At 36.6% G+C, this 60,948-nt stretch overlaps 5 protein-coding genes across 8 annotated transcripts; 1 reads left to right on the top strand and 4 right to left on the bottom strand.

Moving 5' to 3' along the window:
- Positions 1-247: 247 nt before the first annotated feature.
- LOC128238825 (arginine kinase-like) lies at positions 248-5,461 on the bottom strand. The gene is made up of 6 exons (XM_052955089.1): positions 5,057-5,461; positions 3,121-3,380; positions 2,756-2,904; positions 2,133-2,298; positions 1,560-1,740; positions 248-619 (listed from the first exon to the last, which is right to left on the bottom strand). The coding sequence occupies exons 1-6, from the start codon at positions 5,220-5,222 to the stop codon at positions 462-464; spliced, it is 1,080 nt and encodes a 359-aa protein (XP_052811049.1). The 5' UTR covers positions 5,223-5,461; the 3' UTR covers positions 248-461.
- A 699-nt stretch (positions 5,462-6,160) lies between these two features.
- Positions 6,161-17,467, bottom strand: LOC128238826 (N-acylethanolamine-hydrolyzing acid amidase-like). 3 transcript variants are annotated; one of them, XM_052955091.1, is made up of 11 exons: positions 15,087-17,467; positions 13,084-13,365; positions 12,187-12,281; positions 11,639-11,708; positions 10,886-11,012; positions 10,655-10,745; positions 9,314-9,393; positions 8,858-9,030; positions 8,035-8,097; positions 7,738-7,833; positions 6,161-6,406 (listed from the first exon to the last, which is right to left on the bottom strand). In XM_052955091.1, exons 2-11 carry the CDS (start codon positions 13,266-13,268, stop codon positions 6,337-6,339), a joined length of 1,050 nt encoding a protein of 349 aa, XP_052811051.1. In that variant the 5' UTR covers positions 13,269-13,365; positions 15,087-17,467; the 3' UTR covers positions 6,161-6,336. The 3 variants fall into 3 exon arrangements, with proteins under 3 accessions (XP_052811051.1, XP_052811053.1, XP_052811050.1); XM_052955093.1 differs by having other exon boundaries at positions 15,215-17,467; XM_052955090.1 differs by lacking the exon at positions 15,087-17,467 and having other exon boundaries at positions 13,084-14,360.
- LOC128238822 (ectonucleotide pyrophosphatase/phosphodiesterase family member 5-like) lies at positions 14,417-22,471 on the bottom strand. Of its 2 annotated transcripts, none has more exons than XM_052955086.1 (4): positions 21,489-22,471; positions 20,108-20,275; positions 18,316-18,549; positions 14,417-17,691 (listed from the first exon to the last, which is right to left on the bottom strand). In XM_052955086.1, exons 1-4 carry the CDS (start codon positions 22,384-22,386, stop codon positions 17,483-17,485), a joined length of 1,509 nt encoding a protein of 502 aa, XP_052811046.1. In that variant the 5' UTR covers positions 22,387-22,471; the 3' UTR covers positions 14,417-17,482. The 2 variants fall into 2 exon arrangements, with proteins under 2 accessions (XP_052811046.1, XP_052811047.1); XM_052955087.1 differs by having other exon boundaries at positions 21,495-22,471.
- A 161-nt stretch (positions 22,472-22,632) lies between these two features.
- Positions 22,633-34,726, top strand: LOC128238823 (CAAX prenyl protease 1 homolog). The gene is made up of 11 exons (XM_052955088.1): positions 22,633-22,733; positions 28,292-28,381; positions 28,948-29,094; positions 29,962-30,048; positions 30,430-30,546; positions 30,890-31,042; positions 31,461-31,602; positions 32,567-32,688; positions 32,924-33,109; positions 33,449-33,589; positions 33,898-34,726. Exons 2-11 carry the CDS (start codon positions 28,298-28,300, stop codon positions 34,114-34,116), a joined length of 1,398 nt encoding a protein of 465 aa, XP_052811048.1. The 5' UTR covers positions 22,633-22,733; positions 28,292-28,297; the 3' UTR covers positions 34,117-34,726.
- A 1,458-nt stretch (positions 34,727-36,184) lies between these two features.
- LOC128238827 (proteasome assembly chaperone 1-like) lies at positions 36,185-42,637 on the bottom strand. Its single transcript, XM_052955094.1, has 6 exons — positions 42,519-42,637; positions 39,424-39,530; positions 38,909-39,120; positions 37,991-38,195; positions 37,505-37,641; positions 36,185-36,508 (listed from the first exon to the last, which is right to left on the bottom strand). Exons 1-6 carry the CDS (start codon positions 42,605-42,607, stop codon positions 36,434-36,436), a joined length of 825 nt encoding a protein of 274 aa, XP_052811054.1. The 5' UTR covers positions 42,608-42,637; the 3' UTR covers positions 36,185-36,433.
- Positions 42,638-60,948: the final 18,311 nt, after the last annotated feature.

The raw sequence follows: 60,948 nt of genomic DNA, 5'->3' as shown, positions 1-60,948 counted from the left end.
ATAATATGAAGGGAAAGGTGATCCTCGAGCCGCCCCTGTAAATCATATACATTTCACCAAGTGAGCACTGAAAGTTGGAGTTCACGAGAGAGGAAATATATCGCGTTCTTACAATGAAACAAACAATTATCCTCTTTTAATATAATACTATCTGTCTTGATTATTCAAAACAACGCGCGGACCCTCATGTGAGTTCGGACTGCCTCGATTTCTATATAATGCAACAGGGACGCATATATAAATGCCAACCGTTTTATATTTTTTATTGAAACACTCGTAAAAGTAACAAACGTTAGTCAATGTAACAAACCTGTATTATCAATCATAAATTCTGTAGATATATTGTTACAAAAATATCACAATATTCGGTGTAAAATCCAAAACACTACGAAAATATTTAGCTGTAAAATAAAAACGTCCATGTATAAATATTGGTATGCGAGGGTGTGTAGAGAAGCTGCCTATTTCTTAGTTTTGCGGAGATTGCTTTCCAGCTCGATGATTTTCTCCACACCTCTCCTCATTTCCTGGATAGCGTCGATCTCAGTGAGGCCCATCCGGCGCTTGTTGGAAATGTCGTACACGCCACCCTCGCTCTCTGAGTGTTCGCCGTGGATACCTGCAGCAGGGAGTGACATACTGTCGGTCTCACATAGTTGTCATTGCATGGTAGCAAAAGAAGGGTTATGGTAGGAATAGTAGGGTTATGGTAGGAATAGTAGGATTATGGTAGGAATAGTAGGGTTATGTATATAGTAGGAATAGTAGGGTTGTGGTAGGGATAGTAGGGTTATGGTAGGAATAGTAGAGTTATGGTAGCAATAGTAGTTATGGTAGCAAAGTAGGGTTATGGTAGGAATAGTAGAGTTATGGTAGGAATAGTAGGGTTATGGTAGGAATAGTAGAGTTATGGTAGCAATAGTAGTTATGGTAGCAAAGTAGGGTTATGGTAGGGATAGTAGGGTTATGGTAGGGATAGTAGGGTTATGGTAGGAATAGTAGGGTTATGGTAGGAATAGTAGGGTTATGGTAGGAATAGTAGGGTTATGGTAGGAATAGTAGGGTTATGGTAGGAATAGTAGAGTTATGGCAGGAATAGTAGGGTTATGGTAGGGATAGTAGGGTTATGGTAGGAATAGTAGGGTTATGGTAGGAATAGTAGGGTTATGGTAGGAGGGTTATGGTAGAATAGTAGGGTTATGGTAGGAATAGTAGGGTTATGGCAGGAATAGTTTAGACCAGGTTGACCTCGGACCGGATTCGTTTTTAACTAAACCAACCAAATACTAAATAACATATCAACTATGAACCACTCAATAACTTGTACTAATACAAATAAAATAAAAACACCGAACAGATTAAATTATCCCAAAATAGCATCGAGTGACACTGCCAGTGCTTTCTGCCCAATATTGATCAAGTTATTACTTGATGGCATTACTAGACACCCTCTTGACGACATTACTAGACACCCTCTTGATGGCATTACTAGACACCCTCTTGATGGCATTACTAGACACCCTCTTGATTGCATTACTAGACACCCTTTCACCGCGTACCTCTGGGCTGAAGATTGAGCTTGTCGCAAATCTGTTTGAAATCGGGCTTCTTGGAGAGGTTCGGGATGCGGATATGTACGCTGGCGCGCAGGGTGGTTCCCAGGTTGGTCGGACAAAATGTGAGGTAGCCAAACTTCGGGTGGTGTGCGAACGTCAGCTTCTTCTCCAGCGCCGTGAGGCCCTGGAAGTAAATTATGGATAGTAATATGAACACTGTAAAACTCTGTGACTTATATTTTAAACTCTGACATAATAACAGTATATTTGTTCATCTACATGATACACACATAAAATAGGCTAAGCCATTTGTTTGGGGATACAATCTGCAAAATAGTTTAAAGGGGGTCGAAATCAGGACCTCTTGATGAGATGCAGACACCTATATCGCTACACCAGCATAGTGTATGGTGTACATGTAAAACACATGCATTTCCAAACGCATTGCATTGTAAACAATCAAACTGCAGATATTGTCAAGAACAATCTGTTTTAATAAATTGTTAATAAACTGACGTTACAGTCGAAACGACCTTACGATGTTTCTACAAGCCACGTTCACGCGGGGTATATTACCTTGACAAGCCTCTGCCAGACCTCGGCGAGGTTGCCTCCCTCCTGCATGGAGATGATGCGGAGGTGATCCTCCTCGTTCAGCCAGACAAGGAAGCGCTTGTTGTTGCTGAAGAAGATCCCGCGGCCCGCCGGCCAGTCGTCGTACCCGTTCGCGTCGCCCAACACACTGAAACGAGAGCAAAAGTGAATGTCCAGAACGTTGTTACTTCAGCTACATCGTTCGTGAGTAACATTGCTATGTAAATAATGAAAATGATATTGAAGTGATGTATACCGGTAACCGACATTACATTGGCGTCTTGCTATTTTTACGGCCATACCTTTAAAGATTGTTTCAATGGAATCCGACGCGCTTATTGACACAGTTATCTAGTAGAATCTGTCTCATTATTTTTTTCTTTACTAAGGAGAGCTATAATAACTTATACCAATCTTTGGGGGGTCTTTGAAATGTTGTAAACCTGAGAGGTAGTTAAAATGCGCCCGGAATGGGGTTCGGACCATCGACCACCGGAACACTAGCACGGCGATCTAACCAACTGAGTTAACCGGGCGGCTGGTTCTAACCCACACACACACACTACAGAAACGAACTGTTTATAGAAAAGAGATCGTTAACTCACGGGTCGTCGTTTCGGAAAAGGAAGTGGTCCTGGATCATCTGTTTCTCGACAGCGGGCGTCATGGTGCTAAGTGGGAAGTACTTGCCGGCCAGCTCGCCACGAAGGGTCCGCAGCGCCGCCACCGTCATGCGCTCCATCTCCAGTCGGTCCTGCAAGCAAAACAGCCAGCGTTTATATAATCTGCCACGTACCGTATACAGAATGATCATCTTTATAACATGGTTGCAAAGTTCTTAAACTAGTAATGAAATGGAAAACATAAAAGTCATGGAAATCGAAGGGAACGTAAAGGAGTTGTGACGCAGAATTATTAATTAAAAAAATATGTTTTCGGTACATATTGAAAACCATGATTATGAGCGTACTTCTTTTGTTGATGTCGCCGGAAAGCCGAAGTTGGCGTGAGATCGTCCTACACGGATCCTGGTCGAATTAATGAAATCATTTTTTGGATCGAGATCACCGAAGCCAAGGTTGTCAAGGTCCCCGAAGTCTGGCTTTGGGTGGGCTAGTGTCTGCACACCGTGGTAATCCTTGATCACGGGGTAAAATACGTCCGAAAACACATCGTACGCATCCGGATCGGAGGCATAAATTCCGCAATGGCTTTTCAAATGAAGACACCCTGCAATGTGAAACAAAAATAAAATCATTTCATATAAAAGTATGTTAGCTTTTCATATATATGTATTATACATTGTAAAGATTAAATGATATTTTATGCTACAATATTATACACACCAGATCTGATGCAGTCAACGATCGTACCACCATAGCTCGTTGTAACCTTTTTATATTTCTCATATACTGCAGGCGTCAAGTATTTCTTAAGCAAAGAATTACAACTGCTTCCAGAATTTTTCAATCTTTGGAAAAGTGAATCTCCATCAGACGACGGCATTTTGGACGTTTTAAAGTTATTGAATTCCCGGAAGTTACGTCAGCGTCAAAACGTGACGTCGACTTTTTATTAAAGTTATAACATTTAACGTACACTTTCGCGGGTGTTTTGAGACGGTGTTGTACAATGCAAGGCAATATATTAACATGATTGAAAACATATTTTCTTTAATTAAAGTTTTCCAATCAGAGGTGCCATAAATGATATTAACACTCTGAAGCAATTTTCATTAGCATAAAATAAAATTCTCTCGTAATTATTAGTAACAAGTGTTGTTATTTATTAATAACTGAAAAGTAAGTTAAGCAACAACTAGATGTTGGGGTGACTAAGAAAGCGCTTCCAATATCAGAGAAAAATCACCTATGTAACCACGATCTTGATACTAAAGTTCCACAAAAAATACATGTCATCCTAGTAACGTTTTTAATAAAGGAAAAACAGACTGGCTAATTCAACTGTGCGTTAACATACGTTGGTTTTCATTTCATGTTAATACATTCATTGCATGGTAAATTCGCCCGCCAGTTTGCTATAGTTTGGCAAATGAAAATACATGTACAATAATAGAGAAATACATGTATCTTTATTCTTTAATCACCGCACCAAACCAATTATCGACTCAAAAAGGCGTACAACGTTTAGATATATTGATTCATGATTTGGTATTATGTTTACAAATGAAATACTGTATTCAGATAAGTAGACATTTGATATTGAACAAAGAATATTGATCTTGGATTATGAATGAAATACAAGTTATCCTGACTTTCAAATCATACCTTGAAGGTCAGAATAAGGAAATAAGTAAAAATGCAAACTATCTAAATTTTCCTACAACGTTTTCCGTATTACTGCTCTTTAAAGCGCCCTAAATAAGGTAGAAGAAAACAAGGATGCGGAACATTGCAGGACGGTTGACACACCAAGATATCAACTCTTGGATGCGAAAATTGTATATTTGACATTTTCTCCAATATATTTAACAGTAATAACCTGGTAGAGTTTAAATGTTTTATGTACAGTATGACAATATATGTTTGAAACAAACGCAGATTTCATTATCATATTCCCAAAACATAACACAGCTTAGTGAACAGAATGGTATTAAATACTGATATCGATATCATTTGTCAGTAATATTAGTTCATCATTATATTATTTTATGAACTCTTCAACACAAATTAGTGGCATTTTATATTTAAAAAATGTTCATTCAACTCAATTGTCACATATATTTGAACCCCCCACCCACCACCACCACAGGTGGGTGGGGGTGGGGGGAGGGGGCAATTCTCCAATGAGCAAATGCTCTGCATATAAACGCAACATAAGATAGTACATTGTATATTGAGAACTTTGACAAACGTGTTTAATTAAAGCTCTACTTTCCGACATACCTGAGCGTATACAATCGGCGAGCGATCCCCCGTAGTCGGTGACCTTGTCCTTGAGTTTCTCGTACACGGTCGGTGTGAGGTGTTTCTTCAAGAGCGAGCCGCTATTCGAGGTCGATAACCGCTTCCATAGCTCATCCAGCCCTATTTTCAAGCTGTCTTCCGGCATCCTTGCAGCTCCGAATTTACGCGAAAATCTCACACAACAAACTCCTGAATAGAACCGACTGATCGATCTCCGGACCAACAGACTTGCTGACTGTGCAATCTACGGACTTGTACTCGGCTTATATCGATAAATCCGCTTTAACAGATCATACCACACAACAAGGTCGTTTGAAGAATACTGAGGGTATGGACTACGCTATCTCGCTTGGGCCTAAACCACAGGTGCTTTTCTATACAAGTCTGCTAGGTATCAGCCGGCAACTCGAAGTTAGTGTAGATTTTCTAAGAAAACATGAGTGGTGGTATTAGATTACCGTATTAAACCAGAAAAGAAAATGGTTCAATATCTCAATACAGACTTTATACCAGGAGCTAATCATGCAGAAACAAGAGTATGGCAGCGGAGGTATTGTATTTAGCTACATGGCAGAAGTGTAGGTTTTGGCACTATTCTGACAGGTTTAGAACACAGAACAGGCTGGTCTTATATATAGATTTAAACACTGCACTATTCTTGAACCTGTGGTTTAAACTTCCGTTCGGTTATCTGTCTGTCATTGGAAAGGTCAGTGAGATAACGGAGAAGCAAACAAACTGCTTTTAAAGGCTCTTGTTAGCGTTCTATAAACATAGATACACGTACATAAAATTATTTGAATTTCTTTAACAAACAGTCAGTCAGTTGAAGCAGACATAATATATGTATCATATATTCGTGATTATGCTCGTATTGCAGGAGTGCAGCTGAGACATGTTACACCAAACCAGCTTTTGACGACTGGCATGCAGTTTGTGCATAAGTTAAGAATATTAATGCATAATATGTATTGAACACTATATTCCTTTCAATATACATTCAATATACTGATTCAGAATTCACATCACAAGTTGGACCAAGCATGAATTGGAGAAGAAAATAACAACCTGATATGCAACCAAATATCAGTTTATCGCGATATGGATTTTGTTTTTTATTTCGCACAAAATAACATTACATCCAACACTGTGTACAAATTAAAAGTTTGTTCACATAATTCCTATATATGTATAAGTATATAACAGTGCGTTTTATATGGAACTGACATCCCGGGGGTGAGACGGTAAAAGGGTTGGGGTCAATCTCGGATCCAGGCCTGCATGAGACTGGGCTTGGCCGCCGACATCACAACAGTATACGTTGTTCCCCTGAAAAATAAAAAAAAATCAGACACTATAGGGGTTATACAAAGGACGCAACTCTGACACTGTAGGGGTTATATAAGGGACACAACTCTGACACAGTAGGGTTATATAAGGGACTCAACTCTGACAATGTATGGGTTATACAAGGGACGCAACTCTGACACTCTAAGGGTTATACACGGACGCAACTCGGACACTGTAGGTGTTATACAAGGGACGCAACTCGGACAATGTAGGGTTATACAAGGGACGCAACTCAGACACTATAAGTGTAATACAAGGAACGCAACTCGGACAGTGTAGGGTTATACAAGGGACGCAACTCTTACACTGTAGGGTGATACAAGGGACGCAACTCGGACATCATAGGGGCTATACAAGGGAAGCAACTCGGACAGTGTAGGGTTATACAAGGGACGCAACTCGGACAGTGTAGGGTTATACAAGGGACGCAACTCAGACACTAAAGGTGTTATACAAGGGACGCAACTCGGACAGTGTAGGGTTATACAAGGGGCGCAACTCTGACACTAGAGTTATACAAGGGACGCAACTCGGACACTATAGGGGTTATACAAGAGACACAACTATGACACAGTATGGTTATACAAGGGACGTAACTCTGACACTTCTGGGGTTATACAAGGGACGCAATTCTGACACTGTAGGGGTTATACAAGGGGCTCAACTCGGACATTGCAGGTGTTATTCAAGGGTCTCAACTCGGGCACTGTACGTGTTATACTAGGGATGTAACTCTGACACATTTCTCATTTCCCCAAAAGACATAGCAGAGGCGGTCCCGGAAGAAGGCGTAAGAGACGAGCTCTTTAGGGACGAAACTTGGCACGAGAGACACCTTCCCCTACTTCTTCATCCCAAACAAAAAAACAACAACAACAACACCAACAAAACGAACAAACACACACCCATAAATGTAAATTATACAAGGGACATAACTCTAACACTGCATGGAGTTATACAAGGGACTCAACTCTGACACTCTAGAGGTTATACAAGAGTCGGAACTCTGACACTGTAGGGTTTTTTACAAGGGACGCAACTTTGACACCGTTGGGTTATACAAGGGACGCAACTCGGACACTGTAGGGGATGTACTAAGGACGCAACTCGGACACTGTAGAGACCTCCGACAAAAAACAATATTTTTTTTTAGTTTATTATTAGTAACTAGTGCATTTATATGTAAATTATGCATACTTTTTCCACCATACTGACATGAAAAATGTGCTTGGATAAAAAGGGTTCTGACGTTGATTGCATGTTCATTGTAACATTTTTATATATAATCGTATAATATGATAACATCTCACTTGTTAAGTACTGGTGGGGTGGACATGACGTTAAAGAGGTTCTGAACAGAGATGTTTGGGCGACCCATCGCGTTCATCGCCTTGATGGCCGGGTCCCTAAAATGGCAATACCATATGGTTATAAAAACAGCATTTCAGAAATGTTCGTGAATTTATTAATCTGTAGTGTTTGTCCATTATCTGTTTGCAGGATAAATTCATATGACGGTTTACTAAACAACGATATCATACTGGTGTCGAAAAAGTCATTGTTTCAAACACAACAACGATTATTCAGCCCTTTACGTCTGTACGTACCTCCGGTCATCTGCCTGTGGTGGCGGCTTCCAGTGGTCGTAGTTGGTCTCCACTAGGTACCACCTGAAACACGACACAACTTCCGAATGGTGTAAGTTGGTGTTTTTCGCATGTTTAAAATGTAATGTAAATGTTAAATGCTACGTGCTTCGTTAAATTTGATTAACAGCCTTACGGGCATCAGCCCAGAACTTTACTTTAAATTTATGCACACGTTGGGCCGAATATACAATGCTTTGCTTTACATAACAACGTTGATAACAGATTCGTTGTTAATTTTTTTAAGGGTAAACTATTTCACGATGTGCCCATATATTTAAATAAAACAATCACAGCTTAGACTTTTTGTCTTAAATCTTATCAGAAGTACTGCAAAGCACAAGTGTATCGAAAAGTCTATCCGAGCAGAAAACAAACGAAGTTAGCAACGATGGCATTAACAACATTACTAACTTTAACAAAGTACATAATGAGTTTTTATTATATATAGACAGTGACGGTGGAGTAATGGAATATCGCGGATCATAACAACAGGATATTCCTTTCTCCCACCTCAGATTATGATGATAAGTATCTTCCATGGCCGAGAGTTCTGCAAAAAAAATACATTTTTACTTAATTTTGTTTACCTGAGGTGGGAGAAAAAGCATCTACCATAGCCGCTCGTGTAAGATAGGTTCATCCCGACCTTCGCGTAGGGCGTTTTGCGGAAACTCGGTAAACCTCGTTTCCGCAAAACACCCTAGGCTCGGGTCGGAATGAACCTTATTTACACTGTCGGCCATGGAAGATATTTATAATCCTATATGAACGGTAACGCCACCTGTTATTCGTTGAATTTAGCCTCCAGATGTCGTCGGCAGCGAGGCGGCCCTTAGTGACGACGGCACCCTCGTCCTTGTTCACGCCGGCCAGAATAAAGTAGGCGTCGGCGGCGGTCGGTGTATAGGCAAAGCGGCTAACTGCATTCTCAAACGTTTTGTCGGCGTCTAACGCCTGGATCGGAAATAAAAAATAAACTCTACAGTCGAATACTTGAGAGGCCTTGAAGAACGTTCCCATTAGAAAGAACACAAACATATATATGAAGGGCTAATAACTGACATAGATGAAATGTGATAAGCGAAGTTACAGGCAAAATAAAACTTTTTTCTGCGTATACATGAAACGAAATATTATTCTCATAAACAATGTCACCAGATTTGCATATCAAGCTAGAGATCGCACAAAGTGAATATGTAAATCAAGCCATTTTTATGCAACTCGGACGTTGACTTACATCTCTGACGAGGAAGGAGACGGGGACAACGTCACTATCAAACAGCGCCACTATTAGGTTCCATAGAGGGATACCCTGGTCTGAAATTTGGACATGGGTATTATATTGCCTTCTCCAAGGGGCTAGGTATGTTCAACACAGGGTCCCGTTTCAATAAAAATCTAAATCGATTTTGTAGTATATTATCGTAAGTGACATATGTTCGTGAATTTGGCGCATTTCTGAGCGAATTGAACTTTAACCATTATTTAAAACAACACAACGTTTAGCAAATAAAATGATCGTCAGTGTGTTGGTATTTAAGACGCTTATACAGATTGTGGATCATTTAAGTAACGACTAAACTCACTTATTAAAACGGTACCCAGAGAGCGGATATCTTTCAAACGCAGTATTATAGTTCTAATACACTGTGACCGGACCGTCTTACCAATGCACGAATAGTACGATTTCTTTTTGGAATCTAATACCTTTAGTTGCTTATTAAGGCGAAGTTTGTTTGGTTTGACAGGTAAAATCGTCAATTTATGTTGTGACGTTTACTCAATTTTAAACTGAAATGCTTGATCATAGGATAGTTTTGTCGTGCGCTAGATGGCGCTAGTATCTAGTCATCTAGCATGTAGTCGAATAAGGTACTTAACTAACATCCAAAATAATGACAGAAATACCAATTACCATACCCCTATCCCATATACCGGTGTAGCGTACCTCGTCCGTCCACAATGTCAGTGACAGTGGTAGGACGCTGGCCCGAGAGGATGCCCACGCACCATTGCAGTTCAAAAACTGTACCGGGAATAATTGTACACATATGACGTCATACATACCTCGTTCACCAACGCTGTTCCGTCAGGAGGAGAACGTATTCCACCTATATAAGCCTGCTTTTCACAGTCTGTACAGCTAATGTACATATATTTATATACATATATGGCGTCATGTAAGTATTTCGTTAGTCGACAGCGACGGTGAATACGTTTGGACGCTGGCCCGTCAGGACGCTCACGAACCCGCGTACGTGATACTGGTACATCGTCTCACAGGGCAGAATCATACACTAATGGCGTCATACATACCTCGTTCGTCGACAGTGGCGGTAAATACGTTGGGATGCTGGTCCGTTAGTATGCCCATGTAACCCGCGAACGTGATGCTGCTGTACACCGTCCCACAAGGCAGAATCATACACATGTGACGTCATACGTACCTCGTTCGTCGACCGTGACGGTGAATACGTTGGGAAGCTGGCCCGTCAGCATGCCCATGTAACCCGCGAACGTGATGCTGCTGTACACCGTCCCACAGGGCAGAATCGAACACATGTGACGTCATACGTACCTCGTTCGTCGACAGTGACGGTGAATACGTTGGGACGCTGGCCCGTCAGGATTCCCACGTAACCCGCGTACGTGATGCTGCTGTACGCCGTCTGAAAGGCAGACAAATTCAATACAATGCAATACAATACGAAAAAAGAATACTCATATGACGGTAATATGTTTAATGAGAAAAAGTGTTTTATGTAGATTTAATGATTTTCTCCTTTTGGCTGTTAGTTTCGATGCATACCTGTCCTCCCCTCTGGTAGTCGACCTGTATGGTGATATTCTTTAGCATGTCAGTGAAGCTGTAGTCAAGGTTACGGGAGTGCCAGATCATTCCTGCTTGGTCCTGGGACACGATACTCGTGCAATACCTGTCGTGCGCGGGATATGGACAAGCATCAACTAGTCAGCTTATAAGGATATTTTTAAAAACTTGAAAGCATATTACATAGAGAATGTGTTTGTTTTAGTGTAAGATCATAATATATTTCACCGAGAGAGCACCAAAATTTATGTTTTTGTGAAATATTCACTCTTGGGGTCCACGAGGTGAAATATATATCCTCAAATTGGAATAAAGTCATTTAATTGCACTTTTTAGACGAAAAAAGCACCAATTTGTATGCGCATGTAACGTCATTTTGGAAATTACATCATTGAAATTGTGTCCCTGCCTTGTAAGTGCTGACGTTTGATTTTGAACTGAGAGGGGGCTTAGATTTCAAAACGGGGAAACATATCAAATTATCTAAAAGCCAGCGGAAAGAGTATAATAAAAAAATTGTAATGCACTTGCGGTGAAACATTTTTAGGACCCACGGTACGGAATCCGTTATAAAACACAACTTGTACCGTGCATTCCGACGAGAGCAGTGAACATTCTCAAACGGGCAGGTATGAAATAAGTGCACTTAGGCATATGTAATGGTAGAGAATGAGCCCAATTTAAGAATTAATTTGATATTTCTTTTTTAATGATAAATTGCCGTTTTCTTACGCGGTGAGGTCGTAGATTACGTTGATGAGAAGGATTTCTCCAAGACTGACGTTCAGCACGTTAGCGATACCTGCAAACAAGACTGACGTTCAGCACGTTAGCGATACCTGCAAATATCCTCTTATTGTGCTAGAGTGTTTACACATCATATTTCTATATTGAACAGTCACACATATATAGGACAAGTATCATCGAAGGCATTTTTCTAATATGAATGAATTAACATGTTTAATATATATACTATAAAAAAGTCACTCCAAGCATTTTATAAAATCCTAAAAAAGAACACGTCAAGCGGGTGTCTCGCTCGTCGATGAAAGGGCATATAACTCGACAAATACTTTAGATAGGATCATTGGACTTGCTACTTAGTTTAATTAACGCCATTGTGCACACGTACCAAGTTTCATGTTAGTTAGAATTTAGCACATTTCAGTTAGGACAGCGGTTAAAGTATTTGCATGATGCCGACGATGGCACCATTTCTTTGACAATACTTGGGCATGTGTTTGCTTCGAAGTCAAAGAATACCAAAACAGCTGTAATACCCCTCATTTCGTCGGCGTAAGGCTGGTCGATGTATGCGTCCAGATCCGTGGCTATGAGGTCGATGTAGGGGACCAGCTCTTCAGGCACGTATTCACTGAATAGTGACGGTGAAAGTATTAACATGAGGTGTGCTATATCTTAGAATTGATCACAAGGACAAACAATGTCAGAGACCCTAGTAGGCAAATTATCAACTGCTGTTACATGGACGGGTACCCGCAGGCCAAGGTCCGGTTTGATGGACACCCTGTCACCAACCAATACTATCCAATCGCTCGTGCCTTTAAGGTTTTTTTACGACAGCCTTCTCGCCTGCTACTGATTGAGCTGACATGAGTTGAGATAGGATAAAAAAAAACTTGGCGTGGAATGTATATAAGGGAAATTGACGATCGGGTACCCGGGTCCACATTTTTTATCCGTCCATGCCCCACTAACCACACAAACGAGGCAATTACACTAGCAGATTTCAAGCACTGAACATTTGACACTGTTTCAACATATTACAGGACATTAACATCGTAATAACAAACATATTATAGGACATCAACATCGTTATAACAAACCTGTTATAGGACATCAACATCGTAATAACAAACCTGTTATAGGACATCAACATCGTAATAACAAACCTGTTATAGGACATCGTAATAACAAACCTGTTATAGGGCATCAACATCGTAATAACAAACCTGTTATAGGACATCAACATCGTAATAACAAACCTGTTATAGGACATCAACATCGTAATAACAAACATATTATAGGACATCAACATCGTAATAATAATTACATCTGAATGAGAACAAGACAAGCATTAACACTCAACGTAAATATAGGCTATTGATTATCCTTTGCATGAAACATTCAGAAAAGAAAAACGGTTTAATATTTACAGGAGAACTTTGTGCACGTCCGGGACAATTTGCTTGTGGTCCAGTGCCACTTCCTGCCAGCGTTTGGTGGGCGGCAGGTCCAAGTTGACAACATACTTCCGGGGCGGCGTGACCGCCTCCCCCGCCGCCATCCACACCGCTAGCACCACCGCCGCAAACAATCCGTGCATCACGCAAGAGCCCATGGAATAACCTGCTGTCCTTTTGTATTTTATGAACACAATCCGAAATAAAATACTTTACACTTTACTTTCAGTTATAACCGAACAGTCATGTGATTATCTGCGTTATGTGATAAATGTGTCAATCATTATAAGATGATAACACATTTATTAACCATTTCACAATCAAAACATACATAATTGTTATTCTAATCATTGAAATTGTGGCGACACCACTTCAAGGAAGCACATACATGAGTCAATCACTAGATTGCAATTTATAAACCCCATTGAAACGATATTATTATCTTGATAGGAAAACCCATAACTTATGCGGAACTATTTCACTCAGTATTCAAGCAGAACAAGGATATATCGTTTGAGCCGATGGATGCGTTCCGGCTGGGTACATTCGGAAGGAAAGCTCAAATCGGAAAAATATTACTTTCAAGTATTCTGTATTAGATGGTTAGGAAAATATATTTTTAAAAAAATAACACGTTTGTTCTAAGTAGAGTGTAGTTGTGTCAAGTGCATGGAGTTTGACAGCTTTAAACAAATAAATGGGAAGACACTATTAAAAGTCTTGTGCGAATTGAAACAATGACTGGTTTAAGGATTTGTTCAGGTACCACCAAAGGAAAAGTGGTTGGTTGAGTACAAATATGTGTTTCTCATTGTTGTTATACGAATGTGTGCCAACTCATTGGAAAATTATTATATGAATGTACAGAAAAAAAGGTGTGACCTTTACCCTGAATGTGGTCTCAATGTAGTTGACATATTCACGGACTTATTTTGAAACCCTTCCATAATTGAATGTCTTATCCATGGAGCGGTCAAGAAAATAAATGGCCAGCTTGATCCAGATGACCTTGAAACTAACGATAGGTGCTTGCGACATGCTCTTTCCACGTCAGCTTGATACCGTGAACATCAGCGCTAAGTTATTCTGAAATCCATTTATCCAGATTATGGATAGGCAACAACACATGTATATGTGACCAGTGAATCCAAGCGATTTTGAACTGGACATGGTGTCTTGAATATATGTTCCATGTATGTCAATGTCAGCTTGATGTTGTAAACAGTTGTGCAATAGGGGACAAACAAACATATGGAAGCCAAAGACGGGCGGACAGACAAGCTGGCAAGAGCATAAAAACCATGCATACTGTATATATAATAGAATTTATTTTGTGCAAAAAATATATTTACAAGTTAGATGCATACATGTTTCACAATCACATGAATTTATATACTAAACATATAGCACAGAAAAACATGGTAAAATGAGTGTTTTTGTTTTTTTCCCCGGCCATGTGGCCAGTGCTGGAAAAACCCGTCTTACATCCCCCACCCCCATGTAAGATGAGCCACGCCCCAATGTGTACACACCGGTCTCAAAAATAGACCTGTGTCTTACGACGCATTACTCACCCCCATTCGGGGTAAAAAAGACTCCGACATAAAGTAGTCCGCGTAGGGATGGCGATTTTTTAATAAAACACATTATATCTTTTTCAAGTGATTAAAAATGGTTTACTTATTCTTCAGTGGTCTTAAAATTCAAGATACAATTAAAAGTTCGACCGTGTTACTATTATTTTATTCGGATATTTAAAACTATGTACTTTCACTTTCGGTTTTTAACTAACAATGGACGAAATAATAACACGCGTGTCTAAAGAAATTGGGTTTGTAAAACCACTGAAAGACTGTCAGAGGGAATGTTTGATGCATGTTTTAAGTAAACATGATGTGATGGCTATTTTGCCAACCGGATATGGGAAAAGTTTGATTTTTCAAGCGGCCCCATTTGTGTTAAAAGCAAAGTATGACCTTGTTTCTTCTGTTTGCTTAATATTGACACCAAATACAATAAAAGAACAGTTAAATAAATTAAATAATATCAATATCTGCAGTAGATCACACAAACGGCGTTTAAATTGAATTGTTTTTCACTTTACAATTTTATAAATTTGACACTTCCGTGTTTAAGCCGCCATCTTGAAAAAGTAGTGCGTTCCCATCATGCTTAGAGTGCTTTCACACAGGTCAGTAAGACCGGTGTGTACACAATGAGTCACGCCCAACAACGCGCCACTTCTTATTTCTTTTATTGAATGGTTTATGAAAAGTATATTATGTCATTTCAATAAAGCACAATTAAATATATAAGTATGAAAGACTTTTAATTTAGATAGAAAATAAATAATCGTAAAAACGCGATATTTAGAGGAACTATTTGACGTCAAAAGTTATTTAAAATTACTGCGCTTTATGACGTCAGTAAACAACATCGCACGCGCTTTTTGGTAAAATGTACAAAAGTGCGATTTCTAAGTCAATTTTCCCCACAAATTGATAATTTTAGATATATGCAAGAAATAATATCAATCATGTTTTTCCGGTCCGGATCGAAAAACCCGACCCTCGGGCACGCTGCGTGGCCGGTAACTCGGCAAGCCTCGTTACTGGCGTACGCGCGTGCACTCGGGTCGGATTTTTCTATCCGTACGGAAACACATGATAGATACTTGTCATGAATATGGCGACTGATTCTATGTGCAAAAAATCGCATTCACAATTGCTAAGACATTTCTTTCAAAACTCCCATACCAATTATCTGCCTAGAAAAAAAGACAGTAATATATACCTTAATACATTTTCAGATCCAACCTATCACTTAATACTAAATAATACAAATCTTCATCATACCGCAATACATGTAATGTACATTATATTCTATGATTTAACTTATTTTGGTTTTACGTAACCACATAAACGATGAAAACTGACTTGTGTTAATTTGTACGTCCAAATCCTGCAATTCATCAACCGTTAGAAAGGGCTCTTATACATGGAAGTTGTTCATCTTCATCCAGACCAATCCTCATATTCAGTATGTTGTATAATATAGCATATAAATGTTCTCTGAAAATAAAATATACTTAAACCTATACATGCATAATTTTGTTATGATAAAATCTAGTGTAACTGCACATACGTAATTTAACATATACATGTACTACGTAACCCTTGGGGATGTATTCAATAACCGCATGTATAAGATTTCACTTACATTCAAGATAAGAATCCAAGGATAAGAATGAGATTGAATACCGTCCTGGAGCTGTGGCGGATCTGTGGTCTACTGGTAACACACTTGACTATCAATCCAGGGGTTGCAGGTTCGATTCCCCGTATTCACATGCTAGGATGCTGATAAACATTATTGTAAGCTTTCATGGTTGTAGCTTAAATACTTTTGGAGATACGCATGACACACAATTGCATGCTCTATAGGTTGTTTAAACTAAGTCGAGGGCCATTACTAATTACTCGGTGCAACTACACAAAATCCCCAGGTGTACATCTGACAAATGCTGCCTAGCATTCCTTTACAGTTACATCACTATGGCTAATTTAATATTAGAGATATGAGAGACACAAGATTTTGTCACAAAAAAGACTGACTGGCCATGCCCAAAACAATATGAATCGTTTCAGGCGAAGGGCAGCCCTAATTACCACAAGCAAACTAAAAGCACATGTATGAATTGTACACATTGTAATTTTACAAACAAAACCAGATATGGTAAAGAAATGGTAAACTGATCCCTCCATTAGTATTCTGACTATACTCTTAAAGGAATGTCAAAGTAAAACATATAACATAAAAGTATTCTTTTATGTTGAGGAAGAAATGTAAAAATGCATACAATTTACATGTCCTCGATATGTAAAAGTCTGAGAGCTTGTGTGTATATATTCTAACTATATAAAAATTGCTAAATATACAGCATGGAAAGGAACAATATATAGTTTTTAAACATAACAAAGTAGCACTTATTAGAACAATAATTCACAGTCAAATACATGCATGTAGAAACAAGAACATTGTACATAGAAATTCTTGAAACAAAGACAAAACTACTTGAAATATATATGTAAGTGAACACAACAAATGAAAATTTAGTTACCCTAAAGCAGGATACTTTTAATTTGATTTGAATCAGTAAAATGTGTGAATGTTTACTTACAGAACTTCATCATTTGTTTGTGTATTAATTGGGTGATTTCTATACAAGAACAAGTCAACTATGGTCATTGGAATTGCACCGTATCACAGAAAAATGAAGTTTTAACATACATGTGGATAAATAATCATCATATAGCACAAACTGAGCTTGAGCGAAGAGAAATTCATTCTGAGTGTGTGAGTAAGTCTACCATCAAATTTCATCGTCTGAGGTGGCCCCAAGTAGCCCCAAAGAGGCTTCCTCATTGTTCTGATGATCATATCCTCCCATGCTAGACAGGGGCAGGGGCAGGAAGGGGGACAAATTGCGTCGATGGAGCCTGCGGTATCTGCGTTGTACCTGGCAGGCCGCCACACAAAATATACCACTCACCATACAGCTCACTATCACCACAAACAGATCTGCAAGGGAGAATATTATCTTTGAATAATCTAATTATTACAGGTTTAATTTTAAGAAACAGAGTACTATTAAAGGGACAAGACACCAGACGGTCCCAAAATCAGCTAATACCTATCTCCTCTTAACAAGCCTTGAGTTGTTAATAACGAGCTAGTATGAAACCAATAATAAATCACTTAACATGATAAAAAGAATTTGTTTCTGTCTTTGCTGAGTTTACCCTTTTAAAAGTAGGGCATAATGGTTTCCCAGTCTATAGTGTGTATATTTATTAAAGCATGTGAAAGTCACATGATTAATACAGTAACATATACTGGTATCTACAGGGAACACAAACCCTGTTAATTTTGAAATGGAAAAATACGCAACCACTGCAAAAGAAACATGTGTAATAAGCAATGTTATACATCAGTAAGTAAAATTCAATGCATTGTACACAACGATAAAGATTTTATGTAAATTTTTGAAATTTTTCTATTTTTCCTTGCAATTGTGGCATGTGGTGCATAGTCCCTTTAACACAATTTAGTATTTTGCTCCTAACTAGACTGTAGATGTGTTCAGGGATTTAGAAAATCTACACTTTTTCAATTTAAACAAGAATAAGTACATCACATGCTTACATGTTCCAAGCGTGCTGGGGGACTCTGTGACAAGCCTGTCTACCAAGAGCTGGGACACAACCTTCAGGGAACCGTTGTTGGGCGCAGGAACAAGGTCAAGCAGTCGGCACAGGAGCGGGTACACGTCAACGTTGTTGAAAGAGTCTACCATGGATCCTGGCTTAAATGATGGGCCCATAGCCAGAAATACTGGGTGCATGTCTGGTATACTGTTGTTGTACCCATGCTCACCAGCTGGGAGAAAACAAGTGAAAATCTGTGTTTAGTTTATATATATATATATATATATATATATATATATATATATATATATGCCTATATTTATACATATATGTGTTACTGTTATATTGACTTAAATTACTTATAATAAGATAATATGTGCTTATATTCATATAAAAACACTTAGGAGACATTAGTCACATTGCACCGAGCTGACAAGTATACACAGTATTTAAAAGATAAACAAGATATGCCACAATGCAATGAAACCAGGTTTTCAAAGACTGACAGAAGAACTACAGCCTTCATCATTAGATTCAGTTTAAACCTCTCATCTATTTTTTTGTATTGGTGATCTTGACCTTGACCCCGGGGGCCCTAAAACCCAATCCAATGAAAGGTCACGATAACTCTTCCTTAATATCAATCTAGTCAAAGTATGTCAAACCTAACTTAAGTAATTCAGATTCAACCATTTTTTCTATTTTTAGTAACAGTGACCTTGACCTTCATACCAGGGGCCCTACATGCAACCTCATGAATGGTCTCTATAAACCCTTCCTAAATACATTTGTACTGAGGTTAGTCAAGATATATATGTAAACCCTAACATAGTACTAATTCTAGTAACAGACCTTGACATTGATCCTAGGGGCCCCAACCCATCCCATGAAAGATATCCATAAACTCATCCTATAAATAAAGTTTGATCGAGATCAATGTCAACCCTTACTCAAGTAATTCAGTTTCAACCGTTTTTTTAGTAAAAGTTTTACCTTAACCCTAGGGGCCCAAAACCCAATCACATGTTAGGTCTCCATATTTTCTTCCTAAATACAAAGTTTAATCAAGATACGTCGACCCTACCTAAAGTTATTCAGTTTTAACCATTTTTCTATTTTTTAATAAAAGTGACCTTGACCTTGACTTAAGTGGCCCAAAACCCTTTCCCATGAAAGATCTCCTTTTTTTAACTTTTCCTATATACCAATTTTAGTCAAGTTATGGTAACTAAACTAAAGTTATTCAATTTGAACCGTTTTTCTATTTTTGGTTACGGTGACCTTGACCTTGACCCAAGGATTCCAAACAGATTATCCCATGAAAGGTTTCCATACACTCTTCCTACATACCAACTTGAGTCAAGATATGTCAACACTTACTCAAATTATTCAGTTTCACAGGTGAGTTTGATGCCGCCCGCCCATCCGCCCACCCACTCATCTCAACAACAACGTACGTCATTCTAATAACCAGCAGTGCGTAGGAGTAAGGTGAGCATTTACCAAACACTCGCAAAAGGTTTTACCTTGTATCCCAGTTGCAATGCAGCACATACACTGCAAGCAGGGAACCAAACAGCAAACGTTCACCGCAAACATGTTTACTGAACGCACTACAGGTTTCACTTTGTGAAAACTTGGGAAACTAGTACAGTCATGTTGACTATTGATTTTTACTCACTGTCTTAAATGTTTATATATATGTATAAAGCCTACCAATAATCATATCATTTAATTCAATCATTTTTTAATCAGAAATACAAGTCCAAATAAACAACAATTTGACATACCAAAATATGTGTTGTTATGTGAACACCAGTAATGCTCCTCGGGGATGACCATGATTGGAGGGGTCCTGCGGTTGTGTTTGATGTGGAACTCCTCTGGCAGGTCCGCCTTCAGGTACACCTTTGCATGATCAAGGCTGCTCAGGTTTTGGACAATTGCTTCCACATTCTCTGTTAAAAATGCACACTTAGTAATACATGTCATGCAGATCAATAGACTACGGACCAGGAGCCTGCATCAATAACGATCTCGGTCGATATTTGTTGTCAATTGAAATGATGGTAGTCTTATAATAATGCAATTTTGCTATATTTTTGAGAAAATTAAATTTCAGTCAGTATTTAAACAAAATGAAAAGGAGATAAACAAGAGCCGTCCTAAGACAGTGCGCTCGACTACGCCGCTTTGACTTAGAATACAATAACGATGTAATAATACCAAGTTTGGTCTCTTTATGTCAAACCTAACTAAAATTATTTGATACATAAGGTGACTTTGATGCTGCCCTCCCACCAGCCCGCCCAAACAATGACGCAAGTCATTCAAATAACTTGATTTCCCATTATGAAAATGTGGTTAAGAATATAAAAATATGCCTTTCAAAGGAAACAAAAAACAAAACAAAATTCAAGGGCCATAACTTGTATTTAGGCTTAAAACGGAGTTATGTTTCTTGTTGTAAGATGGTCGTAAATAATTTTGAATTTTATTAAGTGCTATTAATGAACGGTATAGAAGTTTTTTTTATTAAAATCCCAACTTGCCCTTAACTTTTACTTGCCTAAAACTTCAGGGGCCATAACTAGTATAAAGGATATGGAGTTATGTAACCTCATTGGGTGATGGTCCTGAACAATTGTGTGAAGTATTAAGTCAATTGAATGAAGCGTATAGAAGTTATTAAACAATATCCCAACCTGTCCTTAAACTTTAACCTAAGTTCCATATCAGGGGCCATAATTTGTATAAAAGATAATATGGAGTTATCTAACCTCATCATGTGATGGCCCTGAACAACTGTGTGAAGTATTAAGTCAATTGAATGTAGGGTATTGGACTTATTTAGGTGAAAATCCCAACTTGCCCTAAAACTTTAACCGGACGCCGACGCCCACGCCGACGCGAGTAGTATAGCCCACCTTTTCTTCGAAAAGTCGAGCTAAAAATACCCCATTGTTGCCATTTATAATGTTTCTACAGATTTAAGATTATTGAATTTATGACCAAAATCCTTTACTTAAAACAGCCTCCTGTAGTGTTTTAGATAACTTTTTCATGAAAAATGTTGTAATTTACATTAGCAACCTACTGTAAAAAAACAATGACTACTTTATATATATTTATGTGACAATATGTAAAAATTAGACATTTTTTTTTACATACTGATACCAGGTGTAGAAGGAAAAATTCCACAAACTGGGTTTGTACTAGTAACAAAGTATGTGCCTTCTGTCAAATACTTGGTTAGCTCAATTTTGTAGGATTCTTCAGGTGGAATTGAAGCCATTCCATGATCACTTAAAACTATTATGTCTGTATTCTCATAAATATTGGCATCTTTAAGAGCCCAAAATAGATCATCTAGCACTTTCTCTAATTGAAATAAAACACTTAAAACTTCGGGCGAATCTGGTCCAACTTGATGTGCGATTTTGTCAGGCTCCTCGAAATATAAAAGGCCAAGATTTATTGGATATTCATCTGTAAACCACTCAATCATAGTGTTGATCCTATCTTTGTATGGAAATTCCTTTTGTGTGCGGAATGGTATTATCCGGTATGGTCTGAATCCTTCGATAGGTGCCATAGACTCTGGCCAGCAAATGCAACCCGAGCGATACTCAGTGTTCTGACGTTGATTCGTAACCCATATTGGTTCTCCACTGTACCATTTTGGATTACTGGTAATGGTGTCATTATTTCCATGATATGTTTCATTGAAAACAGAATCATACATCTGATTTCCCACAATTCCATGGCTTTCTTCAAAAAGTCCAGTTGATAATGTATAATGATTCGGGAATGTTTTTGTGATAAAAGCATTTATCATTCCATTTTTAGCAAATGCACCATCAGCAATCATTCTATGGAAGCTTGTTAAGTTTCGTGCTTTTTTGTAGTAATCCCATCTAAAACCATCGAATGAAATTAGCAACACCTTGTGTGGACTAACCCTGCCATCAACATGCAGTGGCAGTTTCAGAAAAAGTATTAAAATAAAGAAATTTAACATTAACACTTTTAAGTGAGAACAAAAACTTTGCATCCAGATACACATCATTTTGATATTTGTTTATGGAACAGTTACCAATTAAACTTGGATAGATTCTGACACATTTCAAACCATTTTGATGTGGCAACATCTGCTGACGAATATTTACTTTACAATGATGTAAGAATTTAAACTCATTTTACAAAAAACATCCTCAGAACAAAATTATGGATAATTAATCAACATAAAACATCTGGAAATAATAATTACGAGCATAACTAACAAAATAAAAATAAAAATTGGCATGAAATTAAACAGACATTATTGACATAAGCGGCTGGCTGACACCGGCTTGGAAATTGGTCAGCACTTCCAATATTTTATTGTATATATCCTTTGATATAATCAACAGCATAGTAAGTTGGGTATTTATTTTCATATTTAATATCATTATAATAAAATAATGCATTGTGATTATGTTTCCAAAGTCATTAATCATATTCCTTTGTGCATCCTTATCAGCTGTATCTTTCGGATAAATATTTCGGATGAACTGCTATCTGGGTTTTCAGGCCAAATAAAGTGAAATTTGGAACTGTAAAATAAGAACAAATATAGTTATATCAGATTTAACATCGTTTGAAACTGTGAGCCCTCGTATGACTGTCTGTCACCTTAATGTTTAGTTTTGCCATTGTCTCCAAAATCTCTTCTCATTGGAGCATATTATAGACGTAGTCCAAATAATTGTACGTTGACGGATTTTTTTTAGATTTTTGATATGGCAAATCCTTCACGTACAAATTGTTTAGTATCAAAAGTGGGTAGTTGTTCCGATCAGGATTCCGGGTTAAAGCATATAGCGTCTATAAAATATCATAAAAACAAGAAATATTACCAGATAATGTTATTTTACATTAGTTCCGTACACAAAAAATAAATATCCAACTTATAATTATGAGTTTGACAGCTTTTCTTCATTTCATTCTGTCAAAACATAACAATTTATACATGGCACCTGCAAGGCTTCAGGGCACAGTTTTAAATCGCTCGGAACATTTCGGCCATGGCCGAGTTGTTACGATTGTATAACGAGGTCTATCTCGAAGCTTTGTCGGAGGAGGCCGAGTAATTACGATTGTATCGAGTTGTTCCCCTTCACATAATTGTTTTCTGTGTCAGTCAACTTTCATTTTATTGGAAAGGTAAACAACTTGTTTTAATGCATTAAATGCTTGTTTAGTGCAAAATAGCATTTCACTTACATGGTAAAATATGAATATAACTCTTTATGATCAATTTCAACCATAAAATACTTCACATAAAGCAATTTCAATATTTTTAAAACACCCCCGTTTTTTGCACATTCCCGTTTAGACGTTAGGGATTGGAAGAATCCCGTATAACACGTCTAATATTTTAGACTAATTATAGACGCCATTAGTATGACCACTGACAGAGTTCCCACTCACATAAAATATTACCGTAAATGACTGGGTATTAGACGCACTTTTTTCCCTCAGATTTTGATGCAAAAAAATGCCTGCGTATAATACCCAGTAACAATTTTTTGAACTTTTTTTCTGATGTCAATTTCAAGCCGAGAGTTTGTTTAGATTTATGTAGAAAGGGATGTTACTCGCGTCATATTGATCGAGTATATACGGGTTAAAACGGCAGTTGAAGATCGGGATACGGTATATCGTAAGACGTTTATAATTTCAACAAAAATATTTTATATTTGGACACCCATAATTATTTCCCAAAATAATTTATTTTGCGTACCTAATTTTCGGACACCCAAAGGACATCAATCATAACTTTCATAGTTACCAAGTTTCACAGACGAAGAATATTGATTTTTATCTTTACACTGCCTAGCTAGATTACCTAACCGTATACACCACTGTGACAATTTAATTAGTTACTACCCATCCTAAACGATTTATTGCCTGTTGAAAAGGAAGTGTGATATATTTATTTGAGGATTAATCAAACAACAAGGGCAATCAAGGGATTAAGAAAACATCGACATGGCATGTTTGTAAAACGATCTGCCAATAAGCTTTCAAACTTGTACCACACTTATAGACTATATGAAGCAATAATTGTACAGTTATACATTAATCCTGCATAGCAATGTCCATGCTCTCCACGAGATCCTCGTGGGCATAACTGTAAGTTATGTGACGTCACACAGTGTGACTCTTTGATCTGAAGCCGATAGAATGTGTTTATTCAGTTCAGTGCATGTATAAAATGGTGTTTTAATTAACTTCATGAAGGATTTACACTTATAGGCGTAATAAATAAGTTTATGACCATTGATTACTACGGATAAATTAATAAGTGGTAAAAAGCAAACATGAAGAAAAAAGGCAGGTTAAACAAACATGTAAATAAAATGTAAAAATGATAATTTTCTATGTATTCGGAGAGCGAAAAAAATAATTAATTTATGGTGTCCAAACCTTGTGAATTACGGTATTCAATATTATTTTGAATAATAAATTGAATTAAACAATAATCAAACTTACATATAAAAAAGCAAAGTTGGGCACTGTCAAAATATTTTTTGCTTAACATAACTTCATTCTCGACAGTATGGTTTTAAAGATAACCATCGCCATTTTCACGAAAAAAATTTTTTTTGTCACTGTCAACAAACATGGTGGCTGAAAATGCCGGACGATTTTGACATTTTTTCTATGCGTCTTTTAACCAAAAACATAGATTAAAAGTTTTTTTCTCGGATTTTTCACAGATTTTTTTCCCTGCGTCTAATACCCCCTATCGTCTTATACCCAGTCATTTACGGTACGTAAATCACTCAAAAAAAATAAAAATCACGCATTTTTCACCCGGTACAAGATCGCGCACACAGGGCTCGAATTTAGCACTCGCACACTCGCAAAATGCGAGCCAAAATCAGAAAATGCGAGTTGAATTTATAGACACTCGCAAAAATTTCCGAGTTCAAAATGTGCAGAAAATATGCAATCCTTGAAATAGATATGAACATAATCGGTGATTAATTCCTGCACAATTAGATATAAAACTAATTTTATAAATGCCTACTTTCGTTTTCTGATAAACGCAAAGAAATTGATGACGTAGATTAACGTTATGCACACAGGCAGGTACTTGTTACTATGTGGCAGGTACTCGTTACTATGTAGTTTTGTAGACTGGTCTTTCGTTTCCATTTTTGGTGGCGGTATTTAGCGATAATCGTATCGAGACACAGTCTGTATAATGATGACAAGCAAAAAGATAAGTTTTTTTTACGCGCGTTGATTCAAAATCGCTAACGGCTGATGGCTATGATCAATCAGTTCCCAAAAAGAAGCCAAAATGAAATAATCTGTCTGTTTAAACTATTTCGAAGTGGAAGAGGGAGTTGAACATTAAATTAACCATCAACACAGGTGACAAAAGGAACAATTACAAAATATTTTGCACAGACCAATACTGGCCTGATTAGAATTCCTCAGTACGTACTGTCATTGTTACATATATGATGAAATCGTTTAATGTACAATTACATGATAAATCATTAAAACAATTAAACTATACCTTAAATTATTGTTTTCCATACAATATATTTTTTTTCCTAGCAAACACAATGGTTTGCCTTAAAAAATGCGAGTGAGTGTCTGGTTTTGAAAGTCGAAAATTTAAGCACTCGCAAAAATTTGCGAGTATCAAAAAAAGTTAAATTCAAGCCCTGGCACATCCGAAAATCATGGGGGCAAATTTTAATTTTTGTTGGAATCCCACACCGCATTCTAAAAATAGACATGACAAATTCTATCTAGTCCCATCGATTGGCTCAACTGCAGATTGATGTCATGACAATGTAGACAGGTAATATTTTTTTACGCCTGGCGAAAAGAATGATTTAAGCAGCAAACGTTGTAACCAACTACACATCAGATTTCCGTCTGCATCCAAAATGTCGATGCAATCAAAGCTGACAGCGTTTGGTTACAGAGAAAACAAATCCAAATTATCAAGTAATCCCAACAATGAAGCTGTGCAAACTTCAAGGGATGAAACAACAAGTGCAAAGATTAAGAAAAAGTATCCCAAAAGATTTCAGAATAAGTGGTTTGCTGAATTTTCGTGCTTCAAATTTGACTCAGAAAACAGTCTTATGCATTGTTTGACATGCTTAAAACAGAATACGAAAAGTACAGCAAATGTATTATAACTGGCTGTAAAAATTTTCAACGCTCAGGGATTGAAATAGTTGTTAAGTAACTCATTACAAAACTAACAATTAAATTTGTTATACAGTAAATTTTCAATATATTTTTTTAAAAATATTTATTTATTTCATACCCCGAAAAATTGCATTTTACCGCCATTTTTTTACCCCGGTTGTAAGTTTACCCTTGAAAAAATAGTAGGTGGGAACTCTGCCACTGACCAGCATAGCTGGGATGAATTCTTAAAATCTCTAAAAACAAAGCCAGCTAACTAAATTGCAAACGTCTCAGTCGCTGGAAGCAGGGGTTGGTGCAATTTTTCCAAAAAGCTGGTACCCTTCAGCAAATGTTGATATTTGCTCAAATGTCATCTTTGAAGACTACAATTTCCAATCATGTTAGTAACGTGATTGAGAATTAATTACAGCTTAATTGCTTGATTGGTTGATTGACATTATCACATGATGTCAGGGTTCTCAATAAGTTTCGGCTAAACCGTCTTAAATGGTAAAGTAACCGACCAGCTTCTACTTATTTTACTGAAAATTCATTTAGTTTTCCAAATTTGAACCGGCCCTATTGCCATTTGAACCGTCCATTTTGGCCGGCAGCTGGTTCTTATTGAGAACACTGTGATGTTATCATTGTATCATTAAAAGGTCAACATATCCACCACTTTTGTTAAAGTTCCAGTGGCTATGTGGACTAGCTGGCTGTTTTCTACTTTTTTCTTGACCTTACCAGCGTGGATTGGAACCCCAGTAAAACCAAAATACTTTTTTATACTGAAACTGTATTTCATTTTTGCATTTTCGATATCATAGAGTAAAATTATGATAAAGTAAGCGTTTTCAGATGCATCACCGGGAAAAATAATTTTTGGTCCAAAAACATGAGCAACTTCAAATTAAATAAACTTATTCTTAGTTGCAGTTGCTGCCTTGAAAGACATTTGTCAAATTTGTTTTTCACGAATGAACACAAGAACAAGTATAAATATATACTAATTGCATATTACCATATCATTTATAATACCATACATTTTTTATACCCCCCAAAACAAAGTTTGGGGGGGGGGTATACTGGAATCGGGTTGTCCGTCTGTCCGTCCGTTTTTTTTTTGTCCGGGATTCATCTTTGTCGTTATTGAACAAATCTTTTTCAAACTTTCAGATATTAATGGCCATGATGTAAACTTGGGCCTCTGTGAAATTGGTACGGGTCACATGACCCTGACCAGAGTTATCTCCCCTTGATGTGTTAAAGTAGGCAAAATAAGCCCTGTCCGGGATTCATCTTTGTTATTATTCAACAAATCTTTATCAAACTTTCAGAAATTAATGGCCATGTTGTAAACTTTCGCCTCTGTGAATTTGGTACAGGTCACATGACCCTGACTGGAGTTATCTCTCCTTGATGTGTTAAAGTAGGCAAAATAAGCCCTGTCCGGGAATCATCTTTGTTATTATTCAACAAATCTTTATCAAACTTTCAGAAATTAATGGCCATGTTGTAAACTTTCGCCTCTGTGAATTTGGTACAGGTCACATGACCCTGACTGGAGTTATCTCCCCTTGTAGGCAAAATTAGCTTTGTCCGGCCTTACTCCAGGGCAAACAACCTAGACATGGAGGGGTGGGGGGTATTCGTTAGCCTATGGCTTACAGTTCTAGTTGGTATTTGTAACTTAAAGCATACTTTCATTTTTTTGAACAAATTGAATTGCAATTACTAATTTATAATAAATTGATCATTTTCGGTAGGCAACGATGGATCCAGAGAGCATTTTCTGGGCTGTGTTTGTGTTTATGTGGCTGGTTTACCTGTGGGAGACCTACCTTTCATACAGACAGGTAAACTCAATACTATAAAAAACGGCACAGATTTTTACTTAAAATGTTTAACAGTGGTACAGAATGCTTTGTTCTTGAATGTTTTTCATTGTACCGCGGTATTATACTAGTGTGTGTACTTTTACATGTTCTTGTTCTTTGATATGGATAATAGTATGTTGCTTATGTGGTATATAATAACTGTTCAATAATAAAACTGGGGCCGTATTCAAAAAACATCTCATTATAATAAGTCATTTCTTAACTTTAGTTGAATTCCTAAAATTTTCATAGTCATATTTTAAGGGTACTTAGTACAATTTTTTTTAACATAAAGTATGTACATATATTTAACATAAAACTAATGAAAATATTATTAAAGTATTTTTGATATAAATAAGTTATTATATCATATAATGAGGGAGATACTTAACTAAGAAAAATAACTTAAGTTAGGAAATGACTTGAGATGTTTTATGAATGCCTGCCATGGTCTTCAAATGTCCTTTTTGTAAATAGTTGTTTTGCTTAAATGTCACGCATCACTTAAAAGTCCCCCCATGCTGTTGCCCATATATGTTATCTAGAGGGAGCTGTATAGGACGGTGATCAAGATTCCGCAGAACCTGGCAGGTGTGATGGACCAGGAGACGTTTGAGAAGGCACGGCTCTACAACCTTGACAAAAGCAACTTTGGCTTCTACGTAGGCATCTGGGGAGAAATAGAGCACTCCGTAAGTTGTGAGCACTGAGATATTCCATTGCTTATCAAGCTGTGTAAGTTTATTACAAAATAAATTACAGTCAGAAATCTCAAGTCATGAACGTAATTGCCTCAGTTTACCTCCTTGCTTGTAGAATGATTTCACAAAAGTTCTGTTCTTGTAGTATTATGATTGCATTGTGTGTCTTAGTTCTAAAGCTACACATGTTTTAAAAAAAAAAAAAATGTTTAGTTTTGGCGTTAAAACAACTGTACTTATTTATAAGGGTATGCCATATAACTATAAGTTTCTGTTATTTTAACAATCAAAATTATATCATGAACACAATACTATTGTTCATAACCATCAGAATTTCTACAGTCTATTGTCACATGGTTTAATATGTGATCTGGCGCAAGCACACTTGTCTTTTCTGTTCTTGTATTTTACAAGGTATTCAATACCTTGCAAGAAAGTAACCACTGAGTGTGCGAAATAAAAAGGCACAAAAAAGAGCACAAAGCACTTTTGATTGAAATTGATCAACATCAGTGACAAAATAGATAGTGCAAACCATTATTAATTCAGAAATGGATAGCTTTGTTGTATGAATGCTTTTTGACTTGTATGTACATGTATACATACATATTGTTCAAAATGTAGTGATTCTCCTAATATGGAACGAAATGCTTTTCGATAGAAAACACAATTTTTGGTTGATGTTTTGTTATCCAACCAATCATGGAACCTTATTACTGGAAAGGAGCATTATGGATTTCATTCTTAATGTTAAGCCATATAAGCTGATCTGGGACTGTGCAGCTTTTAATATTACTTTATGTAAAATAATTGTAAAATAATAACATAATTCCATGCCTTTCATGTTTCATATTTCAGCTGATTCTTATATACGGAGGTATCCCATTTCTGTGGAATGTAGCAGGTGACATGATGCAGAATTACGGCTATGATTCATCCTATCAGGTGAGATGGAAATGGTTTGTGGAATATTGAATTTTACATTGTTTGTCTAGATTGGCCGTCATATAGGGATCTCTTGTCTGTTTCGCTAATATTATGGGCTGCCATCCAATGCTATTTATGCCATTTAAATATTGGTAAAATTATACGTTACGGTTTTACATGTGTTTATAAATATATTATATAAGATAGGTTGATTACTGAAGAAATGTTCCTACTATTAATTACTGATGTATATTTGTTGCTTGTGATATGGACTATATTCATGTAGAGACACTATGTTCACTCTATTTCATTGATGAAATATGTAAAAACACCACTGTTAGTCAGTTAACTTTCCTTCATTGGTGACAGATATACATCCTTGTATGAATATCTCCACAGATCATCCAATCTGTGTTATTTCTGACACTGGCCGTGGTTTTCTCCACGATAACCAGTATGCCCTTCACTGTATACAGTACCTTCGTAATTGAGGAGCGACACGGATTCAACAAACAGGTGATACTGCAATTGCCTTTACATTTGAAGCCTTATTTATGATATTTTTTAACTCCATTTTGTTAGCATGTTTCAACTTTGCTATAGCTTGATATTGCATTCAATTTTTATTTATGTCCATGTTTGTCTTCTTCACAGGCTTTGTACATGGAGCACATGGCTGTTATTCTTTAAAACTAACACTTAAGCATTATACTTCTACACCGAAATCAGTCATTTTTGTGTGTGATGATGTAGTCCGCTGGATACGTTACATTATAGTACAGTTCAAGAATATATTCAAGTTTTTTATTACCAAACTTATGTTTTTCCATATTAAGTCACAAGTTGCTTCTTCTTTTAGACCCCTGGCTTCTTCGCCAAGGACCAGGTCAAGAAATTCTTTGTGTCCCTGGCCATCGGGATGCCGATCACGGCTCTACTGATCTACATCATCCAGATGGGCGGAGACTACTTCTTCATCTATGTCTGGGTCTTCCTGCTTGTTGTCTCCCTGGTTGGTACCATGAGTATAATATATATGAAACAAAGTATTTCCTGCCATTCCACAAATATTAACAAAAACAACATTTCTTTAGTAATCTTAAAATTGTATTGGTGAGCGTAAGTGTGAAGTGAAAACCAAGCTGTTTTGTTTTAAGTGACTGTGTACATGTTCATTTCATGAACTAGTTTTCAGTATACATAAATTGGTAGTTTAATTGTACATGTACATGGTATTTTGTAATCTTTAACATCTTAAATGAAGTATTGCCCGGTGGTGTTTAAGTACTGCAATTACTTAATACAATCTTTTTAAAAAAAATCACAGCATAAATGGTTGAACCAAAGTATTGCTAATTATACAAGTATGTAAAACACTTATTAAAAAGAACTTTGAAGATAAGTCAAACACAAAACACACACCGTTTCAGTTGATGATCACCATCTATGCTGACTACATCGCCCCGCTGTTTGACAAATTCACTCCTCTGCCAGAGGGAGATCTCCGTTCAAAGATTGAGGAGCTGGCTAAGAGTATTGACTTCCCCCTCACCAAACTGTATGTGGTAGAAGGTAAGACCTTGTTACTTTTATGTGTTAAAGGGACTAGACACCAGATGGTTCCAAAATCTGCAAATATAGTATTTCCTTAAAACAAGCCTAGACTTGTCAATGCAAGCTAGTAGCAGCCAAAAATACATCCATTTACTTGAGAAAAAATGTCGCTGTCAGTGTCTCTGCTAGTTAACCCGTTTAAAAAAATACACGTTATTGTTTTTCTGACAGCTTGAACACACTAAACTGTCAATAAGCGTTTTAGCAACTCATCCTTTTCAGCAGAGTAATCCTCTATTTCAAAAAGTTCAAGTATGTATATTAAGCATGCGAAAACAGTTAAAAAGTCATAAATATAAGATTATATGATTGGAAAAGGATAAGAAAAACAATTTCTGAATTCTATCTCGTTCATCTTAAATAAGAGACTCATGAATGCCTACTGGTAGGTTATTTATGTCATTGTTTAATCATTGATTTGCAAATCATTTTACAAAAACTCGCATACCATATTAGTAGCACACATATATCTATGATGGGTGTTATATCTTTGATTATTTGAACAGTAGGAATATTATCCCGTGCAGTCAGAGGTAAAGAAATCCGATTTCAAAACACCATTGCTCATTATGACTCATTTTGTTGGTGCATTTACATAGGAAGAGGACAAAGAATTATGTCAAGCAAACAATCAATGATTAATCATAGCTTGAACAGGAAAGAAATCCATCAAAAGTTGCTGTTATTGGCTGGTTTGGCAATTATATTAATAAAGGTCAATGAAATATAAAGTTGATTACAAATCATTCGGGTCATGTTTTGTAAATTTCCACATTGATAGTCATTGCAATTTCACAGATTTGTCAGAAATTATGTCAAATGGTATATGATGTTAAAGGCAACAATTTTAAGTCATCATTTAATACTCTGTAAACAATTTACTACTCATGCACATGTGTGACAATGCATGCGAATATTACAGGCTCAAAGCGTTCGTCCCACAGTAACGCCTACTTCTATGGTTTCTTCAAGAACAAGAGGATTGTGCTGTTTGACACTCTCCTAGAAGATTACTCTCCCCTCAATGCGGACGGAGAGAAAAAGGTAGCAACATATATAAATTAATTTGACCTCCAACATCGTTATTGTTGCACATAAAAATAAAAATGTGGACACACATGACTCTTGAATCACTTCTTTTGGAAATATGAGATTTATTAAAGTTCTTGCTTTGAAAATTCACTGATATTATTATTTTGAATTTTTAAAACATGGGCTGTGACTGTCTTAACATTATTGGTGAACTCACCAGTAACAAGCTTAATTCTATATCCCTCAGGAGGGCGAGACAGATCCTGCCCCTGCAGAGAAGGCCCCCACAGACAGCGATGACAAGCCCAGCGATGACAAGCCCAAGGGCCACAAGAAGCAAGGCTGTAACAATGAAGAGATTCTCGCCGTCCTGTCCCACGAGCTTGGGCACTGGAAACTGGGGCACATTGTTAAAAACCTTGTCATTTCTCAGGTATGGCGCTCTATTAGTGGTTTCATGTATATAGACATTTAATTGCCAGTGGGCCCATTGTTTAGATCACATTTTAGATATTAATGTTCATTGCAATGGACTGGTGGCTGTATAAAAATAAATATCTTTGTACCTGTCTAGTTGGCAATAACTGTATCATATTTGAACCAACTATGGATGTTTTCTTGAAAGTGTCTGTAATCTGTGTGCCTTTAAATCTTTGAGGTATTTACTTTAAACTTCACATACCAATAGGCAATATAGAAAAAAAAGTGCTGAGCAAATAACTATAACTCTTGTTTCATCTTTATTTGTTAACTAACTAACCTGTATTTCTAGGTGAACTCGTTCCTGAGTTTTGCTGCATTTGCGTTCCTGATAGACCAGCAGGTCCTGTACTCAGCGTTTGGCTTTGACTCCCGTCCCACCATCATCGGTCTCATCATCATCTTTCAATATGTATTCTCACCATATAACGAGGTAGGCAATGTGAAACTAAGTCTTTTTCTCATGTACAGCTAAAGATTCAGGTAAGATAGTTGGAGTCTGATCGCATTAAAGCTTGAAATACATCTTTAGAACCAGGCCATTGCAATAATGTAAGTAAAGATAGGCGAGAATATCTTATACTTTCATTGTACATGTAAAACATACTTCTAATGATTGAATAATGAATCAAAGATAATTATTCTCCATATTGCATCTCATTGAAAACTGTTTATCACTGCCAATAAGGAAACTAGCATTAATTAGATATAGATATCCACAACAATACGTCTTTTTTTCAGGTGTTGTCATTCTGTGTGACCATGCTGTCGCGGATGTTTGAGTTCCAGGCTGATGCATTTGCGAAGCAGCTGAGGCATGCTGCCCCTCTCAAGACCGCTCTCATCAAGCTGAACAAGGACAATCTAGGTTTCCCAGTTAATGACTGGCTGTTCTCAACATGGCACTTCTCCCACCCGCCACTTCTCGAGAGGCTGAAGGCCCTTGATAAATCAGAATGAATGCTCAGCTCTTCTTGGCATTGGGACGCTTTATTTGATAATCACCATGGCAAACTTATTAGTCACACTTATTAGTAAAATCATGTGTTGAAATTATTCGGGAGAATGGAAATTTTAATTTTTCAAAACCAGTCAGATTGGTTACTGGTAATATATTGCTATGCTTGTTAAGGTCTATTTATTATCTGCACAATTTCAGCAGTTTTCAATACTGAAGATATTTAAATACAAATCCTACAATAACAGAAAGGTGTGTTAGTATCTGTGTTTTTTTATTGAGTTGTCTTATTTAAGAAGGGTTACGGTAGTTATTATTAGTTATTATTTTGTAGGAATATCTTATAACAATTTATATATGAAGCATGAAGCTGAGGTAAGCTATAAACCAAAGCTATGCCATGTCTCAAGTAAAGAATCAAATCATTCTGTCATAAAAGGCAAACTGTAACGTCCAAATTGTACTATAATAAGATGTATTCAAGTGACGATAAGTTCAAAATTTACAGTGTGTAGAACACTAGATGTTGCGACAGCTGTGTATATATGTTTGAAAGTTATGCTTGTCAATACATGCAGTGCATTTTTTAATAAATAAACTGATTTTCACTAATGCTGTTTCCATTGCATGTAGTTAATGTTTGTAATGTTGAATTAACTTCAAAATGAAACATTTCATGGAGTATTGCAAGCAAAACAATAGTCCCCTACTGGTTTTGTAGCCAGAGTAATACAGTGAAACTGCGTTCCCTCAAACAAGCGGTCGTTCGAGAACCGGCGTTCCCTCGAGGTCGGAGCTTGGTCCCGAACTTTTTTCCTTCTATTTTCATATAAAATATACCCACGCTGCATCGAAACCTAATTATGTCGAGCAGTCGAGCAAAATCCTCGGTCCCAAGTACACAAATCGTGCACAAAACCTTATGGCTCCCTCGAGGACATAAGTTCACACTTTTTCCCGAACGTGTGTTCCAAAATAAACAAACAATTGCTAGGTGTTAAAATTTTCGCAAGTAGTAAAAATTGCAATGACAGTTGAAAGGCAATTTGATAAGGTGTGAAAACCCGTTTTTCACTGTTAACGCATGACCGATATAAGTTGATATGGGCATTTGAGATGATAATTATGAGAAGTTAATGACGAGAAGTTAACGCTTTAGATGTGGTCAGAAGGTTCTTTGAATTCACTGCCGATGCTGACCGTGATCTTCAGACGCTCTGTACGCTGTCACGTCACATTTCGATTGAACAGTTTCGCGAAACCGACAAGATGCGCCAATCAACAATCCTTGATTTTGCGAAACTTAAATCTGACTAATGCCACAATATGTTCTGTCATTCAAATGTTGCTTGTTACGAAAATGTGCTTTTTTGTTAAAATAATCATTTCTATTTATTCATTTATTGTTTTTTCTTTTGCGTTTACATTTAGTTTACGTCAACATATTAGCGATTTCCACAACGCAACACATAATCGGTGTATTAGTAAACAGTCTGTTTGACGACTTCAAAATTAAAATACACTGAAAGATATTTCATATCAAACTGGAAAATTGAAAATCGGGTCGTTCAAAACATCGGTTCCCTCGAGGGTTTGGCTCGGTCCCTGGCGACCTCGAGCGATCGCAGTTTTACTGTAATACATTTAAAAGATGTGCATAATTTCCTTTACTGGCACCTTACCACTTGAACACTATGTTTCATATACCTAGCTTGCAGACTATTCGAGTCCACACAATCCACTTTTTTCAAACAAACGCATTAAAAGTGGTATTTTCACTACCGTATTTGTGTTGACAAAGCAGCCACATTCTTTGTCTGATAAACAGTATAATCATCTTATACAAAGTTGCATTTACCTAAGTTGCATACTTCTTGATTTATTGCAGCGTAGTTTTTCTGGACAGACAGAGAGAGGGTTCACCAACAGACCCTGCCAGTTTAAAACAATTTAATGAACCTCACATGAACAACTACTATCATATTTCTCATCTTAAGTAGCCTTGAGTAATAAACTTTCATGATACCTTAATTGATGATATCCTTGACGTATAAATGACTAAAACTAAGGTACAGCACTTATTTTATTTGTGATCAACCAAACGTGTAGTGACCTATGATGACCAGCACCATATCACAAGCCCAGGTGACATAACAGTCACAACACACTGTCATGTGCCTCAGAGCTTATACAAGTGACCAATACAGCTCCAGGCTAGTCTTGGTCATGCTCAGACAAGGTGTACAGCTGACTTGGAGTGATAGCCTTCCTTTGGGACTTGAAGAACCTGTAGATGTTAACACAGCTCAGGTGTGCACATTACATGTACAGAGAGTTCTTCAAGGAGTAGGAGTCCACTATATGTCTCATTACTTCCTCAGCTTTAGTGTTCCCCTGCAAAATAAAAGGGAATTGTTTTGAATATGTGTTTGCCATTTAAAAATGTTCGGTATGTGTCATTTGGCAGGATTCTTATGACTGATGTTTCACCATATTAATATGAGCTCATTACACCCTCACCTATGGAAGCATTATGAAGCTTACTGAGAGTGCTGTTGAGCAAACACCACCACTCTTTTGTTGTTTTTTCTCCAGTTTAACAATGGGCATTAATCAATTGTTCACAATGCCACTGATGACGAGACCATGGCTATGTGATACCTGTAACACAATACAGTCTTGCATATTCACGTGAGCACATATTGGGGAAATACCTGAGCTAAGAAGCTAGCCAGGTGAGGTCACGTGTATATGACGTAAGCAAAATGTGCTTTGGGCCGTCTGCCCGTAGCCTGGGAGTCTGGTTCGGACTTCCAAGCTATGAAGTCGGACATTTGCTTCTGAGTTGATATATGGCTTTAAATTCCACCTTTGTGTTGCTTGTAAATAAAATGTAGAAACTTTGCAAACTTATTAAAAAAACATATTGTGACCATGGACCATTGTGTCACAATACCTCAACATAAACTTCCAACCAAGCGTTTTTTTGCAAAAAACTTGTTGCCACTGTGGGAGAGTTTGCATCATCGCAGAAAATTGCCACAATATATTCCAGGGTAGCCAACGTGTTAATCCACTGCTATCACAAGCTACTTCCGAAAAGCATACACGCGGCATTTCACCGCCATGCGGCTTACCTCGATATGCAGGTATTTTAGCAGAAAAAGGTGGAACAAATAGAAGATGTGCCAGAAACGCATGGTTGGTAGTTTAATATATTTGTAGAACACAAGCTATTATTATGGTACACTTCTTTTTTAGAGTTTTAGTATGATAATTCTAAAAGCTTGAAAAAACAGGTACTTAAGTTACCAGATTCCAATGGTAACTGAAGGAGCCTGACAAGTCAAAACATTAACAGAGGGGAGGCTATTGATAAGACTATGTTACCTGGTATATGTCCTTGATGGGGGTGGTCTTGAGGAGGGGTCTGAACACAGCCATGGTTTCTGAGTCCAGGTAGAGACAGTCTGTGTAGCATACGTACAGCACTGCCTTTACGTCACGTGCCTGTAGGACCGTCAACACTGTAACACAGTGAATACACAACATATGCTTGCAACGACACTTACTCAATGACTGATAATATACTAATGTAGTAAAAGCCGTTCATGATTGTTAATTAACTAGCGCATCTTCAAACTTGTATTGGCACTAACATGTGTACTTCATCAAAAGGATGTACTGAAGAAAAGAACACACGTTTTTGTTTGTGAATCCTGGGTGAGTATTTAGTTGAAGGCTTTTGGCCTGCAATCAATTATCAGTCAAATAAATATACAATGTAGTAAGTTGACACGGCTCCATTTATCAAGACAACAATTAAATTGTATTTAATAATTTGAAAATTAACATTTTCTAACACGTTCAACTCACACTGGGCTGCCAGGCCAGACAGGAGATTGGGCTGCTCAAGGAAGGGGCACACAGGTGTCCCAGCAAAGCGCCCGGTCTTGAGAGCCCGCAGGAACGGTGTTTCAAGCTCTGACACAGGCACATCACTGCGGTACTCACTCAACATTGTCGAACACAGGATGCTAGCATACAGGCTTGGGGAGTCTGTGCTCAGACAGGAAAACAACTGAAATGGAAGTGATAGTCTCCCTTGGATGTTTTAGATGTATGAATTTATTGAAACACTTTTTAGCTGCACTCTCACAGATTTACCATTTTTACAACTTTTTTATTTTTTGTCTTGGAAAGGGCAAATTTTTGCGTAAATTTAATATCTGCAAACCAATGATACAAGACTGCTAACATTACAAAAGATCAGATCACAGATTTTCATATTTACGTTTGAAAATTAATATTTAATGGCTTAAGAAAATGCATAAAAAATCAAGTTTTGAACTTAAATATAAACATCTGCGATCTAATTTTTTGTCAGCAGTCTTATATAATTGGTTTCCATGGATTTTTACAAAAATTGGCTCGTTCCAAGATAAAAAATAAAGAAGTTGTCAAAACGTTCAATCTGTGAGAGTGCAGCTTTAAAGCTTAAAGTTTTAATCTCAACAAAGACAACTAATATAAATCTGGCTAAGGCCTAACTTTCTTATCTGGGCTTTATATAAGAGTGCATGAAAACATTTTTTTCGTAACATACTTTTTTTTTTTACAACCAATGGCTTTCTTACCAGTGACTTTTTCGCAACTCAAGTAAAGCATGAGATTTACCTTAACATAGTGGAGAAGTGTAATCTATTGGTGACAAAATGGAAAGACAGGCAATATATATGTTTTCTAATTTGGTAGTTTTAAAAGATTGAAGATAATAAATTTTATGGAACCAACCTGATCTGCCCATGAGTAACATTGCTCATCTGAAACATCTGTTTTGCACAGACACAGGTAAGCCTGGTCGTTACTTCTGGACCGATATATGTAGCAAGTTTTGTCAGAGGGGGCTGTCTGATCAAAGGTGTTCACATCATTGTCTGACATCCCACTGAAAAGTGCTCCCACAACGTAGAACTGTTCAGTCAATATATAGGCCTGCACAAAACCTGAAAAAAGAATGAGGAAAAAAATATGTAAATCAAAATAAAAACAATGGAACAATGAAACACTTCAAAATTTAAAAGCTATTTTATAATAAGTTAAAAGAAGAGCCCGCAGAAGAAGAAGCAGTTATTTAACAGTATTGTTTTTGACAAAATCAGAATCTACTACTAGATGTACTTACTTAATGGAAACAAACAAATGCTTTGAAACAGAAACAAACCTTAACTTTTTCTTTACAAATACAATATCACAGAGCAAAAGGTTCCTGCTATTATATAAAGTTATTTCATCTTCTCAACATTTACCTGCAGCAGCCGGGCCAATAGCGATGACTAAAGTCTGACATGGAACCTTCTGGTCTGGAGTTGTGAGACGTTCGGCTTGCACAACAGGGGACCATCTCACGCTCGTCCTACAGAACATAATGAATGCAGCAAAATAATAAAAGGGAATCAATTTGGTCACTCGAGAGCTTAGTCTCAATAAAACATGATCCTTATACTATGGAAATAAATAATATAATATAGCATCATAACAGTTTAGTCTTAATAATAATGATATAATAATATTTTTATTGAGCCACAGTCCTTATCAAACAAATGGCATGTGCTTCTACTGTTTTATTCGATATTTTATTTAAATGGTATTTGCCAAGCAAAGCTAAACAATTCTATAATGATATCTTTTAGTTTAAAACCATGACAGTTACACAAACAAAAACACAAACAAAACATAAGATCATGTGATGTACATTTTGAATGAGCACTAAGTTTGGTTTTGATGCCAAAAGATATTTCAGACTGACTTTCAATATTTGTTTTAAACAGAGCTTGAACTTTGGCTTGAAAAATAATTATATAAAATTTGTTCTTAGTCTTAGGCCACAATTAAGAGAATTCTTGTTTGAAGTTAATCCACCCACAATTTAGCGAGGGATTTTTTGAATTGTTCTTTTCCCTGTAGTATGAACTTTTGGGCTACTTACTCTCTCCTCTTAAGAAAATAGACAGAAAAAATGACATAGAAGGCGGCTAAAGTCAAGCAGATAGCTGTGGCATAATCATATGAACAACTATCAAAAAATCACTTCAGTTTATAATTGCCTGGGAAAGTAGAACATGTTTGTTTATAAAAAAATAATATTAAAACCCTTATTTAACTAAAGAATAACGTTTCTTCCCTAGTTAGCTCGGACACGCTACCTTAAATTAAACTTCAACCCTATTCTCGGACTGCATTGTCCCAAAAATTAAGTATGAAATTAATAATATATACAAGTGATTAACAATGATTGCTTACAAAACCAATGATTGGAGAAATAATTATAATGGTTCAAAAATCAATGTTTAATTATCCCAAAAACAAGAACGAACAAACAGAAACATTTCAACACCTATGCTTTATCTTATAGGACCAGTAAACAAAACGCTTATATACCAATCACAATATATCAGTGAAACCCACAGTCCTAAATGTATAGCCTTTACGGGGAATCAAACCATAGACCCTGTTCTGTCTGTATCGCAATGATCCAGGCTTACTAAGAGGCCAAAAAGAAACCACACGGATGTCCGAATCTGGAAACTAGAAGCTGTAGCGCAATGCTTCACTTTAATTCTCCTAGCCCCCAATAGTTCAGAACCCGCCCTAAACAGTACAAAAAGATACTTCAAAGCTTCCCTATATATTATTAACTTGATGTTCTCACATCGGCGTCGAGACAAGAACTAACTATTTCTATGCCTTTCGCTTCTTATATACCCTAACATCACGTGACCAGAATGGAATGGTCCATTCTTAACAAACTCTAAGGTTGAAACCATTATATATAACTAACGTTACAGAGTAGGGGTGTCAAGTTTATCAAACATACGAAAACATAGAAAACTATTAAGAATACAACTTATTCGTATTAATTAATCATTTACTAGCTAAATTTAGACATTTAATACTAAAACCATAACATTAGTATTAAATACACGAAATCATCATAAAGAAGTCATAGCGATAAAGCGAAAATCAAATACTCTATAAAATTCACTAAAACAGAAATGATTATTTTCTGGGCTCCGGACTACATGATTCCATGAACATTACATAACATATTCTATGCTTTTGAAAGTAAATATGGTTTCATGGTTTTTGAAAATGATTTGACAATTTTTACTTAATGTTAGCCAAAATAATGCAAGTTTAGGGATTTGTTTTAACATTTGGATATTCATTTTGTTCACGTTGAATTGCCAAAAAAAAATCGTTGAAGACTCGGAAGCGGCTGTTAATATGGACTATTCCAATAAGGGATAAGGGTTGCCTAAAAAATGAATTGTACATAAAATTCATACATATTACTAATTGTACAGTACTGATATTATAGGTAAACGGACATTTGCCCCCCCGGACATTTGCCCCCCCGGATGTTTGCCCCCCTTTTGGACCATGGCGGACATTTGCCCCCCCGCCGTTTTCGAGGGGGCGGACATTTGCCCCCCCTCAATGTTCGAGGGGGCGGACATTTGCCCCCCCTCCATTTTCGATCGGAACTACGTCAACGGCCCTTTCAGGTAAATTCAATTCAATGCAGCAGTTTATTGGCATAACATAATTATACAATTACACTTCTAGCCATCAAATTTAAATAATATATAAATTGTCACGTCGATCAATGAGTCAATAATTTGCGTTAGGACTGAACATCTGTAATGTACCTGTAATATGATATGATGAATGTGCTAAAATGAATGTGCTATTTTGATCTTGATTAGTGAATTACTTATCATACCATTCAGAGAACAGAAACGTATTTTTTGCTGTATATACTTGTATATATGAGTGCTATAAATGTGCTATATGACTTCTGATTTGAAATAAAAATATTATAAAAGGATTTACATTGTTGTCTTACCTAAGCCTAGGCCTACATCGTCACATGTGTGACCTGAACGGTGTAATCTGTATTTATATGTAATTAGTGACAAACATACAAACTGGTGTAAATCGGTTGGCAGTTTGAACGTAAATTGAACAAATAGTTAAAGAAAAAAATGTTCATTTTTTTTATAAATTAATATATTTTTATTATCTTGGTATAAACTTATAAAACCGGGGGGGGGCAAATGTCCGCCCCCTCGAAAACGGCGGGGGGGCAAATGTCCGCCCCCTCGAAAACGGCGGGGGGGCAAATGTCCGCGATGGTCCAAAAGGGGGGCAAACATCCGGGGGGGCAAATGTCCGGGGGGGCAAATGTCCTAGAATCGATATTATAGCTTAAAAAATAATGGTTCATAAACATGGTGTTTTGTATGAATGATTAAAGATTAAACAAAACATGTAAACTTAAAAAAATTGGGTTCAAATTGGATATTGTTCCAGGAAATAAGATATAAATAAGTTCCATTACGTCTCAATGTATTCACTGTCGATATCATCGTCGTCATCGTCTACAGCTCTTGAAAATGATGGTACAATTTCGCCAAAGAAAGTCGCCATTTTGTCGGGTAGCAGTCAACTGGTTTGTGGAACAGGAGCGAGACAAATCGGCCAATTACAAAATCGGCCCATGAGACATTTCGGCCCCAAAAAGATATTGAATCGAGATTTTCGGCCCCTTACATTTAGGCCACTTAGTTTTATTTTAGTTTTTAGTTTTAATACATTAAAAACAGTAGAAATGTTGCTTTAGCATAAACATATTTGTGCGTGAGGTGGTTTAGGAGGCTTTGGCTCATACTATACTGTGAGTGGGGAAGGTATTCCGTGAGTGAGGGGGATGGGGAAAGGGTGTGGAAGTCAGGGGGCGGGGGGTACAAAAAGATCTCAAAAGCTACACGTAATGACCGGAATACACATTTAGATTTTCCTTATCATTTAAATGATTGTCAGTGGGGTCGGGGTGGCTGGAGCTCCTACTATAATGTGGGTGTGGAGGGTATGCCGTATGTGAGGGGGGTGGGGGTAGCCGGAGTAAGGGAGGGGTATAAAAAGGACAGAAATGCTACAGCTTATTTCTGGAAAACGCTTTCACCTTGCTTAGAAGTTAATTTGAATTGTTTCTATAAATATATTTATACAACTGGTTTTCTACTTCTGATTTGCCAATTTAAAATGAATCTCATTCGAATATAGCAAACAATTTGACCATGACAAAAAGGTCAATCCGTGAGAAATGCAGCTTTAACCGATATGAATGACAACTCTTGTGGCTCACAAATTGAATTAATGAAATCGCAAAATATCGCCAAAACCAGAAATCTAAGTAAATTCATAAAGCAAGGAATTTCTTATAAGAAATTATTTTGAAAATAATATGATCTAATATATTAAGTAATACATAATATTAGCCTAAAAATCCCTATTATCCTTGAATTTCAAATATATAGCATTTGCATTTTAATTTAGATATTTACCATTTGTAAAAAATATATTATATTCTCTATTATGTTTTTTATTCTTATTATGCTTTCCTTGTTAATTGCCATATATCTCTGTGACCATCTTTATTGATTGGCAAATCATGAATTGTGAGGAAACTATTCTTTACATGTTTACGACAATAAACAACTCTTGTCTATCAGTCTGTCTGTAACCGAAAATTTATTGTCAGTCAATGGCATTAAAATCAAGTAAACATATTTCATTGTTATGTATGTACAGGCGACTTGTGTGAGGAGTTTTGTGCTGTTCTTTCATGTTTCTTGATTGTGATTTTTTGTTTTTATGTTCTATATCTTTGGCGTTTACCTAGTGCCATTAGACCGGGTGTATGCTTAAACTTTTTGCTGCTGAGCTTGTTTCTGTAGATTTACGCATAAATATTGGTATACTGGGTATTTAATTTCTGACACTTTGGCAGTACACAAGGTGGGACATAGGGACCCTCATCTTACGTCATCCAGAAAGGTAATATGGTAATGCCATTGACACTTGACAGGTGTAAAAAGGGTCAAGCCACAACCGTACGGAAACAAACCAGTCTTCAGTTCACATGCCAATTAAGTGTGTATTTGTCACCTGGTGTCAATTAGTTGAGTCATTACATAAATACCAGGACAATTCTCAAACGACCATAATGTAATTCCGTAGTTTGACTTACGCGTGTATGGCAAAATTAGGTTTTAACCTAAAAACATTTCTTTCCTTAGTTCATTTCCATTTCTATTTAACATTGATTTTCTGACATTTGAAGTGTTTAAAGGAATAAATTAAAAATAGCTTCATCAATAAATGTATTAGCTTGACAATGGATTGTGTGGTGTGTTGGAATAGTTGCTTATCTGGCATTATTCAGTGCAGCAAATGCAAGAAATGCATGCACAGTGACTGCGTTAACATCGCAGAGGCCGAACTGCCGTCGTGGTCCACCAAGCATGCGCGTTTTTTCTGCCCCAAGTGCGTCTTCTCCGGGGATGAATATAACGCAGGCAGCGCTCTACTTCGGTAAGTCGTAGAAACTGAGTAACGACTGTTGGATTTTTTTTTATGACGTACTGTATATTACATGAACTTTACATGAGCAGATAAATTCCACAAAATAGCAATGTAAACAATATGACTTATGCGACATGTCTGGCATTCATTCGGAGCTCCTCGGCCATTTTTATCGAAAACAACCTCGGGTGCATTTGGACGGTTTACATTTTAAAAAGCGGTTCGTCAGTTGCAAGTAGATCGCGTAGTAATTTGATTAAGCAGTTTAACTCTTGGAATCTTGGAATCTAGGCAATAATATACTTCACAATCAATTTAAACTTATATCAATAAATACAACTCGATATTTTATTAAAGGTATAATTAAAAAAAACTACGAACTACCCAAACTAATGTACCGGCATACACCCGAGGTTGTTTTCGATAAAAATGGCCGAGAAGTTCCGAATGTCCGAATGGGCATTATAACGTGAACAAGTATTGAAAAATTCATTTACAAAATCTACTTTCTATGTGTGTTTCGGCACGGAGCAATTTGACCGGTTTTTAACCCCCCCCCCCCCCCAGCTTATTCTGATTGTCCCTGACAACCTCGCTATCCTGGGGGCCGTTTCAATAAAGGATTTTAGTCGTAACTCCAATTCTCTTAAACCTGTATAAAGATTAACAATACATGCACATCAATTATTTTTATTTACTCAATTTGGCGTTCATTTTCAATGCTGACTCGAGTTCAGTTCACTCCAATATGTATTAAAATAATGAAACTATGACACTAAGATAATTTCAACTTACGATAAAAATCTTTATTGAAACGCACCCCAGTATCTTACTGTGTTTTCGTCATGTCATATTAATTAAGAAACACTGGAGAACGTTTTATTAGTTATTTAGATATAAAGTACATTTTTGGAATAAACCATGACAAAATTCATGATAAGTACGTTTGGTCCGCGTTAAACGTTAATTTCAATGTTTCAATGAGGTTGAAAGATAAAAAAGGTATTTTGCAACCTTTATTCAAAGTGCTCGGTATTTCATTCTTTTAGTTCTTTCTTAGCAACGATAACGCAAATACAAAATTGTCATATCTACATAATATGTGTCTTAAATGAACCGAAATCGATGACCCATTAAAAGTTAAATCAACATTTCATAACTACATGTATGTTGTTGATATTCTTATCTTGCCCATGGGCAAAGATAAAACAAGTACCCGTATCATGTATGGAACTCATTTCTAATGGTCGCCACATTGTAATTACCTCCACTGTTGAAGACAGTTGTCCGTAGCATCATAGAATCTTGCCTTGCGGCAATCTTTACAATGCTAATTCATTATTTCTCGCTTCAATTGTCACCAGTTTTCATGCACCTTTCAAGAAATAATGCTTCACTCTCCTCAAAACTATTTAAAGACCGATTTGACAATTAATATAATCTGAAACCCTGCGCGCATAAAAAATATTTTTTTAATTAATTTTGAGGTGGGAAAAAAGCATCTACAATAGCCGCTCGTGTAAGTTAGGTTTATCCCAATCCTCGCGCAGGGTGTTTTACGGAAACTCGGTCAACCTCGTTGAGCTCGGGTCGGTATGAACCAGGCCCCAATTTCTCGAAACTTCTTAAGTCCCTCCACAGGACTCACTATTTTTATTGTTCTACAATATGCGTTATATTAAAAAGTTTTTAGAGATTATATAAGAAAAATCTGTATGTTAATTGGGAAAAAAAAAACATTTTTCATTTATCAAAATCCATTATTAGTATGTATTTTGGCTAATTGAAATAAGCTTAAGAAGTTTCGAGACATTTGGGCCTGTCTTACACTCACGACCATGGAAGATACTTATTTTCTCCCACCTCAGATAAGTAGATCCAATAATATAACCATGCTAGAAATTCCCACGGGCGAAGATAAAATGCCCCTATTGAACTCCTTTTTAATGGTCACCACATTGTAAGTACCTCCCTTGTTGAAGACTATCGTCTGTAGCATCATTGAAACATTGTCTTGTGGCAATACTTAATTAATTTATTCTCTCTTCAAATGTCGGCATAAAACAGTTTTCATGCACCTTTGAAGAAATAATGCTTCACTCCTGAACTATTAAATGACCGATTTGACAATTAACATAACCTGGACCACTGCGCGCATATCCATGACAACCACGAATTGTCGCATATCCAAACGCAATTATTTTCACTAAGCACAAAAGTGTTCCAGCAAAAAATACATTTTACTTTTTTAATTTTATATAACTGAGGTGGGAGAAAAAGCAACTTCCATAGCTGCTCGTGTAAGATAGGTTCATCTCGACCCTCGTGCAGGGTGTTTTGCGGAAAATCTTACACTCTCGGCCATGGAAGATACTTATATTCTAGCATGGTTAAATTTTTGATTCTACTTATCTGAGGTGGTATAAAAACAATTCTATATCTGTCCACGAATAGCCGTTGTACAAACTGATAATCACAAAATTTGCAAATATCAATTATGTATGCAACCTAGGGTGTGTGTAAAGTATGTGACGCTAAATGTTAATACTCCATATTTGAGTAAAACACGGATAAAAACGCGATTGAAATCAAATGTCTTTTCAAGTTAGACACATATGTTAAGAAATTATACCCATTTAAAGGCTTGCGTTATAATTTAGTGAAAAAACGGAACCGTAACATGCAAACTTTGTTCAACATGGCAAACTTTTCGTTGCTGAACTTTCCTCCAAAGCACTTATCACATTGTAGTCTAATCGAAGCCAACACAAATTCTGAGTTCTGCAAACACCAATCAAACTCAAAATCAACACATAGACATGTATAAAACATGACTGATTAACCTTTTACTAAAAATACATTTATAGAAAATACTGATATAGAAATTGTCCCCGTGTACTTTACTGTGGTCGACTATAATCTCATAAGATAGAAATACCGTAATATCCCTCAATTTCAATTAATTTCAATTTCCTTTATAAGAACCATTGTTTTCGACATTTATTCATCCTTTTGGAATATTAAAACAATATTGTTAATTGTGGTAAATCTTATTTAAGTAAGAGTGCATGTTTAAGTAATCCGTCATAAATAAAAAGACATCTTACAGGTTTATTTTCTTTGGTTAAATGTTACACTACGAGACCAGATGAAATTATAGTTATATAATCATAGTGTATAATACATACATATACATAACATTTATTCAGCATTAAACGTTTACACATTCATAGCCAAAATAAATTATATCACTTTGTCGTAAAAAGCAAAGACATGGTCAATAAAGAGATGTTGTATAATTTCTTACATATTCGTAACAATGGTTTTAGTTATCACATCATGTTAATTTCGTGATCTTAAATAATATAAATGCAAAGTACAAAAGTTTACTAATATTTCGTAATGTTTTTCTTGAATCTGAAGACATCAAAGTGGTAGACTTTTGTTTTGTAGGCCAATGGCAAAAATAAGTTAAAGTATTCTCTTCTAAGATTATTATAATATGGACAAACTAGAAGTTTTCAATGACATTCATGTTGCAATAAGTACAAATTCTATCTGCCCTCGGTATATTATGATGTCTACCCGTTTCAATCAATAAATCGTGGGAGGAAACTCGAAATTTTGTAAGTGCTATTCTAAATTTGTTCGTATTGCATCTAGATAATTTTCTTTCAAGTTCATTTTTATTCCAACATTATGTTTCTAATCTGTTTGTAATGTGGAGTTATCTATATTTATGTTTGATATCAAAGTACTCCTTAATTAGCGTCCTATTCAAACATGTCATCAATGCTTAATTATTGCAATGGTTAATGAATGCATGTGAAAAAGACACAATCGCTTTTTTAAGCTTTTTAAAGCTGCACTCTCACAGATATACAATTTTAACAACTTTTATATTTTTTGTCTTGGAAAGGGAATAAATTTGCGTAAGTATCTACAAACCAATGATAAAAATTACTGACAAAAGATCACATCGCAGATTTTCAAATATCCGTTAGAAAATAGTTACTAACGGTTTAAGAAAAATGCATAAATTTTTTGAACTGAGATATATAAATCTGCGATGTTATTTGTCAAAAGTCTTATTTAACTGGTTTCTATGGATTTTGAAAAAATGGGCTCGTTCCAAGACGAGATAAAAGTTGTCAAACGTTCAATCTGTGAGAGTGCAGCTTTAACATCTGTAAAGGACTAACACATATTTGCCTCAAAAACTTGCTTGCCTACCCTACCAAACGGATCAATACTACAAGACAGTGGGATTGCTTATGTTCAAATTAAATTTTAAGTTAATTAGTCAAGCATTTGACACATTACGACAAGTTTGTCTCATTAAAAACGTGTGATGTGTGAACGTGTCATTAAGGGCGAGAATGAACGGCGACTGGAGGGCTTCCCTGCTTTAACTGGATGAAGTACTTGATTCATTCAACTTTCGTTTATTATTATATGAACTTTACTGCACTAGCGTACCAATGAAAACAAGATTTGAACTTGTTGTTACATTTACAAAAAGAGATGCACATTATCATAATGAACAGCATCGGTGAATACATTTTTATAAGGGATCTGTTTTTAAAACGGAATGAGACGTTAGTATAATCGTTAATCGTAACTTTTAACAATACAATTATTAATATAAACTACAACACTGGAAATGGCGCGTTTAAGCCACACCATTTAGAATTAAGTGACTCGCTAAAATCAATACATACACATGTATAACAAACATAAAATTTTAATGATCAACCTTACTAAATGCAATTATGGAAAATATAAATAACCGATAACAAGATGATACCTGTGTATACATAGCTGAAAACACAAACAAATCAAATCAAACACAGTATCCTTCATAAGAACCACATTCTTCATAATTTATTCATCCTTTTCGGTAAATTATCACAATTGCATGAATACGGGTAAAACCTCTTGTTAGGGTGCATCTTTAGATTATTTAAATAAAGTTCGGACAACACTTATGAATGCGTCTCTTGCTTTAATACTGGTATAATTACGTTTTAGCCTCCGGAGCGCTGTCGGTGATGCAGAAGTTAAACAATCTTGGATTATAGCCGAACATGCGGCTGAAAATGAGCGGCGATTGTTACAAACCTATTGTGTGACTCTTGCTTCCCAGCGCCATGGACGTGTTCCACCAAGCACCGACAGAACATCTTCAGAAATTCTGATAAATTATCATCCTGTAATGCGAGAAGTGTACAGGCCATTGTCAAGTTCAGGTGATGGAAATTGCCTCTATCGCTCTGTTTCGCTTTCCATGACAAACACACAGTCACATCACTTGTTAGTTAGGCTCCTCACTGCAATAGAACTGATTTTGAACAAATCTTTTTACGACCACAAATCATTCTTAGATGAGGACGTTATTGTAACAAGCCAATTCCCCAAACTGCTAAATGACACTATAATGGTCGGATCCTTTAGCGAGTTAGCGCATATCTACGCGATAAGTGCGGCTATCCGACTGCCTATTAATTCCTACTATCCACCTCAACTTTACCTCCGATCTTCAGGCCCACTCACAAGGGAGGTATTCGGTCGTGGTGTCCGTAAAGATTTAATTCCGGATATATGTGTGATGTGGACTAAGATGCGTCTCCCTCCTGATTCATCAGATTTCGTATCCGATCACTTTGTTTGCTTAGTTAAAGAGTCGGAAGGCCGCATTGATCGCCTAGATTCCATCTATAATTCAGAGAAAGTCTCCAACAGTGACACTGACAACTCGGCTTCAATCATTTTTGACAACGAGGACATTATTGATGGTGTGCGCGTCCCTCATGTTGAGGATTGTGTTAAGTCGTCATGTTTTGTAGAACCAATTCAGCTAGAAAACAGCATGGCAAATTATGGAAAAAGATCTGAAATGAGCGAAGCATTTTCTCCCGAAAATGTGATGCCCACTTCAGATTGGTATCCATCTGATAAGAGTGGGCAGTTAGATTCGGGTTGTTTCCTAGATACAAAAACGACAATTCAGTTACTTACTCATTCAAGTGTTGGTTTACCGTCTGTGCCTGCAGGTAGAAAAGAAAATTGTTATTTCGTAATAGAAAATGGGGACAATTCCAGTAAACGGGCGGGAGGTAGGCGTAGTAACTTTATTGATGATTGCGGGGTGTGGGATGGAAGTAAAGGGTCTTCGCCAAAAACATATTTTCTGATTGGCACAGACGAAACGCTACAAGCTGTTTTCTGGAGAAATGGTATGTTTTGCAAAAAGCGGCGAATCCAGGGTAAGGTAGAGTATTTGCCAATGGAACCACAGCCTAGTAAAGACAGAATTGCTGTGGTCCAGAGGTATTATACAAAACTGAAGCTGGACGCGTCATACAAAAAGAGGGTGACATGGTTAAGTGAGGTTGGTATTGTAAATGGACTGGCCGTTGTCGAGTATGTAGGTAAATATCCCGGTCTAGCGCCACACGGCAACTCCCGAATTCCAAATTCTGAATTTGTACGCACCCCAGCCCATGTCACTGAGAAATCAAATGAACTTGCTACTGAAATGCCATCTGAGGTGTTTGGTATACTGACCAATAAGTTTGATGAGATAACACGTTCGGTCAGCATTCAACAAGTTAAGGACCGTAAAAGGCAAATGTCCAAGGCTTCAAGCGCCAACCAAGGCCCGTCACGCAATGTCGCTGATCTAACTGATTATCTTGATGACATGGTTGCTCATGATCTTCCATTTGTACGTTCGATCATTCAAATCTCCAATAACAGTCATTCTGTTGTTCTTTACGCAGAGGGCCAACTGCAGACTACCACACTGCACAAACCGCACCAGAATAAGCGTAAAAGGGTGGAATTGCAATAGGTCGAAGGAGTAGGGTTACGGAAAATCTTGGAATTCGGGAGTAGCCGATATCTGTCTTGTATATAGTACATGTACACCACTTGTAAACAATTGTATCTGTTTGTCATTTTTTTTATTGTTATGTGTTTTCCCAGTCACTTTTAAAGTCCTGATTTTTGATTGTAATAGGTGGTAACTTAGAACCTGACAAGCTAAGCTTACCAACCCGAAAATGCATCTCTATTAAGCTAAGTAAGACAATATTTCTAGGTTTGCAATAGTTATAGAATTAATAAAAAGTTGTATATTAAAATATCCGATACTTCAGTAATTCTTTCGTTGACAACAGTCAGTTACAAAAAATACTCGCATTTAGGTTATGATAATGGGTAGCGATGACACCTTGATCTTTATAGCAAGTTGTTTGTATCAGTAAGTGTGGGCAGTTAATGTTTGTTGGTGTTTCTATGCAATATTTATGATGTCGATGTTGTCTTATGTTTGTAGTTTAATTTAAAACACATTTAGTTGATTACGGATATCATGTACTAGAATATGTCCACGTCTTTTTTCTGCTTCTTGTCCATCATGTCTGTTTCGTAACATTTGTAGATATTATGTAAAATCAATTGGAAGCGTTTGCGCTAGAAGCCAGCAAAAAGTACTGTAATTTACAAATTAGTTCATGAAACACAAATTACACAGCTATTTCCAAAATAGATTATTACAGCAAAGCTTTGTAAATAATGCAATTAACATAAAGCATATACTTCATTATTTCTTCCTATTGTCTCCATTGATACACATGACTTTCTAGCAGGTAAATGGAAACTGAAATAGACCCTTTCCATTTCTATTTGTATTGTTTTCCCTAAGCCCATGTTTGACACGTGTTTTGTATTCTTGTACAGTTTGATATATTTAAGATCACCGGACAAGGCGCTCTGTAAAAACAGAACATTCATTATGAATGAAGTTAAATATTTGTTTCTGTTCTTATTGGTTGACTTTCTTGGTCTTCAGTCAATTTTAACGTGGATGATGTTGTTTTTGGTGACGCTAACACGCAAGTAATGCGCGTTTAAAATAAGGAACTTGTCATTCATTTCCAATATTAAATCAAGAAAGTCATGGCGTTTTTTTGTTGTTGGGGATTTACTGAGCGCCTTTGTTCGGTAAAAAATGCTCAATGATGTTTTTACAATCGCCTTTATATCTTCTTCTGTTATGTGTTTCATTGTTTGACATTTGAATTTGCAACAATTATTGTAACATTTGAATTAATTTCGCTCGTGCCATGCTGTGTCGGCTTTGTGAAAATATGTCATATTTTTTGCAGATTTTGCGCGCGTGTATGTTGCTGCAGAGACCCGCCGTGAATCCCATTGTAGGGAAACTTCAGTCTAACTGAGGTGGCATATCTCTCGGAGCAATTCACGTCACGAGTGCAAAGATAACTTTTTTTAACTTGTAAATCTTTGTTTGGACGAAAACTATTTGTCAATAACGCGCAATAATTGCGACTAGCTGATGTCAACATGCATTTCCTGTCATAGGATATATATGGTACATTCAATTTTGGGTGTAACATTTATGTCTAAGCTAGGCATTCAGTAAGTCGCAACGCCATGAGTGCAATAACTCCTTTTTTGAATTGTTAAACTTTGTTTGGACGATATCTTTTTGCCTAAAACTAGCAAATTGCGGCTAGCTAATGTCGAAATTTCTTTTCTGTCATAGGATATATATGGTACAATTCAATGCTATTTTTGCAATTGTTTTTATCGACGTATATACAGTGTTCCATTTGTATTTGCAACAATTATTGAATTTATGTAATAATTTTGTATAAATTTCGCTCGTGGAACATCTCTCAGAGCAATTCATTTTTTACTTTTTTAAATTGTTAAACATTTTTTTGTACGAAAACTAATTGTCAATGACGCGCAATAATTGCGGCTAGCTGAAGTCATTCATAGGTTATGGTACAATCTATTTAAGTAACATTCTACAGTATTAAAGTCGATTTCACCACTGCTAAGTGAGTATTTCCCAAAACAACCTTTATACTGTGAAGCCTTATCAGTGAATTGAATTCAAATCTGCCGAACTGAATTGATTGATAATCGTGTTTTACGGAGATGCATTCAGTTCTTGATAAATCCATCCCCGCTTAAAGTATTTAGCTCGTGTGCTAATTGCTGCAGAGACCCGCCGTGAATCCCATTGTAGGGAAGCTTCAGTCGAACTGAGTTGGCATATCTCTAAGCGCAATTCACGTCACGAGTGCAATGACAACTTTTCTAAATTGTTAAAACTTTGTTTGGACAAAATTTATTTGTCAGTAACTAGCAAAATTGCGGCCAGCTTATGTCAAAATGCATGTCTTGTCACAGGATATATAAGGTGCATTGGATTCAATGTTAATTTTGCAATTGCCTTTATACGTCGTCTGTTATGTTTCATTTGAATTTGCAACAATTATTGAACTCGTGTAATATGTCTGTCTAACGTTTGATCGTGTCATGCTGTGTTGATATTTGAAAATATGTCATGTCCTTTGCAGTGTTTGTGCATGTGCGACCCTCCGTGAATCCCATTGTAGGGAAACCTTAATTTAACTAAATTGGCATATCTCTCGGAGCAATTCACGTCACGAGTGCAAAGACAACTTTTTTTAAATTGTTAAACTTTGTTTGAACGAAAACTGTTAGTCAATACCTAGCAATAATAGCTGATGTCAAAATGCATTTCCTGTCATAGGGTATATATGGCACATTCAATTTTGGGTGTAACATTTATGTCTAAGCTAGACATTCAGTAAGTCGATTTCACTATTGGCTTGTGCGTTTTTGCCCATCTGAAAACAGCATTATTACCGTGGACCCCATATCAGTGAATTGAATGAACATATGTCGAACAGCTGTATTAATTGATACTAATGTTTTACGAAGATGTATTGATAAATCCTTCCCCGCTTTAAGTATTTAGCTAAGTGTGCTAATTGCTGCAGAGACCCGCCGTGAGTCCCATTGTAGGGAAACTTCAGTCTGACTGAGGTGGCATATCTCTCAGCGCAATTCAACGAGTGCAATACCAACTTTGTTTGGACGAAAACTTTTGTCAATAAGTAGCATTTTTTCAATTACCTTTATACGTCGTATGCTATGTGTCTTATTTGAATTTGCAATTTTTGAACTCATGTAACATGTCTGTATAACGTTCGATCGTGCCATGCTGCGTTGGCATTTGAAAATTCATGTCAGTGTTTGCAGTGTTTGCGCATACGTATGTTGCTGCGGAGACCCATCGTGAATCCCATTGTAGGGAAACCTCAGTCTAACTGAGGTGGCATATCTCTCGGAACAGCTCACGTCACGAGTGCATAAAAACGTTTTTAAATTGTTAAACTGTGTTTTTTTCGAAAACTAATTATCAATAACTAGCAATAATGGCGACCAGATGATGTCAAAATACATTTCCTGTCATAGGATATAATATGGTGGATTCAATTTTGGACTTTTATGCCTAAGCTAGCCAATGAGTTAGTCGATTTCAGCGCGTGACAAACTAACTGGGGTGGCATATTTCAGCGCATGTTCCATAATATACAGTTTAAAGTGCTACGCGAGTTGTTAACAATTTACTACTTATATAAGTGTTGTGCATGATGAACAGAATAGGACAAAACAAAATTCGTATCAGTTCACACAATATACACAATGATATAGGTAAAAGATCACCATTGATCATTGATTGTTCTGCATATATTCATGGCGATCTGTTATAAAATGAATGAAAGCCTGAAAAAAGGAAAATTTAACGATAAAGCATTAGAGCAGTAGTTATCTAAATTGAATAAATATTGTTTTAACTATGTTCCTATAATATTCTTATGTGCGGTTCAATATATTATTGATAGGTCATTCACAAAAATATCGGATAATATTACTAAGTACACTTAAATATGAAATTCGTTGAAACTATACAACATGAACAATTTTTAAATATGAAAGGTATAAGAGAACAATAATTAGTTTAACAATTGAGCATTTCTATTCCATAATTCGAAATCCTTGTACAAAAAGATGATTACGTTATCAAGTGTACGTTTATAATCTGACTGTAAGAGTTCTTAAGCTAAAACCACGGTGGATTGTTAACGATAATATCTAGCTATGATGATGATGATGATGATTAAATTATGCGTTCATTATTAATTTACTCAGTGCAATTTTACAAATTTAAATACTGCGTTGTTCACACGTGTATTTTTGCCATTTATTATGCATGTTTCCCATTACATTTTCTATGATTGTGTACTGTAAGATTGCATGTGATACACATTTCTTTCAATGCTGGTTGAAAAAAAGCATTCCAAAGCTCCCCTACACGTCCCTGAAACAGTGCATATTTCCAAGAGTCTTTTTAACCTATTTACATTTTGAGATAGTGATATTTATATAAATGCCCATAGAATGAAATACTTACCTCATTTCACGGGTAGTTTTACAGACAGCGCCAGTGTAAGCATAAGCAGTTTAGTTATCATTATCTGAACTTTAGTGTATTTATTTTACCCGGTTTTTGATTCGAACATTTCATTCTGCGCTCTTTTTTAAAGGACACGTTTATGTTTCAATCGCGGCCCATTTTTGCAAATTAGATGAAAAAAATGTCAAATGTTTTAGCTAAAAATTAATTTGGATAAATTGATGATTAATTTATTTACAAATACGCTGATTAAACGTTCTCTTATATGTAACAATAAAAGAAAAACAATAAGATGTAGAAAAACCCTAACCAGTCCGATGGGGGGGGGGGAAGCAAGAAAGGGAATGGTGGCTTTTTCTTCCAGTCCTGTGTATGTTTTCTGGAAAGATATTAAATGTATTGTAAGGCTTGAAATTCTTCAATAAAAGGAGGGTAGGGATGGGGGGGGGATGGGCCATGACAAGAGCGCCTCCTCGTGGTGTGGCCTGGATATGACAGGATGAACAACTTTCTGTTTTTCACTGTATCAGATGTTATAATTTCAATTATAGAACAGATAAATCAACCTCTATTGAACTCATAAAATATTCATTCATCCTGTCATAACTGAACGCTCTCATATATAGTCGATTAAATTAACGAAGATTTTAAAACTCCGCCTTTGCCTCGGTACGTTCCCATGCCATGGAACAGACTCATTGCATTATGATATTTAGCAGTGTGTATTGCGTGTTGCAGTTGGGTGGTATCATTACTACATATATAATTTAACGCTTTAAATCATTAACTTTTGGCAACACAATTGGGAAAAACATTTATGACAATTATGCAATATTTCTTTCTTTTTAAATTAACAACAATATGCCGAATGTACATAACACTTGGATTTAAAATAGTACAGCTTTATTCCGCATTATTTTAGGCCATAATCGGGATTTGAGTGGAGCCACTATTTCATATACTAGAATCTCTTGATATCGAAGCGCGAGTGTATTATTTTTCTGATGTTAAACTGCTGTTGATTTTTCGGAATTAGATCACGTGTTCGTAGTTAATTCACTTACGCACCACGTCAGTTGTTACCACGGCCCCCTATTCCGGGGAATAGTGGAGAAAATTTCCGGTTTTCTAAAAAAAATACCTAAACTTATGTAGTGCCAAGCATTTCAATAGAAAAAGTGTGTATAATTCTTAGCATATATATATTGTTTTTACAGCTCACACATGCACATTGTGTCATATTTTTAACAGCAATATCAATTTTGCGACTGCCTTTTACCATGGAATAATATGAAACTAATGAATTTTCTAAAAAAAAATATCGAAAAATGTTCAATATGCACTAACAAATAAATCGTTAATATTTTTTTCTTGTAGGAAAATTCCAGAATCCACGAGCCCCTGTGCTGTTCTTACTGTTACTGTTGGAATAGCGAATAAAACTTTAACTAATAATTAGAACCCCCAAGTCCTGAAACCGACGTCGCACATTCCATGTTGTCTCATGGGAAGGGGCATGTTCCAAATATCTTCGTTCGTCAAATTTGGGGAACGCCGCTAGTCACGATATTACACAAGTTTGATACTAGTGGAATAGCGAATATAACTTATGTTAAATTTTAATAGGAATTCTCTATGGCCTAGCACTTTGGTGTAAAGCTATGAACGATTATGAAGGTAAGACCAATCGAAATAATGCTTTTATGCAAATAATCTTAGAAACGAATGAGCCTTTAGTGCATTCAACAATAACAATTAAAAACATATTCAGTTATATTTCGGGGGTGACACACTTCTGGTAGCACTTCCACGTTATATCGCACTTTCTTCATTTATATAGTAATTAATAAATCATCAAATTTATTGCCATAAAATGCCAGGAAATTTGTTTTTGATACACTCAGAATGAGAATGAGGAACTCTAAATAAATCCGGATTGATCAAATACAATTCTCTGTTGATTTAACGAGAAATACGTCTTTACAATTTTACATTTTGGGCACAACTTGCATATTAAAACAAATCGTACTAGAATCTTGAATGGATAAAATAAATCAAGAAAAATTGAATGTAATATGTTGTTTGTCGTCCTTGGACCTTTCAAATGACGCTGCATCTGACATTCAAGTGGTCATCAGAGATGGTGTTTGAGTTTCTAAGGCCTGCCCGCGCAAATGGCCTGCATTATACCCTAAAGCACCTCAATGAAGTATTTTATAATACTAAAGGGGGATTTAACCTCACCATTTAATGCGATATGAAGCCAAGGAGAATAATATAGAAATATCACCAAGTAACACCTCAAACCTTACACAACCAAGAGAACAAAAGAAATAGTGTCAGTCCGGCTTCAATAGTGGCCGAAAAACTAGTGGATCTACCCCCTTAAACTGCCCAAATCAACCATTTTTTGTCAAAACCGGGGAAAATAAAATAAAACACAATGCACCATTTTATATTAAAACTAGGAAACATCATGTCTTGGGGATGACATCGTACCCCTTCCTACCCCTCTCAAATTTGAACAATTTAAATATATCTCATTTGGAGGTTGACGGGAGAACAAATATGCACCACGCTCTCAAAAGCCATGTTTTTGAGTTGCCCATGTAACCAGCCGCTTGGTGACGCACCTTAGTTAGGTTACAATAAATAAATCCCAAAGAAAGGACGCCAAGACTCTGGTCAAGGTTGAAACGATCCTTGTCCGGGCTGTATCTTGACTGTACATACTATGATTAAAAACAAAACAAACTTGCCATGTAGGTTCACAATGATGAGACGGCGTGTCTCGCACAAGGAGCTAGGTCCTAACCTAGGCCAAGGTCATGCTTAGAGGTCAAATGTTGAAATAATTCTTATCCGGGCTGTATCTTGACTATGCATTCAAGGATTGTTAAAAGAAAACTGGTCAATAAGGTTCACCATAACGTATAATATGCGTGGCGTTCACAATAACCTGGTTTCCCAAAGGTTAAGGTGATGCTTTAAGGTCAAAAGTTAACCTCAAAAGTGGCATAAGGTTGACAAGACCCAGGCCTATCTGAAAGATCAAGGTCACGCTAAGTGGTATTAACCGTGCATTAGAGGATTTCCAAATAACTTGCGTTGAAGATGATAGATGAATTACATGTTACGGTAACTTTGTGTCGCATGTAGCTTCAAAAGTTTTGCACCTTCAATCGTAAAATTTCATAGGAATATTTGCCGCTTGGGAAGTTGTGCAAATGTGATCATTTTGACATAACACAATATGAATGGCCCTTGACTTGTTTAAAAATAGTCTGAAAAATATTTTGTTGCATGTTCAAAAGTATTGCTACACTCATGAAACTTCATAGAGATTTTGGTCAGCATGGTCAGTTGATCACCAGTTATCATTTGTTTGACATTTAACTTGGTCTAAAAATAAACATGGTATATTGATATAAAGTAAAATATGTAACTCCAAATTTATTGAACCTTCACCAATGAAACTTCATAGGAATGTTGGTCAGCATCGTGACCTGTCATGCTTCTGTGGTTTTTCACATAAGTACTGTAACTTCTTTATTTTTTTATCTAGTAAGCAATGTTCTCAAAACGTTGCATCGCATGTAGCGCCAAAAGCAATGCACAAACATGGGACTTTATAGAAATAGTACTAATGCATTGTTTTCATTGCAAAACACGACATCATTTTTATCAGCATCACAGGCTCTTCATAATTAGCCGGAATTTTCAAAGGTTTTTAGTTTGGGGAAGTTAAGTGCCGGTAGCGGTCCTCAAACAACTGATGTTAGCTTGATGGGCAGTCATGAAACCTGATTTGCAAGTAGGTGTAGGTAGCTTATGGAAATACGTAACTTTGCAGTGCTTTTGTGGTTTGTGGTCAAGGTCGCTGCTACTTAAGATAGTTAAAATGGTTTATGGTGAATAACTTTAGTAAGCATTAATGGATAGTGATTAAACTTAGTGTGTATGTAGCTTAGGCCTAAAAAAATAAATTGTGTGGTTCGGGTCACCCGACCCTACCTGGAAAATGCCGCCGACCCTACTGTTTTTATGGGTCCTGCGAAAAATAAAGTCGCAATTTTGTGCCCGGTACGGAACTGTACGGTACCGTCCGGGCTTATGCTCGGCACATTGCAAAAAATGAGTTGTTCAAATTGCTACAGCAAAAAAATGTGTGCGAATCGCTACACAACAAAACATGGTGACCAATTCTGCCGTCATCAACATCATAAAAACGACGTGTGGTCGCCATAACACTCCAGAACGTAGGGAGTTTAAGCTAATAACACCAAAAATGAGTTTCGAAGATGTATAGATAATGTTTTTGTGCGAGCCGGGGTCTATATCCAAGTTCGACATGTCAACATCTGACAAGGGGCCATGGACCCGCTTGTACGAAGAACAGCTGTACAGCATTGTGTCATTCCTGTCGTACAGTCCATCGGGACTTTTCGTTCTTCAGAGTAAGGTATATACAATGGAACAAAATGTCTCTGGATAATAGTAAAAGTTTTTCCAAACATAAGATTTAATTCCGTCTAATTTTAATATACCCCACCCTACACTGCAGGACAATGCATGACTCTTTTTACTTGTCATGCTTTTATCCAATAATGCAATCATAAAAAATAGTTTAAATAAAATAGCAGCAGGGCAAACATACTACTAGTATGGAAAGGAAATATATGTGAGTTCTCACACAGGCTGGTGCCTGACAAAATGAGACTTTATCTTAAACTGGACTGAAACCTGGGTCTGCCATTTGTACAGTTTATAAAATATTCCTAACTTTACATCTTGGAGAATGGCAGAGAAACGTTTTGGAGATGCTGAAGCAGGTCATTATTGTCGAATTTAATTATCAATATGTTTTGCCTTCGGAAGGTGTGTAATGAATAACAAAGAAACTCGGCTAGCTCTGTTGGGAGAGCGCCGGTATATCATATACATCTAAGGGTTTGTTTAACCAGGAAAATCATAGTTACCGAATGTTTAGCCCCAGCAATGTCCTAATATAACTGAAATACTGTTGAAAAAAGGATAAAAACAAAGCAAACAAACCTGTACCAAACTAAAAAAAAAA

This window comes from Mya arenaria, chromosome 6 (genome assembly GCF_026914265.1).
Source record: "Mya arenaria isolate MELC-2E11 chromosome 6, ASM2691426v1".
Lineage (NCBI taxonomy): Eukaryota > Metazoa > Mollusca > Bivalvia > Myida > Myidae > Mya > Mya arenaria.
The sequence above is the reverse complement of the archived record's forward strand: the minus strand, read 5'-3'. Positions and strand labels throughout refer to the sequence as shown.

Bases quoted from the DNA above. Each gene is read 5' to 3' on its own strand.
- LOC128238822 (XM_052955086.1), bottom strand. From the start codon at position 22,386: ATGATGTGTATCTGGATGCAAAGTTTTTGTTCTCACTTAAAAGTGTTA. The intron at 20,276-21,488 runs GTATGTAAAAAA...CATTTTTAACAG, and splicing joins TCCTTCTACACCTGGTATCA to AGAATGTGGAAGCAATTGTC. The intron at 18,550-20,107 runs GTATGTCAAATT...GTTTTCTCCCAG, and splicing joins ACATAACAACACATATTTTG to CTGGTGAGCATGGGTACAAC.
- LOC128238825 (XM_052955089.1), bottom strand. From the start codon at position 5,222: ATGCCGGAAGACAGCTTGAAAATAGGGCTGGATGAGCTATGGAAGCGG. The intron at 2,905-3,120 runs GTACGCTCATAA...TTTTGCTTGCAG, and splicing joins CGGCGACATCAACAAAAGAA to GACCGACTGGAGATGGAGCG. The intron at 1,741-2,132 runs GTAATATACCCC...ATTTACTTCCAG, and splicing joins TCTGGCAGAGGCTTGTCAAG to GGCCTCACGGCGCTGGAGAA.
- LOC128238823 (XM_052955088.1), top strand. From the start codon at position 28,298: ATGGATCCAGAGAGCATTTTCTGGGCTGTGTTTGTGTTTATGTGGCTG. The intron at 30,547-30,889 runs GTGATACTGCAA...TTCTTCTTTTAG, and splicing joins GACACGGATTCAACAAACAG to ACCCCTGGCTTCTTCGCCAA. The intron at 32,689-32,923 runs GTAGCAACATAT...TATATCCCTCAG, and splicing joins ATGCGGACGGAGAGAAAAAG to GAGGGCGAGACAGATCCTGC.
- LOC128238827 (XM_052955094.1), bottom strand. From the start codon at position 42,607: ATGGCGACTTTCTTTGGCGAAATTGTACCATCATTTTCAAGAGCTGTA. The intron at 38,196-38,908 runs GTTGGTTCCATA...CTTCCATTTCAG, and splicing joins GTTACTCATGGGCAGATCAG to TTGTTTTCCTGTCTGAGCAC. The intron at 36,509-37,504 runs GTAACATAGTCT...TTTATTTTGCAG, and splicing joins CCATCAAGGACATATACCAG to GGGAACACTAAAGCTGAGGA.
- LOC128238826 (XM_052955091.1), bottom strand. From the start codon at position 13,268: ATGGGCTCTTGCGTGATGCACGGATTGTTTGCGGCGGTGGTGCTAGCG. The intron at 10,746-10,885 runs GTATGCATCGAA...TCTGCCTTTCAG, and splicing joins ACTACCAGAGGGGAGGACAG to ACGGCGTACAGCAGCATCAC. The intron at 6,407-7,737 runs GTGAGATGTTAT...TTTATTTTTCAG, and splicing joins ACCCCACCAGTACTTAACAA to GGGAACAACGTATACTGTTG.